Source organism: Rutidosis leptorrhynchoides, chromosome 7 (genome assembly GCF_046630445.1).
Source record: "Rutidosis leptorrhynchoides isolate AG116_Rl617_1_P2 chromosome 7, CSIRO_AGI_Rlap_v1, whole genome shotgun sequence".
NCBI lineage: Eukaryota > Viridiplantae > Streptophyta > Magnoliopsida > Asterales > Asteraceae > Rutidosis > Rutidosis leptorrhynchoides.
The window spans coordinates 93,210,737-93,282,825 of NC_092339.1; the positions used below are offsets into that span (position 1 = coordinate 93,210,737).

At 32.0% G+C, this 72,089-nt stretch overlaps 3 protein-coding genes across 3 annotated transcripts; all 3 read right to left on the reverse strand.

The window, feature by feature from the left end:
- Nucleotides 1-28,820: 28,820 nt before the first annotated feature.
- Nucleotides 28,821-31,531, reverse strand: LOC139858811 (uncharacterized). The gene is made up of 5 exons (XM_071847652.1): nt 31,180-31,531; nt 30,981-31,025; nt 30,618-30,872; nt 30,317-30,543; nt 28,821-29,089 (listed from the first exon to the last, which is right to left on the reverse strand). The coding sequence occupies exons 1-5, from the start codon at nt 31,514-31,516 to the stop codon at nt 28,946-28,948; spliced, it is 1,008 nt and encodes a 335-aa protein (XP_071703753.1). The 5' UTR covers nt 31,517-31,531; the 3' UTR covers nt 28,821-28,945.
- Nucleotides 31,532-32,231: 700 nt separating this feature from the next.
- Nucleotides 32,232-32,957, reverse strand: LOC139859443 (uncharacterized). The gene has a single exon (XM_071848235.1). It carries the CDS (start codon nt 32,955-32,957, stop codon nt 32,232-32,234), a length of 726 nt encoding a protein of 241 aa, XP_071704336.1.
- A 1,679-nt stretch (nt 32,958-34,636) lies between these two features.
- LOC139858849 (aminopeptidase P1-like) lies at nt 34,637-40,943 on the reverse strand. Its single transcript, XM_071847685.1, has 16 exons — nt 40,674-40,943; nt 40,438-40,501; nt 39,916-40,055; nt 39,527-39,811; nt 39,296-39,418; nt 38,941-39,192; nt 38,750-38,836; nt 38,544-38,611; nt 38,359-38,422; nt 38,093-38,227; nt 37,910-37,990; nt 37,733-37,787; nt 37,499-37,603; nt 37,313-37,381; nt 37,022-37,146; nt 34,637-34,993 (listed from the first exon to the last, which is right to left on the reverse strand). The coding sequence occupies exons 1-16, from the start codon at nt 40,764-40,766 to the stop codon at nt 34,832-34,834; spliced, it is 1,908 nt and encodes a 635-aa protein (XP_071703786.1). The 5' UTR covers nt 40,767-40,943; the 3' UTR covers nt 34,637-34,831.
- Between the last annotated feature and the right edge of the window lie 31,146 nt (nt 40,944-72,089).

Below are 72,089 nucleotides of genomic sequence, written 5' to 3' on the forward strand. Positions count from 1 at the left end.
TTAGACGACGTTGCTTCCCGAAGCATCCAGCGAATTCTAACATTACGATTAACCATATCAAAAAATTATTCAATAATCATGGTGATGTTATTGTTAGTGACGAAAATGTTGTGCGACATGCAATTATTTTGATTGTCGAGAGGGGATTTTTGGGTAAACAAGGGCTTCTTGTGGTGAGCAAGAAGTACCTTTGGTTGGTGGAAGATTTACAAAAAATTAATGAGTACCCATTGGCGAATCGTATTTGGGAACCCACTTACGTAGCAGTTAACGAGGGGTTTCAATCTCAGAGATCCCAGTTAAAGGTCAATAGGGGGTACACTCTGGCGGAATTTATATGGGCTTTTAAGATTTGGATTCTTGAGGCATACCGTCGTACGATTAAATGTTTGGCAGAAAAGACGGAAAAGGATGGAGTACCGAGGGCCGTATTTTGGAAATGTACCTCGGCCGAGGCTTTTTCGATAACTGATTTCATTCCAATTCTTAACGTTATGGTTAGTTTTCATTCATATATCTATTGTTTTTACGTTAATTCTACCTATTTAATAAAATAAATGTGACAAAATTGCCGACTGTCCAGGCGCAAGGTAGGTATTGCGACCTTGCGCATGTTTTAATGGACACAAGGTATTTCTGTAGCGACCCGACAAAATCGTCACTGACGGCGCCGTCTACTTAGGTCCCGTTACGTTGTCATAAGTCTTTAAAATGACGTTTGACCAAAAATATGTCGCATTCATTTCAAATGTAAAGATGTTTCAAGTTTACAAAAGTAGTTCAACGACTAGTTACATTACAACGTTTAACGTACAAATGAAACCTATGCGACACAATTTAAAAGTAAGTCAAAAGATGCTCCATGTATGCATGTATACTCGACATCCAAACAAGTATAAAAAATAGTGAGCGGAAGCATGTATCACATAGTGTTCAAGGACCTGAGAAAACATATAGAAAACTATCAACGAAAACGTTGGTGAAATCATAGGTGTAGTAATAAACGTTGCTTTTGAACCACAAGATTTAATATAGTTGATTTTCCAAATCGTTTGCATTCCAAAATGTTTGTGGAGCACCCAATTATCAAGACTTTACTGTTTGGTACCCTGTTACGTAGTGTTAGAACATACACTAAAATCGAAAATATATTTCATCCGCCGATGGTCGCGAACCGTCTGAATGAGGGCACGTCTAGCCCGCATGGATCCATACAACATAAGTTCACGCTCACACCCGCAAGTGTAACTAATGATAATTGAATTGAGGATTTTCGTTCAAACTCTCACGTGGAATGTTTGTTTCGTACTTGTGTTCAAAGTATAAATGTAAGTAGCATAAATGTATATGTTTCTCATCCCATGTTTTAAAAGAATAAAAGTTGTTGAGAAGGTGGGACTATGATCTCACCTTGAGTGCACGGTTTAAAAGGTACTTCACAAAGTAACGTGTGCAAAGAACAATGCTAGTCTTGACCTAAACAAATAGATTGCATCAATAACGGTAATCACGGTCGGTCAAAGTCGTTCAATTAGTCCTATGGCTCGTTACGACTCGATTATATATGACATGTGAATCACGTTGTCAAGTTTCATGCAAGATATAAGTATAAAAGCATGTTAGAACGATTGCATAAGTGTTTGGTTAAGTTTGAATAAAAGTCAACTTTGGTCAAGTCAAAGTCAACAAAAAAGTCAACACGTTCGGGTCGGGTCTCGGACAATTTTTCTGAGTTTTATAATCATATATGAGCATGTTAGAACAAGTTACATGTTAATCGGAGGTGCGTAGCATAGTTGAAATTAAACGAAAAATGACCAAGCAAAGAAGAATCTGGCAGTTCATTTGGACGGTGTTTAGATTGGCTGGACGACGTCCAAATGTGAAGGGCTGGACGGCGTCCAAAGGGTTGGACGGCGTCCAAACACCTGGACAGTTGAAGTTGCTGAAATTTCACAAGTCTCGAACCAAAACTCAAACAACCACAATTTTGATCCGCAAATAATCAAAACATGTATCTTATATCGTTGGAAAGGTATTTTGATGAGGAAAACAACTAAGCACATTTAATCAATCAATTAAACATTTAAAACAACCAAATTCTCATTAAATGTTCATCATTTATTGCATTCAAGATCATAAATACATATTGATGATTCGGGAATTAAATGCACATATATATTACGCCGTTTCATAGGTAATTACGCATACAATACAACTAAACACTTACCAATAACATTTCAAGGCTTTTAATTCATCAAAAATCACATTCAAGGCTACCAAACCCTAACTAACAATTAATAAATCCTTAATCATGTAAGTGAAGTTTTCTAAATCAACCTACACATCAAAATGAAGCTAGTGGTACTAGTAACACATTTAATACATAAACTTTTAACATCTAACAACATTTAAGCAACTAAATCTCAAGATCAAATACTTCCAATTATCAAGTTCATGCTAGTTACTCAAAATAGCAAGATCGAGCATACAAATCATATATTCATGTTAGACTCGAGCCATAGACACTAACTAACACTTTTATAAGTCAAAAACATCAAGAACATAAAATCTAGTATTTTTAGAAATTTACTCAAATGAGATGATGTTGGTATGGATTCGAAGAGGAAGATGCAAGGATTCCGAATATATAATTTGTTTCGATGAACGCTTGCTAGATCGGATTTAGATGATGATTATTTGTTTGAAGGTTGAGAGAAAAGTTAAAGTATCAAAAGAGAGAAAAGAGGAGAATGAATGGAGGAGAAGACATGGTTAACTAGTTGACCTAGTCAAGACTTTGCCCACTTGACAACTTTAGTCCCTTAAGTTTAAAAGCGGGTGCGTGAATTACCTAAACGAAATATTTTAAAAACGTGTATTAACGGAAGATGTTATAATTATATAACGGACTTTAAAATAATTAAACGGAAGGTAAACGGAAAAAGGCGGGATGTTACAATTTCCTTGCTTCCTTGCGTATTCGGGTTGTTTACTACGCAAGGTATGTCTTACGACTTTGCGGCTTTCTTTATTAGACGCAAGGGTTGACAATGCGACCTTGCGGCTAAGTTAGACGCAAGATTATTCCTTGCGCCCTTGCGCTTTCGGTTGTTTACAACGCAAGGTTACTATTGTAACCTTGCGTCATGGTGATTCAAGCGCAAGGTAAGTCTTGCGTCCTTGCACCTTCGAGATGTTAACTGTGCAAGGTCAATTATGCAACCTTGCGCGGTGATTATTGATGCACAAGGTTCTTCTTGCTGTAGTGACCTGAACTTTTCCATGTTTATATATATTAAATGAAATTGTTATTTACATGATTAAGTGTTTCTAACATGTTAAGCAATCAAACTTGTTAAGACTTGATTAATTGAAATAGGTTTCATATAGACAATTGACCACCCAAGCTGACTGGTGATTCACGAACGTTAAAACTTGTAAAAACTATATGATGTCATATATATGGATATTTATATATATATATATATATATATATATATATATATATATATATATATATATATATATATATATATATATATATATATATATATATATATATATATAGTTAACATGATATTATGATAAGTAAGTATCTCATTAGGTATTTTAACAATGAGTTATATACATAAAAATGAGACTATTGAATCAAGAAACTTGAAAACGATATATATAATGATTATCGTTATAACAATGTTTTACTAATTACATATGAATCATTTTAAGATATTGTTACACTATATATAAACATAATAATGATAAGTAAACATATCATTAAGTATATTAACAATGAACTACATATGTAAAAACAAGACTACTAACTTAATGATTTCGAAACGAGACATATATGTAACGATTATCGTTGTAACAACATTTAAATGTATATATATCATATTAAGATATATTAATATATCATAATATCATGATAATATAATAATTTAACATCTCATTAGATATAATAAACATTGGGTTAACAACATTTAACAAGATCGTTAACCTAAAGGTTTCAAATCAACATTTACATGTAACGATTAACGATGACTTAACGACTCAGTTAAAATGTATATACATGTAGTGTTTAAATATGTATTCATAAACTTTTAAAAGACTTCAAGACACTTATCAAAATACTTCTACTTAACAAAAATGCTTACAATTACATCCTCGTTCAGTTTCATCAACAATTCTACTCGTATGCACCCGTATTCGTACTCGTACAATACACAGCTTTTAGATGAATGTACTATTGGTATATACACTCCAATGATCAGCTTTTAGCAGCCCATGTGAGTCACCTAACACATGTGGGAACCATCATTTGGCAACTAGCATGAAATATCTCATAAAATTACAAAAATATGAGTAATCATTCATGACTTATTTAAAACAAAATTACATATCCTTTATATCTAATCCATACACCAACGACCAAAAACACCTAAAAACACTTTCATTCTTCAATTTTATTCATCTAATTGATCTCTCTCAAGTTCTATCTTCAAGTTCTAAGTGTTCTTCATAAATTCTACAAGTTCTAGTTTCATAAAATCAAGAATACTTCCAAGTTTGCTAGCTTACTTCCAATATTGTAGAGTGATCATCCAACCTCAAGAAATCTTTCTTATTTACAGTAAGATATCTTTCTAATACAAGGTAATACTCATATTCAAATTTGATTCAATTTCTATAACTATAACAATCTTATTTCGAGTGAAAATCTTACTTGAACTGTTTTCGTGTCATGATTCTGCTTCAAGAACTTTCAAGCCATCCAAGGATCCTTTGAAGCTAGATCCATTTTTCTCATTTCCAGTAGCTTTATCCAGAAAACTTAAGGTAGTAATGATGTTCATAACTTCATTCGATTCATACATATAAAGCTATCTTATTCGAAGGTTTAAACTTGTAATCACTAGAACATAGTTTAGTTAATTCTAAACTTGTTCGCAAACAAAAGTTAATCCTTCTAACTTGACTTTTAAAATCAAATAAACACATGTTATATATCTATATGATATGCTAACTTAATGATTTAAAACCTGGAAACACGAAAAACACCGTAAAACCGGATTTACGCCGTCGTAGTAACACCGCGGGCTGTTTTGGGTTAGTTAGTTAAAAACTATGATAAACTTTGATTTAAAAGTTGTTCTTCTGGGAAAATGATTTTTCTTATGAACATGAAACTATATCCAAAAATCATGGTTAAACTCAAAGTGGAAGTATGTTTTTCAAAATGGTCATCAAGACGTCGTTCTTTCGACTGAAATGACTACCTCTTACAAAAACGACTTGTAACTTATATTTTTGACTATAAACCTATACTTTTTCTGTTTAGATTCATAAAATATAGTTCAATATGAAACCATAGCAATTTGATTCACTCAAAACGGATTTAAAACGAAGAAGTTATGGGTAAAACAAGATTGGATAATTTTTCTTGTTGTAGCTACTTGAAAATTGGTAACAAATCTATATTAATCATATCCTAGCTAACTTATATTGTATTATACATGTATTCTAATATATTGTGTAATCTTGGGATACCATAGACACGTATGCAAATGTCTTGACATATCATATCGACCCATGTGTATATATTATTTGGAACAACCATAGACACTCTATATGCAGTAATGTGGGAGTTAGCTATACAGGGTTGAGGTTGATTCCAAAAATATATATACTTTGAGTTGTGATCTAGCGTGAGACGTGTATACACTGGGTCGTGGATTGATTCAAGATAATATATATCAATTTTTTTTTTTACATCTAACTTTGGACAACTAGTTGTAGGTTACTAACGAGGACAGCTGACTTAATGAACTTAAAACATCAAAATGTATTAAAAGTGTTGTAAATATATTTTGAACATACTTTGATATATATGTACATATTTGTTATAGGTTCGTGAATCGACCAGTGGCCAAGTCTTACTTCCCGACGAAGTAAAAATCTGTGAAAGTGAGTTATAGTCCCACTTTTAAAATCTAATATTTTTGGGATGAGAATACATGCAGGTTTTATAAATGATTTACAAAATAGACACAAGTACGTGAAACTACATTCTATGGTTGAATTATCAAAATCGAATATGCCCCTTTTTATTAAGTCTGGTAATCTAAGAATTAGGGAACAGACACCCTAATTGATGCGAATCCTAAAGATAGATCTATTGGGCCTAACAAACCCCATCCAAAGTACCAGATGCTTTAGTACTTCGAAATTTATATCATATCCGAAGGGTGTCCCGGAATGATGGGGATATTCTTATATATGCATCTTGTTAATGTCGGTTACCAGGTGTTCACCATATGAATGAGTTTTATCTCTATGTATGGGATGTATATTGAAATATGAAATCTTGTGGTCTATTGTTACGATTTGATATATATATAGGTTAAACCTATAACTCACCAACATTTTTTGTTGACGTTTTAAGCATGTTTATTCTCAGGTGATTATTAAGAGCTTCCGCTATCGCATACTTAAATAAGGACAAGATTTGGAGTCCATGCCTATATGATATTGTGTAAAAACTGCATTCAAGAAACTTATTTCGTTGTAACATATTTGTATTGTAAACCATTATGTAATAGTCGTGTGTAAACAGGATATTTTAGATTATCATTATTTGATAATCTACGTAAAGCTTTTTAAACCTTTATTGATGAAATAAAGGTTATGGTTTGTTTTAAAATGAATGCAGTCTTTGAAAAACGTCTCATATAGAGGTCAAAACCTCGCAACGAAATCAATTAATATGGAACGTTTTTAATCAATAAGAACGGGACATTTCACCAACCTCAAGAAATCTTTCTTATTTACAGTAAGATATCTTTCTAATACAAGGTAATACTCATATTAAAACTTTGATTCAATTTCTATAACTATAATAATCTTATTTCGAGTGGAAATCTTACTTGAACTTATTTTCGTGTCATGATTCTGCTTCAAGAACTTTCAAGCCATCCAAGGATCCTTTGAAGCTAGATCTATTTTTCTCATTTCCAGTAGGTTTACCTACTAAAATTAAGGTAGTAATGATGTTCATAACATCATTCGATTCATATATATATATAACTACCTTATTCGAAGGTTTAAACTTGTAATCACTAGAACATAGTTTAGTGATAATGCTAAAAACGAACATATATTTCATAGCATTATTCCTCAAGAAAGACAAGCTTTTAGTTACAATTGTTCTATTTACAAGTGATATTCGTTTAAATAATAAAAGGTGAAGACAAAAGACAGATTCGACGAATTGAAGACGCAAACGACCAAAAAGCTCAAAAGTACAAAATACAATCAAAGAGGTTCCAATTATTGATAAGAAACGTCTCGAAATTACAAGAGTACAAGATTCAAAACACAAAGTACAAGATATTAAATTGTACGCAGGGACGTTCGAAAATCCAGAACCGGGACCAGAGTCAACTCTCAACGCTCGACGCAACGGACTAAAAATTACGAGTCAACTATGCACATAAATATAATATAATATTTAAATAATTCTTATAATTATTTAAATATTATAATATATTAAAAATTCGTCGGCAAAGAAAGACTCCAAAGTTGGTGAGCTGGAAAATCAAACTCCGCGACTCGCGGAGTTTGAAGGCAAAAATTGCCGCGAGTCGCGGAGCCCCAAATTCTGAAACCGCCTATAAAATCAAACGCAGTTTGATCGCAAAAATATCAGTATAATTCAATCTCTCTCTCAATATATACGTAATATATATATATATATATATATATATATATATATATATATATATATATTAATTTTAATTTTAATTTTAATTATAATTCTAATAATAAGGGTATGTTAGCAAATATTGTAAGGGTGTAAGTTGAAATTCTGTCCGTGTAACGCTACGCTATTTTTAATCATTGTAAGTTATGTTCAACCTTTTTAATTTAATGTCTCGTAGCTAAGTTATTATTATGCTTATTTAAAACGAAGTAATCATGATGTTGGGCTAATTACTAAAATTGGGTATTTGGGCTTTGTACCATAATTGGGGTTTGGACAAAACAACGACACTTGTGGAAATTAGACTATGGGCTACTAATAGGCTTTATATTTGTTTACCTAAATGATAGTTTATTAATTTTAATATAAAGATTCACAATTGGACGTTCCTATAAATAACCATATACACTCGATCGGACACGATGGGCGGGATATTTATATGTACGAATAATCGTTCATTTAACCGGACACGGGAATGGATTAATAGCCACTAGAATTATTAAAACAGGGGTGAAATTATGTACAAGGACACTTGGCATAATTGATAACAGAGTATTAAAACCTTGGGTTACACGCAGTCGATAACCTGGTGTAATTATTAAACAAAGTATTAAAATCTTGTTACAGTTTAAGTCCCCAATTAGTTGGAATATTTAACTTCGGGTATAAGGATAATTTGACGAGGACACTCGCACTTTATATTTATGACTGATGGACTGTTATGGACAAAAACCAGACGGACATATTAAATAATCCAGGACAAAGGACAATTAACCCATGGGCATAAAACTAAAATCAACACATCAAACATCATGATTACGGAAGTTTAAATAAGCATAATTCTTTTATTTCATATTTAATTCCCTTTATTTTATATTTAATTGCACTTCTAATTATAGCACTTTTATTTATTGTTACTTTTTAATTATCGCAAGTTTATTTTATCGCACTTTTATTTATCGCAATTTCATTATCGTTATTTACTTTACGCTTTAAATTAAGTCTTTTATTTATTTAATATTTTACATTTTGTTTTAACTGCGACTAAAGTTTTAAAATCGACAAACCGGTCATTAAACGGTAAAAACCCCCCTTTATAATAATAATATTACTTATATATATATTTGTATTTTTATAAAATAAAACTAATATAGCGTTAAGCTTTGTTTAAAGATTTTCCCTGTGGAACGAACCGGACTTACTAAAAACTACACTACTGTACGATTAGGTACACTGCCTATAAGTGTTGTAGTAAGGTTTAAGTATATCCATTCTCTAAATAAATAAATATCTTGTGTAAAATTGTATCGTATTTTATAGTATTTTTTTGTAAAATTTAATAGCTATTTTATATACACATCGCATAACACCAAGTTATTTTTGGCGCCGCTGCCGGGGAACAATCTAGCTTAAAAGCCAGAAGCGCAACGCTAATAATAAAAAAAAAATTATTTTTTTAGTTTACTTTTATACGCTTTTGTAAAAATACGTTTTAAATATTCGAAAACATAAAAAGAAAAACAAAAATATAAATATTTTTAAGATTTTGTTAAATATTTAAGTTTTATAAAGTTTCTTTATTTTTATTTTATAAAAATTATAAGTTTTATTTAAATATTTTATGTTTATTTAAAATATAAAATCAAAAACCGAAAAAGAAAAAAAAATTATATATATATATATATATATATATATATATATATATATATATATATAAATCTAGTTTTAAGATTTTTTATTTATAAAATTATAAAGTAGTTCTATTTTTATTTTAGTTTTTAAATATAAGTTTTTATTATATAAATATTTTTATTTAAAACAGAAAATATAAAGCATAAAAAAAACGCGTTGAATTAAAAACTGTACCAGAGTTGAATTTAAGAACCCCGCGACTCGCGGAGTTTGCAGCTTCGAATACCGCAACTCGCGGAGCCTCCCTGACACACGTGACAGAATCCCTAATCAGCATTAAATACGGGGTAATTATTATTTATTTATTATTATTGACCCTAATTACTTATTTATTATTATAATTAGTTTTAAGTTTTTAAATTAAATTCTATTTTAGTTAAATTATTTTAATTAAAATATAAAATTAATAGTTTAATAAAATAAATAATATAAAAATAATATTTTTATAAAATTTGTACTTTTTACAACTTTTTGTATATTTTTATATTTTGTCCCTTTTTAATTATTTTAGCGTAATATTTGTATTTTTCGCTCGTATTTAATTTTAAGATATAGTTTTTGCCATAATTATTTTTTTACTTTAGGTGTTTTAGAATTTTATGACGCCTTTTTAAGTTTTAGTACCTCTTTTTAAGATATTTCCATTTGGGATATAGTTTTACTTGTAAGCTTTAATATTTTTAGACGCCTTTTACCTATGTATCAATTATTATTCCAATTAGTAATCTCAATTTGCGATTATAATTTTAAGTTAGTGATAGTAATAAGGTTGGGTTAGTCGAGTGTTTTTAAGTTCTATAAGTCACTCTTTTTCTTTCTTATTTTTATTTTTCGATCTTTTTCCGACGCACTCTTTTTCTTTCTTATTTCTCGTCATTCTAGTTTTAGGACATAGATTTTTATTCTACTTCTTATCTAAATTTCTTAAAATTACGAAAATTTATTTTAAGTGGTTAAATTGATAGACATCAAAATTTTCTGGTTCGTAGTAATAGTTGGATTTGTACGTGGACCGGGTTATTGGAGCCAAACAGTCCTCAATTATATTGAGACCAAACGAATCCTGCCCCTCTGCTGCATCTTTTGGCTATTCAAAACGTGGGCAAAATCAGAAAAGTCTATTAATTGGATAACTTATATAATTTTTCTTTCCTTTTTAAAAAACTAATAGGATATTCAGTGAATGCACCGAGCAAGACGTTCACCACCTTTTGTACGTTCACCACCTGTAACTAGATCAAGACATTTAGCAAATATTACCGCCGTTGATTTTTCTTTAGAATCGTCATCTAGTCGACCAAGTACTCCAGTTCAAATTTCCGATAATCCATTTTTTGAACCCGACCTCACAATTGAGAATTCGGAGAATATTCAGGGACGATTCATAGATCCTGAACCACTAAACTTTCCTCCGGAACCACCAATCATTCAAACAGAGATTGTTGAGGAACGAACCATTAAATCAGAATCCTCTAGTGATTCCGATTCAACAAATTCAATTATGGAGAATCTGGAACCTTTAAGTATGGAAGACCGAATGAGAGCTAAACACAATGGCCAAGGTCACGCAATTACTCATCCTGACATTAATGCGCCAGATTATGAAATCAAAGGACAAATTCTACACATGGTGACTAATCAATGCCAATTTAGTGGTGCGCCGAAGGAAGATCCAAATGAACATCTTCGTACCTTTAATAGGATCTGCACACTATTAAAAATAAGAGAAATGGAGGATGAACAGATATATCTCATGTTATTTCCCTGGACTTTAAAGGGAGAAGCCAAAGATTGGTTGGAATCGTTACCTGAAGGGGCGATTGATACATGGGATGTTTTAGTTGAAAAATTTCTTAAACAATTCTTTCCTGCATCTAAAGCCGTAAGACTTCAAGGAGAAATTGTTACGTCACACAGAAACCGAATGAAACTCTATATGAGGCGTCGACAAGATTTGGAAAGTTATTAAGAGGATGTCCGCAACATGGTTTAGACACCTGTCAAATAGTACAAATATTCTACCAAGGATGCGACATCACTACAAGGAAAGACATAGATATAGCAGCTGGTGGTTCCATTATGAAGAAAACCGAAACTGATGCTTATAAAATTATTGATAACACTGCTTCCCACTCACATGAGTGGCACCAAGAAAAAGATATCGTTAGATCATCTAAAGCAGCTAGAGCCGATTCTAGCCATGACTTAGATTCCATTTTCGCAAAGATAGATGCTGTCGAGAGACGAATGGAAAAGATGACTAAAGATATATACTCAATACGAATTAGTTGTGAGCAGTGTGGAGGACCACATTTGATAAAAGATTGTCTCAGTATTGAATTAACAATGGAACAAAGAGAGAATATTTCATACATAAACCAAAGGCCTGAAAATAATTATCAGAATAATTATCAACCGCCAAGACCTATTTACAATCAAAACCAGAACTATAACCGAAATATTCCATACAACAACCAACAAGGTCCTAGCAATCAACAAGTATCCAACAATACTTACAACCAGCAAAGACCTAATTTTCAAAACAAACCACCACAAACCGATGATAAAAAGCCGAATTTAAAAGATATGATGACGAAGCTAGTTGAAACTCAAACGCAGTTTTTCACATCTCAGAAACAAACAAATGAACAAAATGCTCAAGCATTTAGAAATCAACAAGCTTCTATTCAAAATCTGGAACAAGAAGTAAGTAACCTAGCAAGGTTAATAGGTGAAAGAAAACCGGGAAGTTTACCTAGTGATACAAATGCTAACCCCCGGAATGAAACAGCTAAAGCCATTACCACAAGAAGTGGTACAACACTTAAACCACCTGAAATACCGGTAACTTCTGATGAAACTATTCCTACTCCACAAGAACCATAACCTGAACAAGATAAGGAAAAAGAACCGGTAGTTGAAAAGGTTAATGAAGATAACACAGTTAAGGCTAAACCTTATGTTAAACCATACCAACCACCACTTCCTTACCCGAGTAAAATGAAAAAAGAGAAACTTGAAGCCGAGCAATCCAAATTCTTGGATATGTTTAAACAGATAAATGTAAATCTTCCTTTCATTGATGTGATTTCAGGAATGCCTAGATATGCTAAATTCTTGAAAGATCTAATCTCGAATAGAAAGAAAATGGAAGAACTCTCGGCCGCTACTATGAATGCTAATTGTTCAGCAGTGCTGTTGAATAAGATACCAGAAAAACTATCTGATCCAGGAAGTTTCACAATTCCATGTTTTCTGGGTAGTCTTAGTTCAATAGAAGCATTGGCAGACTTAGGTGCTAGTATAAATCTAATGCCGTATTCACTATACGCTAAACTAGACCTTGGAGAATTGAAACCAACAAGAATAAGCATACAATTAGCCGATAGATCAATAAAATATCCTAGAGGGATAATGGAGAACATGCTAGTTAAAGTTGGTACTTTAGTATTTCCAGTAGATTTTTTTGTTCTGGACATGGAAGAAGATTCTCAAGTTCCTCTCATATTAGGAAGACCATTCTTAAACACGGCTAAAGCAATGATAGACGTGTTTGGTAAGAAATTGACCCTAAGTATAGAGGATGAGAGTGTTACCTTTTCAGTTGATAGAGCAATGCAACAACCGCAATCTGCAGATGATACATGTTATTATATTCAAACTATAGATTCACATGCAGAATTGTTAGAAGAATTTCCAGAATTACAAGGAACAGGAGAATGTTCTTTAGGAGAAGGTACTGAACAAATTGATGAAGCTGAAATGTTAGCTACACTAATAGCTAATGGATATGAACCAACAACAGAAGAAATTCAAATGCTAAAAGAAGAAGACAGATATCGATATAAATCATCGATAGAAGAACCACCGAAATTAGAGTTAAAGCCACTTCCAAACCATTTGGAATATGCTTATTTACATGGTGAATCTGAATTACCTGTAATAATATCGTCTTCTCTTAATGAAAATGAGAAATCACAACTCATTTCTGTGTTGAAAGCTCATAAACCAGCCATTGCATGGAAGATTCATGATATTAAAGGAATAAGTCCTTCGTATTGCACACATAAAATCCTTATGGAAGAAGGTCATAAAACGTATGTGCAACGCCAACGAAGACTAAATCCGAATATGCAAGATGTAGTTAAGAAAGAAATTATTAAACTACTAGATGCAGGTTTAATATATCCAATTTCTGATAGTCCATGGGTAAGCCCAGTTCAATGCGTGCCTAAGAAGGGTGGCATGACTGTCATTACAAATGAGAAAAATGAGCTTATTCCTACTAGGACTGTAACAGGATGGCGTGTATGTATTGATTATAGAAAATTAAATGATGCCACCAGAAAAGATCACTTTCCCTTACCTTTCATTGATCAAATGTTGGAAAGATTAGCCGAAAATAGTTACTATTGTTTTCTTGATGGATTTTCCAGATATTTTCAAATTCCAATAGCACCCGAAGATCAAGAGAAAACCACGTTCACGTGCCCTTATGGTACTTTTGCTTACAAACGCATGCCATTTGGACTTTGCAACGCCCCTGCAACCTTTCAAAGGTGTATGATGGCGATTTTTCACGACATGATAGAAGAATGCATGGAAGTTTTCATGGATGATTTTTCAGTCTTCGGTGATACATTTGAAACATGTCTAGCTAATCTTGAACGAATGCTTATTAGATGTGAACAATCAAATCTAGTTCTTAATTGGGAGAAATGCCATTTTATGGTTAAAGAAGGCATCGTTCTTGGACATAAAATTTCAAAAGAAGGAATTGAAGTGGATAGAGCTAAAGTAGATGTAATTGCTAAACTTCCACATCCCACCAATGTTAGAGGAGTTAGGAGTTTTCTAGGGCATGCCGGTTTTTACCGACGTTTCATAAAAGATTTTTCTAAAATTGATACTCCTATGAATAAACTCCTAGAAAAGGACGCTCCATTCATCTTTTCAGATGAATGTATCAAATCTTTTAATATTCTTAAAGAGAAACTCACTAATGCGCCGATCATGATAACACCAAATTGGAATCTACCATTTGAACTAATGTGCGATGCAAGTGATTTTGCAATGGGAGCCGTTTTAGGACAAAGGATTGAAAAACGATTTCAACCTATATATTATGCTAGTAAGACGTTACAAGGAGCACAAACAAATTATACAACTACTGAAAAAGAACTCCTTGCTATTGTCTTTGCTTTTGACAAATTTCGATCATATCTCGTTCTAGCTAAAACGGTGGTCTATACCGACCATTCTGCTCTTAGATACCTATTTTTGAAACAAGATGCTAAACCAAGATTAATCCGTTGGATCGTACTCTTACAAGAGTTCGATATTGAAATCCGAGATAAAAAAGGAGCAGAAAATCTCGCCGCTGATCATCTTTCTCGTCTTGAAAATCCTGAATTAGAAGTTCTAAATGAATCGGCCATACAAGACAACTTTCCTGATGAATATCTATTGAAGATAGATTATAATGAAATCCCATGGTTTGCAGACTATGCAAACTACTTAGTTTGCGGATTCCTTGAAAAAGGATTATCGTACCAAAAACGAAAGAAATTCTTTAGTGATATAAAACACTATTTCTGGGAAGATCCACATCTATTTAAAAGTTGTCCCGATGGAATAATACGCCGATGTGTATTTGGAAATGAAGCTAGTAAAATCTTAAACCATTGTCACACAGGACCAACATGAGGGCATTATGGGCCTCAATTAACAGCAAGAAAAGTTTATGAAGCTGGATTCTATTGGCCTACAATTTACAAAGACGCACTCCTTCTTTGCAAATCCTGTGATGCTTGTCAAAGGGCCGGAAAAATAAGTCAACGTGATGAAATGCCACAAAATGTCATCCAAGTATGTGAAGTATTTGACATTTGGGGTATTGACTTTATGGGTCCATTTCCAAAATCTCATAATAATCTCTACATTCTCGTTGCCATTGATTATGTATCTAAATGGGCGAAAGCACAAGCTCTCCCAACTAACGATGCACGAGTTGTAGTCAACTTTTTAAAACGTCTTTTTGCAAGGTTTGGAACACCGAAAGCTTTAATAAGTGATCGGAGAACTCATTTCTGTAATAATCAACTTGAGAAAGTTCTTAAAAGATATGGAGTAACTCATAAAATCTCCACTGCTTATCATCCACAAACAAGTGGACAAGTTGAAAATACCAACCGAGCTTTAAAACGTATTCTAGAAAAAACGTAGGATCAAATCCGAAGGAATGGTCCATTAAATTGGAGGATGCACTCTGGGCTTTTAGAACAGCCTACAAAACTCCAATTGGAACCACACCTTTTAGACTCGTTTACGGAAAATCATGTCATCTTCCAGTAGAAATTGAACACAAAGCATTTTGAGCTTTGAAGACATGTAATCTTGATATACATGAAGCTGGACGTCTACGATTAAGTCAACTAAACGAATTAGAAGAATTAAGACATGAAGCATACGAAAATTCGTTAATCTATAAGGAAAGAACGAAGAAATGGCATGATAAAAGAATCGGAAGTTTAAAAGAATTTAAAGAAGGAGACAGAGTTCTTCTTTTCAATTCACGATTCAAGCTATTTCCTGGAAAATTGAAATCAAGATGGTCTGGATCATTCATAGTCAAAAGAGTTTTCCCATACGGAACGATAGAATTAATAAATTCAAATGGGATTGAATTTAAAGTTAATGGTCACAGAGTTAAACACTACATAGATAGTCCAATGGAAGTTGACAACGAAGTTAATCACAATTTCGATACCACAGCTAACTAAGTGTGGGGAGAATCAAGTCTTTAAAGGATAATATGTATTTCTGTTAGAGTTAGATTGTCTGTTTTCGTGTAGTTCTCGAAAATGGAACTCGAATGGTCTTTCCCTAGCAGACCCTAAAGAACTAGTCTTCTCCCCCCATTCTGAATTTTTATTTTTTTAGGAAATGAAGACTGCCTGTGAACTAAACCATGGTCTAATGCTACACGCTTTGATCACTAAACATAATAATGACACACTACCGAGTGAAATAGTATCAGTAATCAGAGAAAGATTGGACGGAGTAAGAAAAGAATCCAGATGCAAAGATAATAAGTTACAATTTGGTAAAGGAAAATCAAAATCCGCAGCGAAAAGAAGAGCACGACACCTAGAAAGATGTCACAAATGCGGAAAATGGTCACATGGAGGTAAATGTTCAAATAATCAAACCTATTCAAATACCGAATTTGTTACTTTATGCAGAGACGGACCGTTCATATGTTTAGAATAAAAAACACTGAATGCTCGAGGTTACGCCTATGTAGCCATGGAAAACCAATTAAACCGACTATCTTATGAATGGGATAGATCGTATAACTAAGAATACTATCTCACAGGTAAGTCTGTACAGTTTTTATTTTTATTTTTATTTTTAACCTTTTGATAATAAACGCTAATTTGTTCGCTATAAAGTATTAAATTGATATTAAATAAAATTAGGTTTGGCAACCGAAATTATTGATATCATACAAAAATTTATTACATCACTGCGAAATTTAACGTTTATTCTTAAGGTATAAATATCTTTAATCAATCAACCCAAAATATTTCAAAAATTCGTCATGAGTTAAATTAGGTCTTGGAACCGAAATTACTTTACCGAAAAGAGGGGCGCATATTTTTGATAATATTTGATTGATTAAAGTGGGATAAAAGCCAAAAAGATTTTTAATTTTATTTTTACCATGTTTTTAAAATTAATATATAAATCTTAAATTAATATTGTAAACTTTATAAAAACAATATATTTAAAATTGTAAATATTTGAAAAATATAATATAAGTTTGGTGTGATTTTATAATATGAATTTTTAAATTAAGTTTGGTGTGAATTTTTAATATTAATTTTGAATTTTATGTATTTTTATTTTAAGTTTGGTGTGAATTTAAAAACAAAAATTTACTTTATCTCATTAAGTTAAAAATATGATTTTTAAAATTCGTCGTAAGTTGAAGACTAGGTCGTTGAACCGAAATTGGTTTACCCGAGGGAGGGACGAGAACTTTTATTATCATTATTTTTAATCTTATTGAATTAAAGTATGACAAAAACATTAAAAAACTAAAAAATCTAAGCTTTTAAAACAATCACTACAAAAAGACAAATTTTAAAATTTTGTCGAAGGACGGACTAGGACATCGATCCGAAACGACCTCGCCCTAAATAACAAGGGAAACAAAATTTTAAAATTAATTACTTAATTGTTTCATCAGTTAAGGTTTATTAAAAAAAAAAAAAAAAACCACCGCGACTCGCGGAGTTGGCAATGGCAAAATGCCGCGACTCGCGGAGTTCCAAAAATACAGAAAAAAATAAAAGGGCCAAACAGATCAGTCTGCACACTACCACACCCATTTTTCTGCGAAAATACACGAAAAATAACTCCCAAAATCGAATTTTTTCACCGAAAATCATCAAATCTTTTACTAAAATCATGTTGAGAAGGATGCTATCAAGGAATTACTCAAGAAAAACGGTAAATTTCTACACCTAAACACCATTTAATCCGAAAATTGGTGTTCTTGAGCAATTTTATACCCAATTCGATTTTGATGCTTTTTAGTGTAATTATGCTTAAATTGCTTATGTATTATGCTTGTATAACCTAGATTGATGCTATTTAACATGATTAGGAGCCTTAAACTTCAAATTTTGAGTAATCTAGGGTTTGTGTTCTTGAGCAATTTGGAGCATTTTGATATAAACAGGTTATGGCCGATTTTTGTCATGAATTGTTGCTAAATTAAGTAGTGTAACATGTTTAGGTAGTTAAAAGATCCAAACTTTGAGCCTAAACATGATTTTGAGAATTAAAGTGGACTTTTTCAAGTCTAAAATTCATGAACTTGATTTTTGAGAGATAATGCCATTTGAAACTTGTTTAATTGCTAGTAATGATTATTTTGACATGTTATTTGAGTTGAATGCTTATGAACTTGGCGAACATTTTCGTATATGCTTATTTGAAAAAGTGTAGATTTGATGAAAATATGAAAATGAGCTTAAGTTTGATATAAATTGATCATGTTATTGTAATTATTTTGATTGATGATTTTGCTGACACTAATGCATATTTGGATGCACAAAAATTGTGTTTGATGTGTTTTGCAGACTGAAAGGGGTGAATCTTCATCCCAAGCTCGCAATGCTCCTGCTGAGAATACGAAACAACAGGAGGTAGATAACTACTACAAACAAGATATACCTCATCCAGTCATGACATTTTCTGATATGCACTTGGAAGATTTGCACCCGAACCTGAGATTTGACAGACTTTGGATAGATTATCCAAAATACCAAAGGGGTTTGCATACTCTTCATTCTAAAGTTGTTGAAGTACCTAGGGTCATAGAATGGGGACCATTAGAAGCTGTAGAATTGGCCGGGCCAATTAGGGAATTACTTGCACAGAGGTATGGTAATTCTACTTTTAACGATTGGGTACGGTTATTCAACATGCGTAGACCTGTATATAAAGTATGGTGTAAAGAATTGTTATGTAGTATAGAAATAAATGATCGGGTAGCTAGTTTAACCGATCGATCTTTTATTAGATTTTTGTTGGGAGGTTCGATGCGACACATGTCTTTACTAGACATGGCTCAGGCCTTACGTATATATACGCCTGAGGAGCTAGCATCTGCCGATTGTAGAGGGTTGATACTAAATGGTAGAAAGATAGATGAAAATTTTGATACGCATGGTGTATGGAGTCAAATGACTAGCCATCACCGATTTAAAGGGGGAAATTACTCTTATTTGGATATAGATAGAGCAGAGTTAAGAGTAATTCATAGATTTTTAGCTAATTCGATTACACAAAGAGGTAAGAATAAGGAAAAGGTAAATGAACAGGATTTGTTTTACCACATGTGTATTCGAGACCCACAAAGTGCTGTAAGTATACCATATTGTGTGGGTTATTATTTATCAGCTATGGTTAGGGGGATGAGACCGCATAGCATAATAGGATGTGGTATATTTATTACTTTGATTGCTGAATATCTCGGTGTGGATATAAGTCGGGGGGGATTACTAATCGAAGAACCAGAACCCCGCGATACAATAGATTTAAATGTATACCAAGGTGCGAAGGTTTTGAAGAGGCGAAATAACGCCGCAGTACAATACCATGGTAGACATCCACAGGTTGAGAGAAACCAACAGCCAGGTAATGTGGGAGGGGGAAATGAAATGACAGAAATGCAAAGGTTTATAGCTTCACAAGAGTACGAAAATGCTAGACATCGAGCATTTGAAGATTGGCAAGTTCATCAAAACTAAATCATAGCTTATTGCCAACAAATAGGTAGAAACTATATTCCTACTCCATCGCCCGTATTTCCTCCCTGGTCTATAGAGATCCAACCACCGTATCCTACGTATAACCCAGCCGAAGCATTTTATAACACCTATGGTTATGCATGGAACCCCTACTGGTATCAGTATCATCCCTAGTCTACTTAGTTTTATTTATTTTATAATTTGTAATGTTGATACATTTAATACGTATGTTAATATTGTAATAGTTTTTATAATTTTCTAACTTTTATTATTAGATTTTAATAATTTTTGAACGTGGGGTAATATACCAAACTTCAAAAATATATATATATGTTTGCAGTTTATCTTATGTACACAACAGGGTAAAACAATGCATTTTCAAAGACTGGCATTAAGTTCAGTAAAAGCAACTAATTTTGACGACAAGATGAAAAATATATGTGAAATAACAACAAGACGGAATGAACAAATGATGTGCACCATTTATCATTCAACACAAACACAAATATGTTTGGAAACTTTGGTAAAATTTAATCAATTCTACGCTAATCACCCTCAATAATTTAAATTGTTACTGATTTCTTGCAAATGAGGGCATTGCAAGATCTTAAGTGTGGGAAGGGGTTAAATTCTTTCGGATTTTTTAAAAAAAAAAATTTATCTTAAACACTTGGTTACCATTAAAAATATACTAGTAAAGCAGTAGTTGTATTAGAATCTAGTGCTCTCTGATAATAAAGAACAGCCCTAGTCTTATATACTGACTACCCAATTCTAGTAAAATTTTTCAAAATTTTCAACTAAATGAACTCAAAATCATGTTTATACATATTTATGAACGATAAATCTAGGTGTTAACACCGAAATTATTGTTACCTTGGAAAGGACATAAATTGAGAAACAAACCAAAATTTTAGAATTCATTTAAAATAGAATAGAGGACAATAAAAAGGCAAATAAAAGAAAATAAAAGCCAAGTGTGGGAAAATTTACCAAGTTATTTTAAACATATATCACATATTTTTGTACAAATAATTGAAAATACTTTTGCTTTGGACTAAACTAAAAAGTTTTACCTGATTTACTGTAAGAAAGATGGATCTACACGATGGATCAATTCCATCATTAAAAGGAAGTAAAGTCTTCCGAAAAAGAAACGCGCTTCTTGATTTAGGTCATGAAGTTGTCGTCCAGACCAGCTGTAGGTTGACCAAAAATCTAGAAAAGTCATCACTAAAATCAGCAGGAAATCCACGGACCTCGGCATTAAACAGGGTCGCCAAGTGGTCAGATTTATCCTAACCATGAGAAGGATTTATCTCGTACAATGGGGGGCACCGTGCAAATTAGCCGGATAAGACTAATGAATCAGATCCCAGAAAGGATAATCTCCTTAAAAGATCAAAAATCAACTTTTAAGCCTGATATTACTCAATCCTTGAGATTGACCTTAAAGATTGAGAATTACAAACTCATGGAATTCAATGATATCTAAACTCGAGCCTGAACGAGAAAATATTTTGATCAAAATTACAAACCGATTTGTTTTCTAAAAACCCATTTTCAATGCGTTCATTACCATTGAACGTAAAATCCTAGGAATTCATTAGGTCACTTGAACCAAATCGGGTGTCAACCGTAAGAACGGTGGTTGCATAGCATGGTCAAAGACAGGACCTTGTGCCAGACCGAAAAATCATAAGGGTGAGCTTTACTATTGCTCCTACCAAGGATAGTAATTGCGTCCGACACGTTATAGACCATAATTAAAAGCATGTCAGGGGACATTGCCTTAACAGTTGCTTGTTCAACGCTTTCCTTTACAACCGGACGGTAGTTTACCGAAAGGTAATATACGGGACAAGTAAACTGGACGTGTTGCTTTCCTAATACAAGGTTAGCAAGTGGGTGACACAAAACCATAAGTTTTGAGCTAAAATTTTCAAATATGAAACCCACCAAACCCACAAAAATAATTTGCAAACACCGGTGAAGGGTTATTCCGAAAAACTTATCTAGGGTAAAAACTAGATTTAATTTTCAAAAGATCAAATGTTTTCATAAAGATCCAATTTCCTTAATGGATCTAAATTTTTATAGTCATGTGGGACTGTAAACCATATCGTTACTACCATTGTTTATACCACCGTATAGAAATCACTGATGTTCAAAGTGTGAAGAATAAAGAAGTGATTCTAGTATTTCAAGACTATATTGCTTGAGGACAAGCAACGCTCAAGTGTGGGAATATTTGATAATGCTAAAAACGAACATATATTTCATAGCATTATTTCTCAAGAAAGATAAGCTTTTAGTTGAAATTGTTCTATTTACAAGTGATATTCGTTTAAATAATAAAAGGTGAAGACAAAAGACAGATTCGACGAATTGAAGACGCAAACGACCAAAAAGCTCAAAAGTACAAAATACAATCAAAGAGGTTCCAATTATTGATAAGAAACGTCTCGAAATTACAAGAGTACAAGATTCAAAACGCAAAGTACAAGATATTAAATTGTACGCAAGGACGTTCGAAAATCCGGAACTGGGACCAGAGTCAACTCTCAACGCTCGACGCAACGGACTAAAAATTACGAGTCAACTATGCACATAAATATAATATAATATTTAAATAATTTTTATAACTATTTAAATATTATAATATATTATAAATTCGTCGGCAAAGAAAGACTCCAAAGTTGGTGAGCTGGAAAATCAAATTCCGCGACTCGCGGAGTTTGAAGGCAAAAATTGCCGCGAGTCGCGGAGCCCCAAATTCTGAAACCGCCTATAAAAGCAAACGCAGTTTGATCGCAAAAATATCAATATAATTCAATCTCTCTCTCAATATATACGTAATATATATATATATATATATATATATTTATATTTTAATTTTAATTTTAATTATAATTCTAATAATAAGGGTATGTTAGCAAATATTGTAAGGGTGTAAGTTGAAATTCTGTCCGTGTAACGCTACGCTATTTTTAATCATTGTAAGTTATGTTCAACCTTTTTAATTTAATGTCTCGTAGCTAAGTTATTATTATGCTTATTTAAAACGAAGTAATCATGATGTTGGGCTAATTACTAAAATTGGGTAATTGGGCTTTGTACCATAATTGGGGTTTGGACAAAAGAACGACACTTGTGAAAATTAGACTATGGGCTATTAATAGGCTTTATATTTGTTTAACTAAATGATAGTTTATTAATTTTAATATAAAGATTCACAATTGGACGTCCCTATAAATAACCATATACACTCGATCGGACACGATGGGCGGGATATTTATATGTACGAATAATCGTTCATTTAACCGGACACGGGAATGGATTAATAGCCACTAGAATTATTAAAACAGGGGTGAAATTATGTACAAGGACACTTGGCATAATTGATAACAGAGTATTAAAACCTTGGGTTACACGCAGTCGATAACCTGGTGTAATTATTAAACAAAGTATTAAAATCTTGTTACAGTTTAAGTCCCCAATTAGTTGGAATATTTAACTTCGGGTATAAGGGTAATTTGACGAGGACACTCGCACTTTATATTTATGACTGATGGACTGTTATGAACAAAAACCAGACGGACATATTAAATAATCCAGGACAAAGGACAATTAACCCATGGGCATAAAACTAAAATCAACACGTCAAACATCATGATTACGGAAGTTTAAATAAGCATAATTCTTTTATTTCATATTTAATTCCCTTTATTTTATATTTAATTGCACTTCTAATTATAGCACTTTTATTTATTGTTACTTTTTAATTATCGCAAGTTTATTTTATCGCACTTTTATTTATCGCAATTTCATTATCGTTATTTACTTTACGCTTTAAATTAAGTCTTTTATTTATTTAATATTTTACATTTTGTTTTAACTACGACTAAAGTTTTAAAATCGACAAACCGGTCATTAAACGGTAAAAACCTCCCTTTATAATAATAATATTACTTATATATATATTTGTATTTTTATAAAATAAAACTAATATAGCGTTAAGCTTTGTTTAAAGATTTTCCCTGTGGAACGAACCGGACTTACTAAAAACTACACTACTGTACGATTAGGTACACTGCCTATAAGTGTTGTAGCAAGGTTTAAGTATATCCATTCTCTAAATAAATAAATATCTTGTGTAAAATTGTATCGTATTTTATAGTATTTTCTTGTAAAATTTAATAGCTATTTTATATACACCTCGCATAACACCATTTAGTTAATTCTAAACTTGTTCGCAAACAAAAGTTAATCCTTCTAACTTGACTTTTAAAATCAACTAGACACATGTTCTATATCTATATGATATGCTAACTTAATGATTTAAAACCTGAAAACACGAAAAATACCGTAAAACCGGATATACGCCGTCGTAGTAACACCACGGGCTGTTTTGGGTTAGTTAATTAAAAACTATGATAAACTTTGATTTAAAAGTTGTTCTTCTGGGAAAATGATTTTTCTTATGAACATGAAACTATATCCAAAAATCATGGTTAAACTCAAAGTGAAAGTATGTTTTTCAAAATGGTCATCTAGATGTCGTTCTTTCGACTGAAATGACTACCTTTACAAAAATGACTTGTAACCTGTATTTACGACTATAAACTTATACTTTTTCTGTATAGATTCATAAACTTAAGTTCAATATGAAACCATAGCAATTGGATTCACTCAAAATGGATTTAAAACGAAGAAGTTATGGGTAAAACAAGATTGGATATTTTTGCTTGTTGTAGCTACGTGAAAATTGGTAACAAATCTATATTAATCATATCCTAGCTAACTCATATTGTATTATACATGTTTTCTAATATATTATGTAATCTTGGGATACCATAGACACGTATGCAAATGTTTTGACATATCATATCGACCCATGTATATATGTTATTTGGAACAACCATAGACACTCTATATGCAGTAATGTGGGAGTTAGCTATACAGGTTTGAGGTTGATTCCAAAAATATATATACTTTGAGTTGTGATCTAGCCTGAGACGTATATACACTGGGTCGTGGATTGATTCAAGATAATATATATCGATTTATTTCTGTACATCTAACTGTGGACAACTAGTTGTAGGTTACTAACGAGGACAGCTGACTTAATAAACTTAAAACAGTAAAACGTATTAAAAATGTTGTAAATATATTTTGAACATACTTTGATATATATGTACATATTTGTTATAGGTTCGTGAATCGACCTGTGGCCAAGTCTTACTTCCCGACGAAGTAAAAATCTGTGAAAGTGGGTTATAGTCCCGCTTTTAAAATCTAATATTTTGGGATGAGAATACATGCAGTTTTATAAATGTTTTACGAAATAGACACAAATAATTGAAACTACATTATATGGGTGAATGATCGAAACCGAATATGCCCCTTTTGCTTGGTAACCTAAGAATTAGTAAACCGATCTACTAATTGACGCGAATCCTAAAGATAGATCTATTGGGCCTAACGAACCCCATCCAAAGTACCGGATGCTTTAGTACTTCGAATTAGTTTATATCATGTCCGAAGGATTTCCCGGAATGATATGGGATATTCTTATATGCATCTTGTTAATGTCGGTTACCAGGTGTTCACCATATGAATGAATTTTATCTCTATGTATGAGATGTATATTGAAATATGAAATCTTGTGGTTTATTATTATGATTTGATAATATATAGGTTAAACCTATAACTCACCAACATTTTTATTGACGTTTTAAGCATGTTTATTCTCAGGTGATTATTAAGAGCTTCCGCTGTTGCATACTAAAATAAGGACAAGATTTGAAGTCCATGCTTGTATGATATTATGTAAAAAACTGCATTCAAGAAACTTATTTTTGATGTAATATATTCTTATTGTAAACCATTATGTAATGGTCGTGTGTAAACGGTATATTTTAGATTATCATTATTTGATAATCTACGTAATGCTTTTTAAACCTTTATAGATAAAATAAAGGTTATGGTTGTTTTAAAAATGAATGCAGTCTTTGAAAAACGTCTCATATAGAGGTCAAAACCTCGCGACGAAATCAATTAATATGGAACGTTTATAATCAATATTAACGGGACATTTCACTTGCGTCCTTGTGACTTATTAAATTTTGTATTTTCTGACCAAATCTTTTTTATACAGGATAAATGTCCGAAGAATAAAAGACCTCTTCGTGGTTGATATTTGAGTGGTAAATTTAGTTTCTTCCTCTTGCTGACTCAAAAGACGTGGCATATTCTAGAATAAATCTTGCTTTTCTTCTTCATCTTCATTGTCTCCATCTTTTGCGTCATCAGAATCACTAGATGTGACAACAGATTCGAACGGGTGGTCTGTTTTTTTAATTTTACATATGTTCTCAACACCATGGTTAAAAAAATCAAAATCTTCTGTGTTTGGAGGTGGTATTTCAGGTAGATCCTCTTCTAAATTGTTATTATAGACGTTTGGTTCTAGGAGGTATGTTTCTGGGTTTTGTTGGTGATGGTGTGTATCTTGGTTTGGTTGTGGGCGGTGTATTTTTGGGTTTGGTTGTGGGTGGTGTGTTTCTGGGTTTGGTTGTAGCTGGTGTGTTTCTGGGTTTCGTTGAAGCTGGTGCGTTCATACTCTCTCGACAATATAAATATCAATAGGGGCGTTTGCGATTGCGTATTGTAAAAAACTCATGAAAGTCTTCATAATCAGCCGTAATATCAGAAACATGATTATCTAGCAAATATCTCATTGAAACAGGTGCATTGAGCGGCATATTAAGCTTATTAAGAACATTTTTCAACAATATTCTTCGATTCATGGGTTTTCGGGGTGTAATTGGGAGTTTTAACCGAATTCTAAAACAAGCTAGGGGCAAATATATGGGAATGTTGTTAATAAACTGGAAAGAACCCCCACAACATAGATGAACAATAAATTTATCATCATTACGACAATTCATTAACATTAAAATAATTGCAAAAATGCTTAAATGTGTACCTTTACGTGCCAATAATCTCTGAAATGAATTTGAAATACTGGAATATGAGAGTGTGTATGAACTCTTCCAGGGCCATTCTATATATACTGACATAATATTATCCGTAAAAATCTAAGAAATCCAATAAAATCTTATCCACAAAATCTTATCTTGACAGGATAAGACGCAAGGCCGCAAGACGCAAGGTCGCAAATTTGCGCCTTGCGCGGGTCTAGTCGCAAGGTATCTTGCGACTTGCGCGCGGGCATTCTGGAAATACTTTTTTTTTGGGCTCTGACGCAAAATTGTGGGAAAAAATGGGCAAAAAAGTGATAATCCCTAACTATAACATACGTCATTGACTACTTTTACGTGAACATGAACCCATATTTATTATTTTAGATATTAATTTTTTTTATTATTATTAAAATTTAATTTTGATCGATTTATTAGTGACTTGACTGTTACTTAGAGCCTAAATTGAATTCCAGTCAGGATTTAAAAATTCATAGAATTTGATTCTACCATTTTCATGGCGTCTCATTTGTTATTTTTCTATTTTTTAAAAAAGTTTTTTCATACTTATTGATCGGATGACTTCTCAGAAGCAATTTCTCTATCCATAGATAATTGAAAGGGACGACTTTCTCTACTCTCGTGAGTGTTTCAGTTCGGGTGGATTAATGACTTCTATTTATCTCGAATACAGGAAATATTGTCTACATCTCACCTTCCCCATACCCCACACATGAGGGATTGAGTTTTGTTATTGTTGTTGATTTATATTTATTAAATTGTTATCAAAAATAAAATAAAAACTATAGCAAAAACACATATTCATATTTATTTACAGCATTTATTATTATATTAAAAATAAAAAAATAAACTTCACCAAACATCATTTATTGGCCTTGAGCGAAATCATTGACCTTGCGCCTGGTTTGATTAGGTAATTGCTGCATTTCATCTCAAAGAGGATCTAACTCTTTCTTTTTGAGCGTTGTATCGAATTAAACCAAATGCTCCACCGCTTGTGCAAGCCTCCGTCAATTCCTTTGAGTTTCGGTCTTGAGACCTTGCTCTCCAAGCAGAGTGTTTCACGCGTTACCTAGGCCCATGATCCGCGTACACCAGTTTGATAATAGTCTCTATCACATATGATTTCTATCCATTATGCCTGAAATCCAATCTGACTGCACTGACGAAAGATCAATGTCCTCCCTGATCACCAATGTGACAGATGGTGGCTCCTTCATCGCATCCTTTGTTGAGGTAGAGTGTCTGAAAGAGAAAGAAGAGCTTACGAAGCCAAAAGGCCGAATATAGAGCCAAACATGCTGTTTTTCTCGTCAAGCAACAATCAAATACGGGAAAATGACATGGTAGAATCGTCGAGTCTTTAATATCAATAAGCAAAACATTTTCATAAAACTTTTCATAAAACGTTTTTTTTAGAGGCTGAAAATGCATTAGCTTGAACAATTAACTTTCTAATCTTTTATGTAATTTATAGCATCTTGCTTGAGAGATTGTTTTAATTTATATTTACTTTTGTCATAAAAAAATATTCTAAAAAAATAACATCAAAGTGTTTTATTCTTAAATAGTTATCACCTCATTATATACTTAAATTACAATATTATTTAAATAACTATACATATAATATATATTTAAAGAGTACTAATTACATAGAGTTTCAACAACTTTATTACTAAAAACGCTTGGAGTTATTTAAATACTAATAAAGTATATAATGAGATGACAACGAAAAATTATATTTATAGTATTTTTTTTTTTTTAATATTAACGGTATATCCTATGATTTGACAATTTTTTAAAATAAAATCATAGTGACTACCTACATAACTTTAAAAGAAAAATACTACCTATATAGTATTCAGTAAACTACAAAGATCAATGCTATAATTAACTCATTCTAAAATAAAATTATTTAAGTTTTCACACAGTAATAAAATATCAAAATAAATGAAGCATGACCTAAAATCAAATGTAATGAATACAACACACCTTTTCACATAAAGATTTAAAACAAAAATTAATACAATTTTCACAAATTAAAGTTACCTAATATCAAAATTTTGAAAGGTATACCGATACAGTCGATCAACTTCTCATTACCATTTTTAGACATAACTTATTTAATAACTACTAATCAATTTAAGCTAATTAGTTAATTAAATAATTGTTCTTTTGTTCCTTGACCACAAATGCTTGAAAGAGAAACACCCACGTTTTTGGTGGTACATGCAAAAATATCTCTTCGCAATTTCATCCTCATCATCTTCTTTTGTTTCTTCTTTGCCATCCATATCTTCTGCCTGTTTATGAAAGGTACAACTCACATTACATATTTCGCCATAAGTTAATCAATTAATACCATATTACATATAAAGTACAAGTGCTTACTGCATGATTGATTTTAATGTGAGTTGGTTCATTTATAAGTATATATTTAAATTCTTACTATATGCAAATGAAATTCATAACTAGTTAACTACTGAAGAAATGGTTATGAGTGTTATAAAAATGATGATTAATATGAATCTATGGAAAATACACAATGCAAACTAGCTAGATAGCTGTAATATAAAAAGAATAAAAGACTTTAAAAGTAAATTTTTCATTTTTGATCATACTGTATGTTAGAAAACAACACATAAAGCTTAAAAAGTTACTACAAATATTCTGTATTACTGATTACATGTGATTGAATGCAGAACCTTCCCATGCACAATTTATTCGTCTCCAGGCAATGTGGTCACACCAAATTTTTATTTTGTTTTTTACTATCGAAATTTTAAATTTCATTTTAAACCGTACAGATGATCCAAACCTGTTTATAGATTCAAATTATGGGTTTTAGGTAAGTTTCAATATGTGATTTTTATTCTTATTTTATTTTGATAATGATAATGATTACTGATTACTGATATTTAAAATACAAGGTGTTAAAATACAAAACTACACACCTTTTCAGTCGATACAGAAATTAATAGCCACTTTATAGCTTTAGTTAATTTTATACTTCGGTATCTATCAAAATATCTATCTATATTAATTTGATAAAAGGTGATAAAAGACGTTTATAAACAACAGTACTAAAATAATATTTTCTCCGTCTCGGAATAACAATATAATATGCCCCACTTACTTTTCAATTTTTACGAGTCTTTCTTTCACAACTTTTTAACTTTAAATCGTTTTATACGTGTTATATAATATTTAATATTTAATGAAATTTATATTAATATATTAGATTTTAAATGTGATTTCATTAATATAATTTTTAATCAAATATTATATAAGATAAACAAAATATTCAAATTCAAAGTTGAAAAATTATAACTTTAAAAGTTAATACCACATGTTGCTATCAAGGTAACCTCGTATATTGGTATTCTTTCAAAATACACTCAAAATGATATATTTCCCTAACTTTCAAAGTTTTGAATTCAAACCACATTATTCATTCCACAAAACTGAACCAAATATTAAAAGCTTAAACATAAACATTTAACCATGTACATATGAATAGTATAATTTACCTTGAATTCCATATTTGATTGCAATTCTGATTCAGATTTTGATGTTGACGTGGCACTTGAATCCGAAGAATCTAAGTCCATATTGAACTTGATTGACCTTTCTTGAACTGAAGGAGTAGAAATCGAGCTTAGACTACTTTCGCTTAGCATACTTTGAATTCCAACATCGCGTTTCATCATCGTGATCGACCTCGCTTCGATCTTGTTTTCTTTAGCTTCATCTTCATCTGTTTATAACGTTATTATTAAGTAATACGAACACATAACATGATCGACATAAAGACGGTGCTTAATTGAGAACCTTTAATCGGATGAATCATGTTGGCAAGTTTGTGGGGTTGAATTCTTGAAGAATGATGGATTAAAGAGGCTGGCATTGTCATCCGATTACTAAAAGATCGACCTTTCGATAGTGCTTTTGAAGATAAACACTCCAAAGGGACTTCACCTGAAAGTGGATTGCATATATATCTTTCGGCTTCGTCCCATTTCGAGTTTAATGCAAACCCTTCTGGCAACATATACTCCCATGTGTTTATTGACCTCCTTTGTAATGCTACAATTTGACCAAAAAAAAAAAAAAAAGTAAAAAGAAAAAAAAACTCCAATTTAATTGGTCGTACATTTAAATTCACTTTTCAAAGAATTAACACAAATTCATTACCTTTGAGCGCGTTAGTGAATGAGTAAGTAGCCATGTCGATTTCCTCTGAATATAAGAAAATACACTAGTAAGATTAATAAACACGAGCTAGTTACATTCAGGTGGTGGACGTGGATTCAGTTGGCAAGCAGTTAAAATGTATACTTTTTAGTTTTAACCGCTTGCCAATTTACTAATGAATGAAAGTATATAGTTATACCTTTGAGAGAGTAACTAGGGGAGGATGTGGTGCTAGAAATGGCGAAATTAGAGCGGAAAGACTTGCACTTGCAAGTATCCTCCCTAATACTCGTGATGTGTGAAGTCGAAAAACGTCTAGAGATTGTGTTATCACGACTAATCATACGGGCTTTGACACCCCATTCTTTGGTATCTTGATCTTTTTTCATTTGGGAATTTAAAGAAGATTTTATTTTCGTAGCCATGGGAGAAGAGAAGTAGCAATAATGGAAAGATTTATGTTGCATCAAATTGCATGAGGCTTGTTTTTGTATTAGTGGACCCGGTGATATCAATTTTGAATGTTGGTCGGCCATTGGAATGATGCCCGAGACATTTATCACCCTGATCATCAATACATTAATTAAATAATTTGTTTTGTTTATTATATTCAAATAAGTTATCATATACTAGTGGCTTAGCTTGTTAGTTTCCGTTTTATTGCGGTTTATTTTTAGGCTAGATTTTCGATTCTCGATGATTCAGTTTGTAACTCGTTGATCTTCGAATTCAATATTTATCCTATTATTTTTTCGGCAAAAAAAATCAAGTCGCATTTAGTTAAGTTTTATATACTCCGTAAGATATATAAATCACGGGGCGATAGTTGAGTGGTTGAGACTTAACCTCTCAATAGAATTAAAGTTATGCGGTGTTTCAAGTTCGAATCTATGAAGCAACAAAAAATCCCTCGTGGCTACGGGATGTTCACACGCGATGTCTCCGAATTGCTCGCAAGTTGGAAAGCGAGCAGTCTTAATGCCATCCGGCTCCCAAATCAAGTCCACAAACCCTAGTAAAAAAACTAATAAATATTATAATGTATATAAAGTTTTTCAACTTATGAAGTTAGTTCAACAAAACGTACAAGTGATTTGTATATTTTCTCAAGATAAAATGATATATATCTCTATGTTTTTTTTTTTTTTAATTAAAAGCCAAATCGGCAAACCAAAACAACAATGTGCAGCCCAACAGGCCCACCAGACAACAAATACACGACCAAAAAAGGCAAAACCTAACCTAAACAAACTAGGCTAACTTTAAGACACCATTCTCCCATTTAAGCTTCCAAACTCTAGCAGCAACTTGAACACCCCTTGAATTCTTAACCTTCAACTCACACAGCTTCAAACGAACATTCAACTGAATAATATCAATCAGCTCAGCATCACTTCTAGACGATTGCTTGAAAATTCTGCAGTTTCTCTCCTGCCATATATAATAGACAGTTGCCCCCAACACCAATCTATGAATAATACTCCATATATTTCTTTTGTAAGGACTGGACTTGAGCATATTAATAATGTCACCAAAATTATCATTTAGGCTTCTCAGCATCAACAAAACCTTCATAGAACCCCAGACCTTCTTTGCATACATACATTGAAAGAACAAGTGCTCATGGGAATCCAAACAACATCTGCACAAATCACAAATATAATTTCCAGTAGGATTCCATTTCAGAATCCTGTCTTGAGTCAGCAATCTACCTTTTATAGCCAGCCATAAAATGAAGGAATGCTTAGGAATAGCTTGACTATACCAGACTACATGATTCCAATCAACCTTTGGACTATCCTCCCTGAGATCTTCCCATGTTTGTTTAATGGAAAATTGGACTTTCTTCATATTATTGCACACCCATAACACCTTGTCCTTCACATTAATTTTCAGACTAGGTTGTCTAATATTATGAAGAATAGGAAACTTATTCATCCACTCAATAGGCCAACTCCACTGATTATCCATAACCATATCAGCAACCTTTAAATTGGTATTTAGTCTAGCTTCATGGATGTCCCTTTGAGAAATATGCTCACATAATGGCCCAAATTCATCCCATTTATCATACCATAGAGATATATTTTTTATATATCTCTATGTTAACCCGAGTAAAAAATGTAACTACGTACACAATATATTCATATTCATAGTCGTATTATTGTTTTAAAAAGCAACAATATATACCAGTTTTTGATGTAATATAAATAAAAGTGGTTGAACGAAGATTTATTATTATTATTAAAAATTAAAATGGGATGGGATCCCATATAGGTCATGTGCAAATTCATCGTCGTCTCATTACAGGTGGGCCCAATAATCGTAGGGTTGGGACCTAGCTGAGCCATAATGCGTCATTTTTGTCTTACTTTATCATCATCATTAGTTTACATGAAACCAACTGCCATTGCGTAAATTACCAATATCCCATACGCCAGTTTTTACACCAAAACAAACTTTGAACTTTTTTGTACTTATTCAATTTCAATTCAATTTCAATTTAAATTTCAATGAAATGAATCAGCCTTTACCTTTATCACAAAAAGCTTGATAAATAGATGAAAATTTTATCATCTGTTGACAGAGCCAGAGAGCAAGTTTTATACGGAGTATGTTTAATACTGTTACATGATAAGAAACAAATGATTTTTAAATACAATTTTTTTAAACTTTGGACGTAAACAAATTAAATATGGGTATATATTATATCTATGAGTATCGTAACAATATATTGGGTATGATTGACAAAAATATGGCTTTTAGCAATTAACTAGTAGCTGTTAGTTTTTTTTTATATCTATTTGGTTGTTTTGCAGAGTTGTTGAAACTATTAAATTAAAGAGTAAAATGATAAAAAGTTAAAAATTAAACGCTAATTCTGGTAACTTTTAGTTTTTACTCTCTCTCAAAAAGCTTTAAGCTGTTGCAATCAAACAGACCTTTCTATTTAAAAGAAGTTTTTTCATAAAAGATAAAAACTTCAAAAAGTTTGTTGTCAAACATGGCCATTATGTGTGTTGTGTGATGAATGAAATTTCACAATTTAATTTTAAATTGAGGTGGTTGATGCCGAAGCTAAAGGAACATACAGGAATGTGGGTTTGTTTGGACCAACTCATGACCTATATATTATCCGGTCTAATATTACTAAGAGTCTAACACCACCTTCTTCAAATTACATTAGTTAATTGTGAAAGTAACCAAGTTAAGAGTCTCTAAACTAATCCTAACAACTAACTGATTAGTCATCTCAATGAGCTTAATCATGGATTATTAAAGCATCAGTTATGTGAACTTTATAAATATTGGGTAATGATATGTACACAACCAATCATATTTTACATTGTTATTGTTATAGTGTACAACATTGTAAATCATGATTGATTATGTACATAAACATTTATCTTGTTACTGCAATTTCAAACAAGTGTAAAACACCGGCAGCTTTTACGTGTTGCGCACATATTTTACTAGAGATTTTTTATTACCGTTAATTCTTACCACCGGGAAATACCCCTCGTGTTCCGAGAGATAGCTTCGTGACCCAGGAAAATTGCTGTGTTCAGGATAATCAATTATTAACAGTTAAAACACCCATCTTCCTTTTGACGACTGTTTAAAACCCATTCAAGATTGAAAAAACCACCCTCGATTATATAGTGAGTTTTGTTAATATGCCTCGATGACATAAGCTTCTTTGAATGGTATGCAAGTTTATGATAATGCATAAAGGGATAGTGCTAGAGCATTCAAGAGTTGAATAGTGCAAATTGTTATAAAATCTATGAACATAAGAACGTAGCAGAATTATTTGTCTAGTAAAAATACGAGAAACATTGTACTCCGTATTAAGCAGCAAGGGGCTCAGTAGCCTGATTCAGCCATGCCTTTTCGGATTCATTGAGGTACGGTGCCAGGATATCGTAACATTTCGCATGATAGCTGTTCACCCATTTTATTTCTTCAGGTAGCAGAAGGCTCACATCAATCAACTTTTTCTGATACGGTGCCTGTACAAATAACAACCATATTAAGATGAATTTAGAGGTGTTCAATTCGACCCAAGTGACTCGGGTTATGTTTGGTAAGAATAGAAGAGTTAAGCAAGATGGTGTATAAAATGTCATATATTATTGTTTATTTCATCTTTGGAAAAGAAAAAAAAAAAATGTGTAGTTACTATTCATTATAAAGCCAAGAGAATATAAGTTTTAAAGTTTGTAAAGAATTAACAAAGAAAAAAATCAAGAGCGATTAGCAGTTACTGAATGAGAAAATGCATATTTTTGAAGTTATAATAATGCAAAGTTGAGAAATTAGACCAGCCATGTTGTACGGATCGGAGTGTTGGCCAATGACGAAGGCCCAAGAGAGGAGGATGGAGGTGGCAGGAATGAGGATGCTTAGATGGACGTGTGGTAGGACCATGCTAGATATGATACCAAATGGAGTTTGTAGGGAGAAATTGGAAGTTGGGAACATCATCAACAAACTTAGGGAAGGACGACTTAGATGGTTCGGGCATGATAGGAGGCGCCCACTTTTAGCCCCGGTTAGGAGAGTCGAGACCCTCGCCGTTGACGGTGTAAGGAGGAGGGGTAGACCTAGACGTAGGATGGAGGATAGATTAAAACTGGACATGAAAGAGCTTCTACTGACGGAGGACATGACTTCTGATAGGAGCCTGTGGAGGAGTAGAATTAGAATAATTGAGTAAGTTCTTTTTTTTTTTTAGATACTTTTATTATACTACTACATATACATATATAACTATAACTAGATATTCTATAGCTACACTGCCCCTTTTTCTATTTATTTGTTTTTTAGGCTATATATATGTACCGATGCATATGTTTGTATCTATATATGTATCTAGGTATCTAAGTGCATGTTTTGGTGTTTGTCTGTCTTGTATATGTACCTAGGTATATATATCTACGAATGTTTCTATATGTTTATATGTTTAAGCATGTGTTTTTATCCAGGCTTATGTGTGGTGCGGGTTTATATATATGTATATATATATATGTATATATATATATATGTATATATATATATATATATGTATTTATTTTGTTTGTTATGTCTACTTGAGATTAAATGGTTATGTGCTCTATATGATCCATGCTATTTGCCTACTGTTGTGCATTACTGCTATATGTGTTTTCTTTTTGGTTACTGTGTATGGTTGCATCTTGCTAGGCGCACATAACTCTTACAGGTACGTATCATTTGCCCTACCTATTTCGTTTTTATGAGCATTTCTGGCCGGAGGTACTTTTGGAAGCAATCTCTTTTGCTCTAGAGTAGAGGGAGGGACGACCTTATCTAGGCGCGGGTTCTATACCGGCGGGTGGAGTAGTGACTTCCTTCTAATCTAGGGTACGAGGAATGATTGTCTAAACCCACCTCTCCCATACCCCACTTTTGTGGGATTGGGTATTGTTGTTGTTGTTGTAAAGTTGAGAAATTACTTCGATAATATGATATTTTGATCAGAAAGTATGATTAGGATCTGCAACAGTTAATCGTTGACCACATTTTGTTTGTATTTAATTATTTATTTAATAGTGCAAATTAGTGGAGATTTTTTATACAAATCTAGGCCGTGCTTGATAAAACTGAATGATTCGGCGTTGAATGGTTCATAATCTGAATGATTCAAGGTCTCTAAAAATCTTGGCTCTGAAGAAAGCTCTGAATGAAAATAATAAGCTGTTTGATAATCATTTAGAATAAACGATATAAATTGGGTAAAATTACCTTATTAACGTGTTTTAAGAATATAAAATTCAATATACTTGTTTGTTAAATGTTTTGGATATTATTTGAGGAGAATATTACAGAAAATTTAGGTGCTTAATAATTAAGAGAGTGTTTCAACTCTGAATGGTTCAGCACTGAATGTAAAACCATATGTCATTCAGAGGTCAGCATCATATGTCATTCACAGGTCAGAAATAAACACGCTGAATGCTGAACGATTTAGCTGAACCATTCAATTAAGAGGTAAAGAAACACACCCTTAGAAAACTTACCCATGTTATGTGCTCGAATTCCAAGTAACCTTTGTTAGCAAAGTTGAACTGTGTTGCCGACTCTTTAATTATAAGCACGTTCTCTAGTCTTATACCGAACTTGCCATCTTCATAGTAACCAGGTTCTGGAAATAAAATCATAGCATGATAAAATCTCGTCAGAGAAATAAAGTTCATTAAAATACAAATTTTTTAAGCTATCTGTTTTACTAATACTAATCATATTTAGGAGTACTATTTATTCTCAAGCTGATTCCAAAAATGCAAGATTTAAGATGATGCAATACATACCATCTGTTACGGTCATCGAAGCTTGTAGTGGGACACTCAAACCAGGTCTGAAGCTAATTGAATGTGGTCCTGTTCATTAAGCATACGTGAGATAAAAATACTGAAAAAAAAAATTGGTTACTTCTAATCTCTGATTATAATGAAATGTATAAATGTATAGATACAGATAAGGTAATTTTAACTCACCTTCATGCACATTTAAGTATGAGCCTATCCCATGACCAGTTCCATGTCTGTAATCAAGACCATATGTCCACAATGGGACACGAGCAAGAACGTCAAGAGAATGACCTAATATGAGCGAACTCAAAATTAGTACTCATTTAAATTCAAAATATAATATAATATATGATAAGGTATAAATAAAATAAATCGAGATTAAACGTCGACAAAAATATGAAAACTATAGGCAATCTATACCAGTGGTTCCATTGGGAAAACGTGCATTGCCCAAAGCAAAGTGACCCTTGAGAACCTGATTAAAACTAGGTAAATTAACATCCTCACTGATTTATTATGTATTCATACCACAAAGATCATAATTATAAATAATAAATAGTTATAATTAAATCAGAAAAATCAATAAGACCAACGTACTGCAGTATAACATCGTTTCTCATGTTCAGAAGGCTTTCCGAAATGAACAGTCCGAGTTATATCCGTTGTGCCGTCCAGATACTTTAAAGAATAACCACATAAGATAAAAGTCTATTTAATTAATCTATGCAAAAAAGGTTAAGAAAAAGAACTACTATACACAAAAGCTCAGGAAAAAAAAACCTGAGCTCCGGAATCACAAAGATACATGCTGTTTGGATCAAGTTCAGCGCACGTTTTAGCAACCGGTTCATAGTGAATAATTGCCCCATTCGGACCAACTGATGAGATAGTAGGAAAGCTCAACCCTCTGAAATGCTACAATAATATAATACACAATTTAATCAAGTAAAACAGCATGATACATCATAAATCACATTACGATATTCGTTCAAACCAACATCTTGGTAGAAAAGTTAAAAACATGAGAGAATAATAAACTGAATTACCTCTTTTGCAGCACGAAACTCCTCAAGTTTATCACTTACGGACACTTCAGTCAGTTTCACATCCCTGCAACAATCATTAACAATAAATACACATAAAAAAGATAAAAACATACGAGCCTATTTTAATAATTAAGCAACTTTATAAGCTGCAACTCAGTTAACATTCATATATATCGAAACCCTACGATTGTTTCTTAGGATTTTGGCTTTCTGACTCCTTGAAGTAACCAGAGGCACCATATATTTCCTGCATCTGCATATTTGTTGAATAGCAGCGATCAGTTCAAAGTAAAAAGAAAATAAAAGGATAAGCAATTATGATGTATTATCACATTTTGCAATTACTAATACTAAATGCAACCGTCTCGACACTCGAAACCTAAAAGGGTACCTGCTTATCAAGCCATGCAAAGAATTGCACAATTGCTGCACCATCACGGATATGAGCGTTTTTTAGCCCCTCCATTTCTACAGAATTCTAAAATACAATAGAAACTGTTTAGCAACCAATAATCTCCAACAATCATTAATAATTAACCTATTTAAGAAAATTCAGATGCCAAATATAAAAAATTATAATACCTTTAAAGATTTTGGAAGGGCCAAAGGTGAGTGTTGCAGGAGGACCTGGTCAGGGTTTAATTTTGAATACAAAAAATAGCAACAACGAGGATCAACCCAAATCTTATGGCTGTTATCTTCTTCTTCATGTGTGCCATTTGATTCTGTTTCTTTTGCTGATGTCAGCTTATTAGATGCAAGCAAAGCCACATCTGAACTCACATCAGTGTAATCTTTAACTATGATGTTATTTTCCTCCATATAAGATTTCACCTACGCAAAATACATATATTTATATTTCCATCTGCATAATGAAACAAAACCCCTTTATAGGGAAATTATAGAAATAGAGATTTTAGGTAAACGGTAAACCTACCTCCGATGACAACTTTCTATCATCAACATAAAAGAAAGCTGATTTTGTTGTTACAACAGCAAATGCATGAACAACAGGAGAATACGAGACATCGCTACCACGAACGTTGAATAGCCAAACAACCTGAAAACGCAGGTCGATGATGAAATATCTCTAATGTATTAGCAACAAATAAGTATTAAGTAGAAGAGACATTAATTGAATAAGCGAAATAGTAAGAGATTGTTTTACCTCATCAAGTGTCGTGATTATTATTCCACGAGCTTTTTCCTTTTTGAGGCTGTCACGTAAATCCTTTAATTTGTCTGAAACTGAACGACCCGAAAATTTCAGAGGATGTACATGAACAGGGTTGATTTCAGCTTTTGGTTGATCCTTCCAAACTTCATCAACCAAGTTTTTGGTTGTGGCAACTAAATTTTGTTGCCTTTTTGCAAACAAAGACTTCCATTTCAGTGCAGTTTCTGCTGATATACACCAGTAATCAATCCCGATAGCTGAATCCTGAGGTAAATTCTGATACGTGAAACACAAACTTCATTAGTTTAAAGATGTTAATCAGTAAAAGCATAAATCAAGGAGTATAACATCTACAAACCAAGAGGCCAAAAAAGACCTACATTCGATATCCATAAATCTACAGTTGGATCTTCACCCATACGCATAAGCTTCCATTGATCACTCAACTGTTGTTCTGCCTGCAAAAAGTACCGCCCATCCGTCCATAGCAGTGCTTCATTCTTTGTTACAAGTGCCAACCCTAAAATTATTCATATATAATTAAAAACAGCTAAACTAATCACACTTACATATTTTTTTTCTTAATATGAACACAGCTATTCACATTTATCTCTCCAAATACATACCAATTCAACGTACACATTACTGTACTTTTGAATCGTAATATGAAACTATTATGAGCCATTGCCATACACACAACATAACACCTTATATCATATTATCAATTAAGCTGCACAAGCTTGTTTAATATAAAATACAGTATAAATGTATAATTCAAAGGCATAAAATGTACTTTGTGATCTAATTATATACTGCAGCATCATCTACAATAACATTAAGCAGCTACAATAAATGAATATACTTAACAAATTTAAATTTAATAAAAAAAATCGAAAACTAACCAGCACTTCCTGTAAATCCAGAAACGAAAGCACGCCTTTTATCTCTAGCAGATACATACTCACTCTATGACATCATCAACACATACACATACACATACACAATTAGTATTAAACACAAATTGATCTGATCATCAAACGTGTAAACAAATAAATTATTAACAAAAACAAATAGATTGAAATTATAATAAATAGAAACATGGATTAGATGCGTGATATATATGTATGAGTGAAAAGACCTGATGGTAATCTTCAGATGGAACAATTAGGGCATCGAGAGGTGGAGTGTGTGAAGCCATTAACGATCTTATAGCAGCTAGTGTATCAGCCATTTTTTTGATTTTTAATTTTTAATTGTTAGGGTTTTATGATCAAATTGATTGATCGGTGAAGTGAAGAGGAACATGAAAGTTATGACTTGTTTCTGAAAGTTGAATATTCGGTTGTGGTGAGAGTTCTTCTCGCAGATGATAAAGGAAAATAATATATTTTAGTTATTATTGTTTGAGAAAATTGAGCGGATAGTCCTGTGGTTTGTAGTAAGTACCCAGGGTGGATAGAGATATTGATTTGAGGATGGATAGTAATTATTTTGGAATTGTTGTACGAGGATAGCCCTAGTGACGTTTTCTGTTTAATTCCTCCGTTAACTCATTCTCACGTGATTTCCACATGAAGGTATTTTGGTCTTTAAACAATTCTCTCTTGTTATCCCCACCCACCCACCTACTTTTCCTTTTAATCCCAATTAAATACTTTTCTTTTTCTTCCATATTCAATCTCTTCAATTTTCTTCATCTCTTTCTTTAACAAATAATCAAGATGAATACTTGTGATTGTGGGCGACCTTTGATTGAACAAATAGCACGGACAGACGGCAACGCTGGTCGTCGATTCGTTTCTTGCCAGGTAAACAGTTGGTGATTAAAACTCTAATTTATCCATTATTTAGATTTATTTTTTTTTTTTTTTTTTTTTTTTTGTATTTAGATTCGTAATTGTGGGTTTTTTGAATGGATTGATCCACCTACCCCTGCTCGTTTACTGGCTATAATTCGTGGATTGTTAAGATCGGAGAATGAGGTGAGGCGAAGGTCAAAGAGCTTGAACATAAAGTGTGGAGATTGCAGTTGATGATAATGGTTTTGTCGATGGTAGTCGTTTATTTAGTGTTTTTTTAAGTAGTTTGTAGTAGACTAGCAGATGTAATTTTGTTCTTTTTTCACATCTGTGTATTTGGTGAACAACTGATGTAATGCGATGGTTTATGTTCTATTGTTATAGAATTCGGTTTATTTACTTTCATTTTGTACATAATAATAGGTGCAAGTGGATTACATAATAATAAAAACTGCATAAAGTAATCATCCAAACTAAGTTTACATCCAAACCAAGTTTACATCTAAACCAAGTTTACATATAAATAACAATAAAAACTGCATAAAGTAATCATCATCTAAACCAAGTTTACATACAAATAACAATAAAAACTGCATAAAGTAATCATCCAAACCAAGTTTACATCCAAAAGACTAGTTTTGACCATCCAAAAGACAACACAAGTAGTCTAACATAAGATTACATGAAACACAGGTCCTAAATATCCAAAACACAACACATGCAAACTGCATAAATTAAAACATTCAAACTCTTGACTTCTTGGTACCAGTTGCACCATTGGTATCCTTCTTCATTTTCTTGCTGCCTGCACCATTCTTGCTACCACTTGCACCATCATTGACACCTTTGGTCCAGCTACTAAATAAATAAGTCATTTCTGCTCGACTATAGCCATCGGGGTGTTACCATATGTACATGTCCTCTTGTTATGACCATTCCTTCCACAGTTGCCACAAGTCAAGGTCTTTCCCAATCTTGACAGTTTTCATTCTTCACCATGCTGTCATTCTCATCCATACCCTTCCTCCTGTTTTTCTTTGGCCTTCCTGCACATGCTACTCTAATTGGTGGTAACAGAGTGGTTTGCCCAGTTGCTTTCTGATGTGGTAGCGTGGGTGTACGAAATAGCTATATATTTTTACTACGAAATACGTTACAAATTACACAAGTTTTAATTATTTATTTACAAATGGGATATACCTAAACCTTGCTACAACACTATAGGCAGTGTACCTAATCGTAGAGTAGTATAGTTTTTAGTAAGTCCGGTTCGTTCCACAGGGAGCGGGCTTATTGCACACTATATTTTTAAACAACTATATTTGTACAAAAATATATAAATATATATATATAATATATAAAAGGGGGTTTTACCGTTTAATGACCGGTTTGTCGATTTTATATTTTAAGCGAAGCGTAAAGTAAATGACGATATTTAACTAACAATATAAAATAAATAACAATAATTAAAATGACAATAAATAAAAGTACGAGGAAAAATGAAATAAAATATATTATGCTTATTTAAACTTCCGTAATCATGATGTTTGACGTGTTGATTTTAGTTTTATGCCCATGGGTTAATTGTCCTTTGTCCTGGATTATTTAATATGTCCGTCTGGTTTTTGTCCAAAACAGTCCATCGGTAATAAATTTAAAGTGCGAGTGTCCTCGTCAAATTATCCTTATACCCGAAGTCAAATATTCCAACTAATTGGGGACTTAAACTGTAACAAGGTTTTAATACTTTGTTTAATAATTACACCAGGTTATCGACTGCGTGTAACCCAAGGTTTTAATACTTTGTTATCAATTATGCCAAGTGTCCTTGTACATAATTTCACCCCTGTTTTAATAATTCCATAGACTATTAATCCATTCCCGTATCCGGTTAAATGAACGATTATTCGTACATATAAATATCCCGCCCATCGTGTCCGATCGAGTGTATGTGGTTATTTATAGGTACGTCCAATTGTAAATCTTTATATTAAAATTAACAAACTATCATTTAGTTAAACAAATATAAAGCCCATTAATAGCCCATAGTCTAATTTCCACAAGTGTCGTTCTTTTGTCCAAACCCCAATTATGGTACAAAGCCCAATTACCCAATTTTAATATTTTTAGCCCAACATCATGATTACTTCGTCTTAAATAAGCATAATAATAACTTAAGTACGAGACATTAATTTAAAAAGGAGAACATAGCTTACATTGATTATTTATCGCGTAGTGTTACACGGACAGAGCTTCGACTTTAAAAACCCGTAAAATAACCTTTACATAACCCGAACTAATCTAATATAACACTAATCTATACTATACTATATATATATATATATATATATATATATATATATATATATATATATATATATATATATATATATATATATATATATAATTTATTTATATTATACTACGGAGTATTATTATTATTATTTATTATATTTTTCGAATGAATGCATGGCCTTTTATAGGCGTTTTGATTTCTGACAGCTCCACGAGTCGTGGAGTTTTTGGCCTTCAAACTCCGCGAGTCGTGGAGTTTGAAAATCCAGCTCAGGATCCTTTGTCTCATAGCTTGTCGACATGATTATATATATATTTATAATATATAAATAATTTATATAATTATTTATATATTATATTTTATTTTTGTGCATAGTTGACTCATAATTTTTGGTCCATTGCGTCGGGCGTTGATAGTTGACTCATGTCCCGGTTCCGGATTTTCGAACGTCCTTGCGTACAATTTAATATCTTGTACTTTGCGTTTTGTAACTTGTACTCTTATCATTTTTAGACATTTTTCATCAATAAATTGAACCACTTGGATTGTATCTTGTACATTTGAGCTTTTTGGTCATTTGCGTCTTCAAATCTTCGTTTTCGCCTTTTGTCTTCGCACTTATTTATTTAAACAATTACAATGAAAATATATTACAATTACATATGAAAACCTATTATTTAGGAGGGACATTGCTATGATATATATGTTCCTTTTTAGCCTTATCAAATATCCCCACACTTGAGCGTTGCTTGTCCTCAAGCAATACAGAACTTGAAATAAAAACATACATGAATCACTTTTTTATTCATCACACTTTGTACATTAGTGATTTTGATATGGTGGTATAAACAATGATAGTAACGATAGAACCATGGTTAAAGGTGGGTGTGTCATCCACAGTAGCCTCGGGTTTAGGTCAACGACACTTGCAATCAAATAGCCGATTTACCTTCGGTTTCCAAAGCAAAGTGCACATTTGAAAGGCGGTTTACAGTCCCACATGACTATGAGAATGTAGATCCTTAAGGAAATTGGATCTTTATGAAAACATTTGATCTTTTGAAAATTCAATCTAGCTTTTACCCTAGATAAGTTTTCCGGAATAACCCTTCACCTGTGTTGCAAAATATTTTTGTGGGTTTTGTGGGTTTCAGATTTGAAAGTTTTATCTCAACACTTATGGTTTTATGTTACCCACTTGCTAACCTTGTATTAGGAAAGCAACACGTCCAGTTTACTTGTCCCGTATATTACCTTTCAGTAAACTACCGTCCGGTTGTAAAGGAAAGCGATGAACAAGAAACTGTTAAGGCAATGTCTAATGACATGCATTTGATTATTGTCTAAAAACGTGTCGGATACTAGTACTATCCTTTGTAGGAGTAATGGTAAAGATCATCCTATAATTTTTTCGGTCTGGCACAAGGTCCTGTCTTCGACCATGCTATGCAACCACCGTTCTTACGGTTGACACCCGATTTGGTTCAAGTGACCTAATGAATTCCAATGAATTCCTAGGATTTTACGTTCAATGGTAATGAACGCATTAAAAATGGGTTTTCAGAAAACAAATCGGTTTTATTTTTGATCAAATTATTTTCTCGTTCAAGCTCGAGTTTAGATATCATTGAATTCCATGAGTTTGAATTCTCAATCTTTAAGGTCAATCTCAAGGATTGAGTAATATCAGGCTTAAAAGCTGATTTTTGATCTTTAAGGAGATTATCCTTTCTGGGGGTCTGATTCATTAGTCTTATCAAGCTAATTTGCACGGCGTCCCCCCCATTGTACGAGATAAATCCTTTTCATGGTTAGGATAAATCTGACCACTTGGCGACCCTGTTTGATGCTGAGGTCCGTGGATTTCCTGCTGATTTTAGTGATGACTTTTCTAGATTTTTCGTCAACCTACAGCTGGTCTGGACGACAACTTCTTGACCTAAATCAAGAAGCGCGTGTCTTTTTCGGAAGACTTTACTTCCTTTTAATGATGGAATTGATTCATCGTGTAGATCCATCTTTCATTAAAGTAAATCGAGTAAGACAGTTAATTTAGTCCAAAAAGCACCTGCAATAACTTTACAGAAACATGTGATAGATAGTTTTTAATTGAATAACTTGGTACATTCTCCCCACACTTGGCTTTTTTCATGCGTCTTTTTATATCTTAAATAAATAAATTCAAGCGTTTTAGTTATTTCTCAATTTATGTCCTTTTCGAGGTAACGATAATTTCGGTATTAACACCTAGTTTTCATCGTTCATAAATATGTATAAACATGATTTTGAATTCATTTAGTTGAAAATTTTTTAAAATTTTCACAAAATTCAGAAAATAATCCAAGAATAGACCCGAGAGAATTTATAACCTTTCCCCACACTTAAGATCATGCAATGCCCTCATTTGCATGAAATCAGACTCTAATTATAAATTCATGAGGGTGATTAGTGTAGAAAGTAGTTAAAGATACCATAAAATTGCAGGATGATAGATGGTGCACATCATCGTTCATTCCTTCTTGTTTTATCACACATGTTTTTCTTCAAAAACGGTTGCTTTTCTGAACTGTTTACTAATATTTGAAAAAGCGTCTTTTACCCTAACTTATCATGCATTTTTGTTAATGAGTTATGCACTAACCTGAACCCCTAATTTAACGTTAAGTGGGGTTAGACTTCTCCACTCTTAGCTGACGACATGTGAAGTCGGTAGAATAAGTTCCACGAATTAAAATAGTGAGCCAGTTATTTACATCTCGGGTGGTGTATAATATATCAATGGGTTTAAATTTTAGACTCACCCGATCGTCACTACTTAATTTTTTTTTAAGTGTAGCTTTTAGTAAATGGATATGTCTCTTTTCTGGTTCTTGGTCAAATGGATCGATATACATCGACATACATATTATAGGGCGGACAATTCCTAACATTTCCTTCCGTTCATTCTTGGGATCAAAGGTTTCACCTCTATTACCCAATTGGGTGAAATTCGAGGTGTCATTATCTATTACAGCTCGTAGATCATTTCCGGTGGATGACTCGTCTATTGAGAATATTGGGTTGGAAGGTTGTGGAATGGTGAATTTCGGGATCGAAGCAAATTCTTTTTCATTAATGGTACTTATTGGTCTCACCATTTTGGTCTCGGGGGTAAAATTTTCAACGTTATCGTTTTTCCAAGAGTACCAATTTGTCACCCTTACTTCTTCTTCATCCATTTATGGATCGATGATTTCGTCGGTAGAGGCTAATGTGTCGATATGTTGTGAAATTGGTAAAGCTGAATAAAAAGTATCATCGGAATAGTTGGTTATTTCGGAGCTCTCGAATTCATCAAAATTCGATGATATGAGATTTTCTTGCACAATACTCCTCAGATCAACAGGTGTGTAGTCTGATAGAGTTTCAGCTTGCCGATTTACAAACTCTCTCATTTGTTCATTTTGAGCATCGAGTTCTTCGAGTTCGATTTTCATATTGTCTAATAAATTTTCAGACACGTAATTTTCCTCGTCTACTGGTTGTTGAGTTTGGAAATATTCTTGGGAATAATCCCAATTTGAATTGTATTCTTCATAATCATTCCATTCAGGTTCCGTGGGTGCGTAATTTTCCATAGGAACGTAATAATAACATTCCCATGTTGAGTGATAATCTCCACAGATTTCACAACCAGTTATTGTTTCGTCATTCGTGATCCAAGATTGACCGAACGAATTGTCATCAACACCCGTTTGAGAGTATTGATTTAATTGATTTTGGATATCAAAAAGAGTTTCCATAGCCTTGTTTTCAAAATTTTCCATTTTATTGCGATGGCCAAATTTTAGCTACAATGTGGTGCATTTACTAATTATCCTATTAGTTATAAAAATAGAAAAACTTATATAAGTTGTCCAAATAATAGACTTTTCTGCTTTTGCTCATGTTTCGAATAGCCAAAAGATGCAGCAGGGAGCCAGAATCCTTTAAATCGGAAGCTCACAACTCAGCCACTAACAAATCCAACTATTACTACGAAGCAGAAAATTGTCAACGTCCATTAATTTAACCACTTAAATAATTTTTCTTTCCGTTTGAGATATTAGATAAGAAATAGAGAAAATTTCTAAGTCCTAAACACTAAAGCGTCGAGAAATAAGAAAGAAAAAGAGTGCGCGTCGAAAAACGTCGAAAAATAAAAATAAGAAAGAAAAACGTCAAAACTTAAAAGTCTAAAAATTATATCTAAAAAGTTGCGCCTAAAGGTTTAAAGGTAAATGCAATTTTATTCAGAAAACGACAATTACTTAAAGGCACTAAAATCTATTTAAAACTAAAGCGAAAAACGGCGTCGCAAAATTCCAAAGTGCCTAAATCTTAATCTAAAGAAAAAGCACTTAAGGGATTTTACGGCAAAGCCTAAAAATCTAATAATAAAAATAAGCTACGGCAAAATACTAGAACTTAAAACTAGCTACGAACAATAAAGATACAAATATTACACTAAAAAAATACAAAATATAAAAATAAACTTAAAGTTGTAAAAAGTACAATTTTTATAAAAATATTATTTTTATATTTTTATTTTATAAAAGTATTAATTTTTATATATATTAAAACTAATTATAATTAATTAAAACTAAATTATATTAATAATAAACTAATTAGGGTTTAAATAATAATAATAATTAATTACACCGTATTAAATGCAGATTGGGGTTGCTGTGTGGCGTGTCAGGGTGGCTCCGCGAGTCGTGGAGTTTTAAGCCTGCAAACTCCGCGAGTCGTGGAGTTTGAAAAACGTTTTTTTTTAATTTTATATTGTTTTTCTAAAATGATATATAAATATATTTATACAAAAATAAATTAAAAATATAGCGTTTCGCCGAGTCCCCGGCAGCGGCGCCAAAAACTTGATGTGGTAGCGTGGGTGTACGAAATAGCTATATATTTTTACTACGAAATACGTTACAAATTACACAAGTTTTAATTATTTATTTACAAATGGGATATACCTAAACCTTGCTACAACACTATAGGCAGTGTACCTAATCGTAGAGTAGTATAGTTTTTAGTAAGTCTGGTTCGTTCCACAGGGAGCGGGCTTATTGCACACTATATTTTTAAACAACTATATTTGTACAAAAATATATAAATATATATATATAATATATAAAAGGGGGTTTTACCGTTTAATGACCGGTTTGTCGATTTTATATTTTAAGCGAAGCGTAAAGTAAATGACGATATTTAACTAACAATATAAAATAAATAACAATAATTAAAATGACAATAAATAAAAGTACGAGGAAAAATGAAATAAAATATATTATGCTTATTTAAACTTCCGTAATCATGATGTTTGACGTGTTGATTTTAGTTTTATGCCCATGGGTTAATTGTCCTTTGTCCTGGATTATTTAATATGTCCGTCTGGTTTTTGTCCAAAACAGTCCATCGGTAATAAATTTAAAGTGCGAGTGTCCTCGTCAAATTATCCTTATACCCGAAGTCAAATATTCCAACTAATTGGGGACTTAAACTGTAACAAGGTTTTAATACTTTGTTTAATAATTACACCAGGTTATCGACTGCGTGTAACCCAAGGTTTTAATACTTTGTTATCAATTATGCCAAGTGTCCTTGTACATAATTTCACCCCTGTTTTAATAATTCCATAGACTATTAATCCATTCCCGTATCCGGTTAAATGAACGATTATTCGTACATATAAATATCCCGCCCATCGTGTCCGATCGAGTGTATGTGGTTATTTATAGGTACGTCCAATTGTAAATCTTTATATTAAAATTAACAAACTATCATTTAGTTAAACAAATATAAAGCCCATTAATAGCCCATAGTCTAATTTCCACAAGTGTCGTTCTTTTGTCCAAACCCCAATTATGGTACAAAGCCCAATTACCCAATTTTAATATTTTTAGCCCAACATCATGATTACTTCGTCTTAAATAAGCATAATAATAACTTAAGTACGAGACATTAATTTAAAAAGGAGAACATAGCTTACATTGATTATTTATCGCGTAGTGTTACACGGACAGAGCTTCGACTTTAAAAACCCGTAAAATAACCTTTACATAACCCGAACTAATCTAATATAACACTAATCTATACTATATATATATATATATATATATATATATATATATATATATATTATTTATTTATATTATACTACGGAGTATTATTATTATTATTTATTATATTTTTCGAACGAATGCATGGCCTTTTATAGGCGTTTTGATTTCTGACAGCTCCGCGAGTCGTGGAGTTTTTGGCCTTCAAACTCCGCGAGTCGTGGAGTTTGAAAATCCAGCTCAGGATCCTTTGTCTCATAGCTTGTCGACATGATTATATATATATTTATAATATATAAATAATTTATATAATTATTTATATATTATATTTTATTTTTGTGCATAGTTGACTCATAATTTTTGGTCCATTGCATCGGGCGTTGATAGTTGACTCATGTCCCGGTTCCGGATTTTCGAACGTCCTTGCGTACAATTTAATATCTTATACTTTGCGTTTTGTAACTTGTACTCTTATCATTTTTAGACCTTTTTCATCAATAAATTGAACCACTTGGATTGTATCTTGTACATTTGAGCTTTTTGGTCATTTGCATCTTCAAATCTTCGTTTTCGCCTTTTGTCTTCGCACTTATTTATTTAAACAATTACAATGAAAATATATTACAATTACATATGAAAACCTATTATTTAGGAGGGACATTGCTATGATATATATGTTCCTTTTTAGCCTTATCACTTTCTCCCATAAGGCACTTCCATTCACTGCCTTGATTGTTGAGCTGTATGTTCTCTTCCAGGTTTCCAACCAATACACTGTATGAACCCATTGCTCAGGTACCTGAATGTTCTCACTATGTAAGGCCATGTTATTCATGGCTGCAACAACATGTTTACATGGCATGCCAGTGAGTTCCCATTTCCTACATGCACATGTTTTGGCAGCTAATTCTACAGTACACTGATCATTGTGAGGTCCAGTTACTTGATATTGATCATCTCCACCCCAAATAACAGTATATTGTGAAGCAGCTTCCTTGATAGCTTCAAACAATTTGGTTGCAGTTGGGGTTAGATGTCCATCAACCTTTGATCATCAACTCCTTCAATTTCAACATCAACTCCTTCAATTTCATCACCAACTACCTCACTAATTTGAGTGACAACAAGTTCATTCACAAATTCATTTACAAGTTCATTCACAGGTTCATTCATAGGGTAATCTAAAAAAAGTTGCTTTGAAACCTTAGGATTTGAACAGCTAGCTCCATTATTGGATTTTTTTACCCTTAGACACCTCATCCCCTTCATCCTGAATTTTCTCTAAAATGAACTGGTTTTTTGGTGGGCTTACAAAGGTGTTTACATGTGGTTGATCATGTTCAGTGTATACAGCTATGAACCTGTTTTCAGACACATATCTTGTGACGACCCGAAAATTTCCGACCAAATTTAAACTTAATCTTTATATGATTTCGACAAGATAAGCAAAGTCTGTAATGTTGAGTCTCAAAAATTTTGGAATTATATTCATGTAATCAATTACCCTTTGACTATGCTCGACGATTCACGAACATTTATGTGTATATAGATATGTATATATAATATATAGTTATAGTAATTGAAAACGTTAACAAAGTATTAGATGTATAACACTTTACATGAACGTATTTGTTTCAATATATGTTTAACATATTTATCGAAGGAATTAAAAGATAATATCAAATGATTGAATTATCAGATACATTGTGATATGATTACGAGTCTTTGTTGTGAGGTCCACATTGATTTGAGTAATCTTTCCATTTTAACAATATTCGGAATAAATGGTAAAGTGATCTACAAGTAAGAACAATAATGTCAATTAACGATAATTGGACAAAGGTTAGTAGAGATTCCTGCTTAACTTTCAATGCAATGATTGCCTCGTGTCTTTTGATAAAATAATTATTTAGTTTTCATAATATTGAAAACGTTTTATGATATAGATGAAACCTTTTAAAGAATGAATTTGAATATATATACAATAAGTCGGAACGTTAATTGTTAGAATTAAATATATAAATAACTTGCAACGTGTACTTAAAATGTGTTTATGTATATTAAATATATATGATTTCAAACTAGTTAAGTAAACGATAGTAACACTCACTTAGTGATTCAATTGATATGTAGATATGATAATTAGTACGTTTAAGAAGTTAAAATAAACGCTAGTACATAAATGAACTATACCTAGTTAAGTTTTAAAATGAAAACGTTATATGATATAATAATTTCTATTAAGTAAAAGATCTTAAATTATATTTTGAAATATAATTAGTATTTGAAAAATTAAATATTATATTATTAAATAAGTATTTCTAATATATATAAATTTATATTTTTAAATGAATATATATATATATATATTTTTTTTTTGAAAATGATAAAATATAATTTTAATATAAAATGCTTTGATTTAAAATAATATATATATATATATATATATATATATATATATATATATATATATATATATATAAAACGAAACGATGATTTAAAGAAGCAAATGACCAAAACACTCAAATGAATAAGTTACACTTTGAGTGGGATAGTTTTTCATTGATTTGAGTCTCGTTATGTATTGATGTTTGAGCAGAGGAGTATAAAATACTATAAAATTTTAGCAGGAAATACTATTAAATACGATACAATTTTACACAAGATATTTATTTATTTATTGAATGGATATACTTAAACCTTGCTACAACACTTATAGGCAGTGTACCTAATCGTACAGTAGTGTAGTTTTTGGTAAGTCCGGTTCGTTCCACAGGGAAAATCTTTAAACAAAGCTTAACGCTATATTAGTTACTTTTATAAAAATACAAATATATATATATAAGTAATATTATTATTATAAAGGGGGGTTTTTACCGTTTAATGACCGGTTTGTCGATTTTAAAACTTTAGTCGCAGTTAAAACCAAATGTAAAATATAAATAAAAGACTTAATTTATAGCGTAAAGTAAATAACGATAATGAAATTGCGAATAATAAAAGTGCGATAAAATAAACTTGCGATAATTAAAAAGTACGATAATTAAAAGTGCAATTAAATACAATATCAATAAAAATGCGATAATTAGAAGTGCAATTAAATATAAAATAAAGGAAATTAAATATGAAATAAAAGAATTATGCTTATTTAAACTTCCGTAATCAAGATGTTTGACGTGCTGATTTTAGTTTTATGCCCATGGGTTAATTGTTCTTTGTCCTGGATTATTTAATATGTCCATACGGATTTGTCCATAATAGTCCATCAGTCATAAATATAAAGAGCGAAAGCCTTCGTCAAATTATTCTTATTTCCGAAGTCAAATATTCCAACTAATTGGGGATTCGAATTGTAACAAGGTTTTAATACTTTGTTTAATAAATACACCAGGTTATCGACTGCGTGTAAACCAAGGTTTTACTACTTTGTTGACAATTACACCAATTACCCTTGAATGTAATTCACTCCTGTTTCAACAAGTCTATTTAACTATTAATCCAGTTCCGTGTCCGGTAAAATGAATAATTATTGGTATTTATAGATATCCCGCCCACCGTACCCAGTCAAGCGTATGTGGTTATATATAAATACGTCGAATTATAAGTTTGTATATTAAATTAACAAGGTATTGTTTAGTTAATATAAAACCCATTAATAGCCCATAGTCTAATTTCCACAAGTGTCGTTCTTTTATCCAAACCCCAATTATGGTACAAGGCCCAATTACCCAATTTTAGTAATTAGACCAACATCATGATTACTTCGGATTAAATAAGCATAATAATAACTTAGCTACGAGACATTAAATTAAAAAGGTTGAACATAACTTACAATGATTAAAAATAGCGTAGCGTTACACGGACAGAATTTCGACTTACACCCTTACAACATTCGCTAACATACCCTTATTATTATAATTATAATTAAAATTAAAATATAAATATAAATATATTTACGTATACATATATAGAGAGAGATTGAATTATCCATTTTTTGCGATCAAAATGCGTTTGCTTTTATAAGGAATTGAGTTCAGGGGGTCTCCGCGACTCGCGCCCTTTTTGCTCTTCAAACTCTGCGAGTCGCGGAGTTTGTAATTACAGCTCACTCCATTTTGGCTCTTTGTTTACCGACGGTTTATTATATAAATATAATTTATATATATAATTTATATAATTAATTATATATTATATTATATTTATATACATAGTTAACTTGTAATTTTTAGTCCGTTGCGTCGAGCGTTGAGAGTTGACTCTGGTCCCGGTTCCGGATTTTCGAACGTCCTTGCGTACAATTTAATATCTTGTACTTTGCGTTTTGAATCTTGTACTCTTGTAATTTCGAGACGTTTCTTATCAATAATTGGAACCTCTTTGATTGTATTTTGTACTTTTGAGCTTTTTGGTCGTTTGCGTCTTCAATTCGTCGAATCTGTCTTTTGTCTTCACCTTTTAATATTTAAACGAATATCACTTGTAAATAGAACAATTGCAACTAAAAGCTTGTCTTTCTTGGGGAATAATGCTATGAAATATATGTTCATTTTTAGCATTATCATGTATAAATGTACAATACACGAAACATGAAATACCAGTTTTCTAAGCGTACGAAAATGCGTTCGAGAAACCGAAACCAGGACATAAGTCGAGTGACAACGTACAAATCATCGAAACTAAATTTACAAATTAACTATGCACGAAAATATAATATAATAAATATATAATTATATAAATTAAATATATTATATATAAATTATAAAAAAAACCGTCGTCAGAGTGCACACAAACGAAGTGAGCTGGAGACAGGTGACCATGCGATCGCATGACCAGAACCCTCAAAGCCCATGCGATCGCATGGGGGGCGGCTGCAGGTCAGGTCTATAAATTCGATTCATTTCGCTGGTTTTCTGATCAATCTATCTCTCTCACATACATATATTTACATATTATTATTATTATTATTATTATTATTATTAAGATTAATATTATTATTAATCGTATGTTTAGGAGTATTATTATTAGTAGTATTATACATAAAATATTACGACGGAGTGCTGTCCAGTGATTTCAAAATTGTTTTTCGAGCGGCATAGAGTTAAGGAAATTATGGGTTATAGCTATGGAGGTTATGGGTATTGTTCGAGGGTATTGTTCGTGAGATCAAACTAGTGTTTATCATCTCCGTTTCGTCTACGTACTTTCCTGCAATATTGAATCACAATATTGATACGTGAGCATTCATATCTTATCCTTTATATATTAATAGTGTATCCCTGACTAGTGCTCAAGTATATATAATTATGCATGCTTGTTGATAATGTTAAAAACGAATATATATTTCATAGCATTATCCTTCAAGAAAGACAAGCTTTTAGTTGCAATTGTTCTATTTACAAGTGATATTCGTTTAAATAATAAAAGGTGAAGACAAAAGACAGAATCGACGATTTGAAGACGCAAATGACCAAAAAGCTAAAAAGTACAAAGTACAATCTAAGTGGTTCAATTTATTGATGAGAAACGTCTCAAAATTACAAAAGTACAAGCCGCAAAATGCAAAATACAAGATATTAAATTATACGAAAAGGCTTTCGAAAATCCGGAACCGAGACATGAACCGACTATCAACGTACGACTCAACGGAGCTAAAATTACAAGTCAACTATGCACAAGAATATAATATAATATATAATTATATATATATATATATATATATATATTATATTATAAAATAATCAGCAGCCCACGTTTAATTCATTTGGTGAGCTGGAATCCAAAGCTCCGCGACTGCGGAGCTGTGAGAAATAAAATTACCGCGATTGCGGAGCTACACAGTGCAAAATGGACCTATAAAAGCCAACGCATTCGGACGATGAAGATACACCATATTCAATCAATTACTCTCTATCTCTCAATATATATTTATATTTATATTTTATAATTATAATTTTAATATTAAGTTAATAATAATAAGGTTATAGTGGCGAATGTTTTAAGTTTGTAAGTCGAAACTCTGTCCGTGTAACACTACGCGATTAATACTCATTGTAAGTTATGTTCAACCTTTTTAAATTAATGTCTCGTAGCTAAGTTATTATTATGTTTGTTTAAGCCGAAGTAATCGTGATGTTGGACTAAATATTAAAGACTGGGTAATTGGGTTTTGGACCATAATTGGGGTTTAGACAAAAGATCGACACTTGTGAAATTTTGACTATGGGCTATTAATGGGCTTTATATTTAATTAATTAAATGATATCTTATTAATTTAATATAAAGGTTATAATTTGATGTATTTATATTTAACCACATACGCTTAACTGGGTACGTTGGGCGGGATATCTATAAATACTGATAATTGTTCATTTGACCGGACACGGGGATGGATTAATAGTCACTGGACTCATTAAAACAGGTGTGGATTACATTCAAGGGTAATTGGTGTAATTGTTAACAAAGTATTAAAACCTTGGATTACACGCAGTCGATAACCTGGTGTATTCATTAAACAAAGTATTAAGACCTTGTTACAGTTCGAATCCCCAATTAGTTGGAATATTTGACTTCGAGTATAAGGTTAATTTGGCGAAGACTCTCGCACTTTATAATTATGACCGATGGACTATTATGGACAAAACCAGATGGACATATCGAATAATTCAGGACAAAGGACAATTAACCCATGGTAATAAATTAAAATCAACACGTCAAACATCAAGATTACGGAAGTTTAAATAAGCATAATTCCTTTATTTTATATCTCATCGTACTTTTATTTACTGTCATTTTATTTATTGCACTTTTAATTATCGTACTTTTAATTATCGCACTTTTATTTATCGTCATTTACTTTACACTTTAAATTAAGTTATATTTATATTTAATATTTTACATTAGGTTTTAATTGTGACTTAAGTTCTAAAATCGATAAACCGGTCACTAAACGATAAAACCCCCCTTTTATAATAATAATATTACTTATATATATATATATATATATATATATATATATATATATATATATATATATATATATATATATATATATATATATATATATATATATATATATATATATATATATGTATATTTATACAAATATAGTTTAAAATAAATATAGCGTTAAACTTAGCTGACTCCCTGTGAAACGAACCGGACTTACTAAAAACTACACTACTCTACGATTAGGTACACTGCCTATAAGTGTTGTAGCAAGGTTTAGGTATATCCCATTCAATAAATAAATAAATAACTTGTGTAAAATTATATCGTATTTAATAGTATTTCGTAGTAAAAATTAATAGTATTTCGTACTACTCCTCGCACACATCACTTGTATGCTTAATTTCATCGTTAAATAGTTTATGATAAATCACGAATTTGATACATATGCTACTGAGATAAGGTATATGATATATACATGTCGTTGGAAAGCTGGTGAAAAATTAATAACTTTTCATTTAGAAATCGTGTGGTTTCGATGAACGGATTAAAAGATATGGTCAACTGAATTATCATTAATTCTAAAATTATTATTATTATTATTATTATTATTATTACTATCGTCGTTATTAAATAATTATTAGTATTATCATTAGTATTATTATAATTATTAGTATCATTATCATTAAAACTAATATTAGTATCATCTAATTATTATGATTACTATTATTATCATTATTATGAATACGATGTAAGAGAGGACTAAAAGCTATTAAACAAATCAATTTGGAAATAATGAGTATAAGTATCATGATGAAATTAAAATATTGTAAGATATTGATTTAGATAAAAATAGCGTTTTTATTATTCTTATCAGTATTATTATTATTATTAAAAGTATCATTAATATTAAAACTATCATTTTTATTAAAATTATTATTTTTAATAGAAATATCATTGTTATTATAAAAATATCATTATTATTATCATTTTAGTATTATTATTAAAAATTATCATTTTGAACAGAATTATTATTTTATATAAAATATTATTATTATAAAAGTTAATATTAAAAAGTATCGTTATTATTAAAAGTATCAGGATTAGAATTATTATTTTATTATTAATATCATCATTAGTAAATAAATATTGTTATTATTATTATTAGTAGAATAATGATAATTATTATTATTATTATTACAAAATAATACAACTTTTACTTATTATTATTATTATCAATATTATTTTATCAAATAAGTATGAGATAAAATATTTTTACCACACATAATATAATTACATTAAAAATACATACCACTATATTTTTATGATATTGAGTGAACTCTATAAATTTTACTGCTTGAGATATATAAAAATATATTTTTATCATATATAAATTTTAATATAAATTTTTATTTATTAATAAATGACTTATATTATTTACTCTAGTAAAATCTGAAAAATATATTTAAATATATAAAACGACTATATTTAAGTTATATAATAAACATGTATAGATTCTGGAAGTCAGTTTGGGTCAAGTTGACTCTTGTTGACTTTTGCATATCGGTCTCGAGCATTAGGATTGTGATACACTATGACTTGACCTAAATTATTAGACAGATATTGACCAACATATAAACATATATACTTAATATAGGTTCGTGAATCCGAGGCCAACCCTGCACTTGTTCAGTGCCGTCATTTACATTATTGCTACGAAATACAGTATCGTGAGTTTCATTTGCTTACTTTTTAAATGCGTTTGCAATATATATTTTTGGGACTGAGAATACATGCGCTGATTTTATAAATGTTTGACGAAATAGACACAAGTAATTAAAACTACATTCTATGGCTGGATTATTTGACCGAATATCACCCTTTTTAGCTTGGTAACCTAAGAATTAGGAAACAGATGAGAGGATTCTGTTCCTAATTGACGCGAAGTCTAAAGGTAGATCTACGGGCACTAACTCCCCTCATACTGGAAAATGATATGCTTTAGTACTTCGAGTTTATATTATACAGACGAGAGAATTCTGTTTTGGGGATATTCTATATGCATCTTGTTAAGGTCGGTTACCAGGTGTTCACCATATGAATGATTTTACCTTTATGCATACGAGTAGATTCTGCTATGGGAATTATGTTTATAAATATGAAAATCTTGTGGTCTATTAAAATTATGAAAATGATTGATTATGATAAACTAATGAACTCACCAACCTTTTGGTTGACACTTTTAAGCATGTTTATTCTCAGGTATTAAAGAAATCTTTCGCTGTGCATTTGCTCATTTTAAAGATATTACTTGGAGTCATTCATGACATATTTCAAAAGACGTTGCATTCGAGTCGTTGAGTTCAACAAGATCATTATTAAGTCATTTATAATTTGGATATATTATGAGATAGTATGCATGCCTGTCAACTTTCGATGTAATGAAAATTTGTCTTTTAAAAATGAATGCAATGTTTGTAAAATGTATCATTTAGAGGTCAAATACCTCGCAATGAAATCAATTATTATGTAACGTTTATAATCCATATGAACGGGGCATTTCATATCTAGACATGATACGAACATCATCATCACAACCTAGAGGTTCTAATCCATTATCTGATGAAAAACCAGGTTTCAGAAAGTGATAAATGATGAGCCTCAACCATCGTAACCTAATGTCTCTATCACATCATTCACATCATAAAGTGAAAACATGTCAATATCTATAACATCAATATAGGTTACCCATTCATTTTGATAGATTCTACCAGGAGCATATGTAAAAACTCCTCCGTGATGAAACTCGATTATGAAGTAAGTGTCATACATACCTGCAATTGAAATTGAGATAAATAGGAATTAAAAATAAAAAAAAATGCTTAAAATGCTGGAATACTTACCATATAACATTAGAAGATTAGTGTCATCATATCCTGGATCATTATCTCGTATATGTATCCCATTGTCGTTCATCTTGCTAGTCGATTACAGTTTCTTAGGGTTTTTTAAGTGACGTAAAGAGACAGGAAAGAGGGAAAAGATGAAAATGCACGTGCAATTATAATAAATACAAAAAAGTAGGTGGGTGGGTGGGGATAACAAGAGGAAATTGTTTAAAGACCAAAATACCATCATGTGGAAATCACGTGGGAATGGGTTAACGGAGGAATCAAATAGAAAACGTCACTTGGGCTATCCTTGCACAACAATTCAAAAATAATGACTATTCATCCTCAAATCAATAACTATGTCTATCCACGCTGGGTACTACAAACCACAGGGGCTATCCGCGCAATTTTCTCTTATTGTTTTCCCCAGAAATTCTACTAAGTCCTTTTTTTTAAGATAACATTTAAATTAGTAAAAACCTTTCATTAAAGATAAACAAACTTATCAAAACCATATAAAAAGGAGCTACCGTGTAACATCCCGTTTTCCTCGTACATGGTCCAAATGTGCGTATTTTACCTTGTGAACGTTTAACTTTAACCGTGGTCGATTTAAATTAATTAAACGTTAGAGTTTTGAAACAGAAAACTGGATACCAGTTGAGGCGCGCCGCGGGCCTAAAGAGGCGCGCCGCGGCTAGTGGTCGTTTCAGATGTCTCAAGTTTCGAAATTTACTGTTTTTAAGTTTGCCTACGAGCTGCACCGCGGGCATAAAATGGTGCGCCGCGGCTATTGCCCAGGCCAGACCCTTTTTGACTCGTTTTTAAAGAGTATTTTAAGGGGTGTTTTGTTCTTTTCACATTATGGACGGTTTGGGGAACATAAAACTAATCCAATCTTATCCTCAACTCATTTAAAACTCTTTCACCTACACAAATTAAATTCTAGAGAGAGAGTTAGAGTTCTAGAGTGAGAGAGCTCATTTTGGGGAAGAAGAAGACCAAATCTTGCCTAAGTCCAAGCTTTAAAGTTGTTTCCTACATCTCTAGCTACGATTTGGTAGTGTTGGTAAGTCTTAACTCCGAGTTTTGAGTTCATCTTGGTTTATAGCTAGGGTTTGTTCATTTAAAGCTTGTAAGACCCATTTTAGGGTTAAATGGGTGAATTTGGGTAAAATTAATGTATGAAAACCCTAAAGTTTGTAATCTAGAGTTTAGTCATGAAATTTGGTGTCTATAGAGTTAATGGTGTTATTGAATCACTAATACACTCATGTGTTAGTGAAATATTTGTTCATGGGTCCAAGTTTGACCAAATGGCGGGTCTTGGCTTCAAAATGGGCCAAATGAGTAATGGTTGACCTAGTTGGATAAGATGGGTATGAAAATACCCTAAATTGTGTTAGTTGGTGTTATTGGACTTTAATCACTAGCTTTTAGTGATTAATGATAAGTCTTGGCCTTGAATGGGCGGTTTTAGTGCAAATGGGTCATTAATGCAATTGGGTCATTAAATGCACAAGTGTTAAGTGTTGGTGTCTAGTCCAACTAGCTTGCATGTTGATTGTGCACTTAATGTATTAGGTACTTTGCCTTGAAGCTTGCGAAGTGGTTTAATTCATTACCTAGTCGATAAGGTGAGTGGAATAATTATGCGTATATGTATATGGCGTATTTATTTGTGAATGTTATGGTATGAACCAACGAGCCGGTGGTACCATAACATGTATGTGGTGAGTGTCATGATGTGAACCATGAGCCGGTAACATCTTGGTATTTGGGTTGATGCGAGCACCACGAGCCGGTAGCATCAAAGTGTGAACCACAAGCCGGTAACACTAAAGTGTGAACCACGAGCCGGTAGCACTATAAAGGAGGCGTGAACCACGAGCTGGTAGCGCCAAAGTGTGAACCAAGGAGCCAGTAGCACTATAAAATAGTATGACTCAAATGCGTAGTGGCGTGAACCAAGGAGCCGGTAGCGTCATAGCATTATGAATGGTGTGAACCATGAGCCGATAGCACCATAGCGTTTATGGTTAACCATATCGTGTTGTTGTTTATTGTTTAACATATTATACATATTGTGTTGAGTATATGCTAATGTGGAGTTATTGATAGTGTACGAATTGTTAGCATTATGAGTATGATGACATGCTATTTGAGTTACAAGTTCGTAAGAGGTATTTGGTGGGCGTGATTGTAAATAGATGGGTTATATATGTGTATGTATAATTGTGACGACCCGGAAATTTCCGACCAAATTTAAACTTAATCATTATATAAGTTCGACACGATAAGCGAAGTCTGTAATGTTAAAGTCTCAAAATCTTTGAACTGTGTTCATGTATACATTTGACCTTTAACCATGTCCGACGATTCACAAACAATTGTGTGTAAGATAAATATGTAAATATAAATGTGAGTATATATATAATAATAATTGGAAATAATAAAATTTAATATAAACATTAAAGTTAAAAATGTAAAATAATGTATATAATAGCTAAGTTGCTATTAGAATGAATATATATGTATATGAATGATTTCTATATAGTTAATAATATATGTACATTGTAAATTATACAAATATTATATATTCAAATATGTTATTATATAACATAATTATTAAATAATTTATAACATGTAAAGTTAAAATATGAAATCATATTACAAGTTAAAATTTAGTTGTTATAGTAATATTATTATTACTTTCATTATTCTAATTAATAATAACATTAATATTAATATCAGTATTATGAATATTATTATTTTAATATAATATGTAGATATAAAATTTGATTTGTTATATTATTATTAATATTATTAATATAAAAGTATTATTATGAAAATTATCATCTATTATGATTACCAAAATTATTTTCATCATTAAAAATATAATCTTGTTAGTTTATATTTTTAACATAAATATTATTATTATTAGTGTTATTATTTTTATACTAACAACATATTTATAATTAGGATATTTATTATTTATTTATATTAAATATTAAATATTAAATCTAATATATAAGAAATGATATTTATGCGCGTTGATAAGTTATTTGTGTCTCCATCGGATTCTTTTTCTTTCTGAACTCCTATTCTGCTTGTGAACTAAGTGTCCATCATCGACCCTACAAATAATCAATCAGATATTATTACTGTGTTGATTGTCCTCTTTATTCCTCCAGTGCATTATACGTACCATTGAGGAGATTAAAAAAAAACAAAAACATCACTACTCTCAACTAATTGATTTTTTTTCTTCTTGTTTGTTTATCCCACCCTTTTATGAGTAAATTGAGTATATGTTACATGCAAGAAAATATACACACAAAACAACCATCATTCATTCTTCCTTCCTTTCTTCTAATTCTTTCATACTCGAACACAAACCTATTTTCTTATCTCCTGCCAATAAACGAACCATGGCTTTCTGTATCAGCTTGATCCAAACCCACCACTAGACCACCTTTATCCTTCTCTTCTAACCATCGAGCCACCACTTTGTCACCTACATAAACCCACATTTAAACACTGATCAATATTATTTATTATTTTCTTCTCCTTTTCTTTCTCTTGTTCAAACACCATAAACATCTTTTTTTTTTGTTTCTATTTCGGTTCACCACAACCCTCACCACCCTACAAACCCATAAACCATCCCAAAACCAACAAGACCCACCCCCTCGGTTACCTTCTAGCCGACCCAAAACCACACCCGAACACATCTACTATTGTTTTCCGTTTCTTTTTACTATCATTTAGACTACAAAAACATCACTTAAAAACCCACCATGAACGAACCTCAACTGCAGCTTCTGTTTTCCTATCTTCGTGTATACTCTGGATAAAATAACAATGGTACATATTGTGAACCAAAAGAGATAATAATTGGCTTTAATGTCTGATGATGAGTGTTGCTAGTGGATTAGTGAGCTGTTGAAATATGATGATGGGATTTAAATAAATAAAGTTAGCTTGTCGACATCTTCTTGTTTCCATTTTAAAACCACTCATAACCAAATACAATATTACGAAGTAAAATTGTGTAGGAGAATGGTTGTAATAATAATGAATCAAAGAATGATGAGTCACAACTACAAGTTGATTGTCACTTTATGATTTTGATTAGAAACCGAGACCCTACCTGCTCCACCTTTCCTATCGTGAATATTTTTTCTCCTGCTTCTTCTTTTTTTTTCTTTCCAAACAAACCACTTGCAAGATTATTAGATGAGTTGACTAATTGTTGTGTTAATGGGTCGTGACATTTGAATCCATTAAAAACAAGACGTGGGGCTTCGAATTACTTGTTGTTATTATGAGACTTGGACCGTAATCCTTGATCAATAACTTGGACGTTGTCCCTTTTTAAGATTATTATTATGGTGATGCATCATAATGACAACAATGATAATGAGATAATGATAAATGATATACGGGGATGGTGATAAAGGTTAATGATAATCGAATCGATAATGACCATGATTTTATGTGGAACGATAGGATGTTAAGTTGATAGTAAGGATATGATCATGATGAATAAGTGGTGATCATAATATACGATAGATAAGGAGATGAAACACGATGACGATGATGAATTAAGATATAGATGATTATGATATAAGAATGATGATGATATTAGATCATGATAATGTTGATGAAATGATAAGGGTTTCATGAAGACGAACTAATTAATTATGCGGGTTAATACCAAAACAAATCGGTGGTTCGTTGGTGTAAAGGTTTTAATGGGTTAGCGGGACGTCGCGGGTTCAAACCCAGACTTGGGAAAAAAATTTTAAGAGCTACTTCGTTGAGGTTCATGAATCCGAGGCCAACCCTGCATTGTTCAATATAGTCATATGTATTTTTACTACAAAATACAATAGGTGAGTTTCATTACTCCCTTTTTATATATATTTTTGGGCTGAGAATACATGCGCTGTTTTATAAATGTTTTACGAAATAGGCACAAGTACTAAAACTAATTCTATGTGGGTTTAAACCAGAAATATACCCTTAGCTTGGTAACATTAAACTACTTGTCTATGTACGGTAGGCGCGAATCCTAAAGATAGATCTATTGGGCCTGACAAACCCCATCCTGACTATGGGATGCTTTAGTACTTCGAAGTTATATTAAACACACCTGATCTGGTGTACTTCAGAGGGTAAAACATGAACGTTAAGGCTTGTTACCGGGTGCCTACAACTTATAGAATACTTTTATACACTTGTGAGTGTACATATATTTATAAACTGAAATCTTGTGGTCTATTAATATATTGAAATGATTATTATGATAAACCTATGAACTCACCAACCTTTTGGTTGACACTTTTAAGCATGTTTATTCTCAGGTATGAAAGAAATCTTCCGCTGTGCATCTGCTCATATTACTTGGAGTAGTACATGGCATATTTAGGTCCGTACCTCGTAATGGGACCAGATGTTGATGACTTCGTCCAGGTGGATTAGGACGGGTCGTTACAGTTGGTATCAGAGAGGTGGTCGTAGCAAACCAGGTCTTGTATTAGTGTGTCTAACTAATAGTTGTTAGGATGCATTAATGACTCTGGACTTCAGCCTAGTAGTTGTTAGGTTATATTAATAAGTCTGGACTTGAACCTGATCTGCATGTTAAATGTTTTGTTTATCATTCCTAGTGGAAAATTACCTGCTTATCATTCCTAAGTCTTGACATGTGTTATTGCATTTATTGCATACACGATGTATAGACGAATATCATATCCCATCATATCTATTACCATGGATCTTATTTTACATTTTCTTAAATTTTCTCCGTAAATTTCAGAATCTTTTTGCTATATATACGTATTCAAGAAGACAGAGATATCATTCAATATTCAGCCCTCAAATCATATTAAGAATCATTTCATAACTTTTTGTGATCGTGTAAGATGGCCTCTTCGAATAGACCAAGTTCCTCCAGCTCCGAAGACAGCGTGACGGGAGCGCACCACCCGATCAACTACCGTGATTATTGGAGAAAATGGGGGTGGGTTCGCGACATACTCACCCTATGGAGAAGGGAAGAAGGTACTCCATATCATGAGCCGAATCTACCGCCTAATGTCGGAGTACTCGACCCGCTCACCGGCGAACCTGTTCGCAACACTGTTTATACCCTCTTTGTGAGAATTTTTCATCTTGAGGCTACCATTAACGGAACTAGAGAAGATATCCAACCTCCACCTCACACTGATAACCAGCCAGAGTTAGTAGAAGAAGTCAACGAACTTCGTGCTCGAGTAGTAGCTTTGGAGAATATGGTGCAAAGATTACAAGCACCAGCGGCAATACCGACAACAACAGTACCACCATCAACAATATCAACAGTATCATCACCAATACAGTAACATCAGCATCCCACACCTCAAATTCACAATCTGTCCCACGAACATCAACATCATATGCACCATAGATACCAAGGAGTACCAACAACAATAACCGATGAAGTATTGACCCATAACTTCATTAATATTCTGCGAAGAATATGTGGTTCCTAATAGTCTTAGAGATTACTTATTCTAGCTCAAACCGAAAATCATATGAGTTTAATATCATATTAATTCATTAAATCTATGATTACATCTGAAGAAAATATATATGTATATGTGTTTTCATAAAGATTGTAATTAAAATTTCTGTTGTACAAACTGTTAATGAGGAAAATATTTTAACGGGTAGGTAATACTCGAGAAATATTTAAATTTCACATTAATAAGTTGCACTGTACATTCTTCGAATCTGATTCAACAATCATTACTATCCTATTTACATTCACCAATATACGAATCTGTTCACTACAAAATAACCATTTTCATTCAATTTCATATTTGGATTTTGACTTCTCAGAATCCAACAAGTGGCATAATGAAGAAAACATTGGACAAAATAAAATTTGTTAGAAACAAACAAATTAACTAATTGAAATTTTGTTAAGAATCCACGCTAACTGATCCTAGCTAACTGTTCCTAGCTAACTGATTACATTTTATTTATCGCAATTTATTTATCGCAATTTATATTCTCGCAATTTAATTTATCGTCATTTAATTTATGTTATTTATTTTACGCACTTTAAATATCGGGACACGTATACAAGGTTTTGACATATCATATCGACGCATCTATATATATTATTTGGAATAACCATAGACACTCTATATGCTGTAACGCTAGAGTTCGCTATACAGGGTTGAGGCTGATTCTTAAATAATATATATACTTTGAGTTGTGATTGAGTCTGAGACATGTACATGGGTCATGATACGTATTAATTAATTCGAATATTATATATGAATTATTGAATTGCTAAATGTGGACTACTAACTGTGGATTACCAACATTGGACAATTAAAATGAATTAAAATATTAATTATAACATATGAAACTAAACAATTCTTTAAGTTTGCCACTTGATTTCATCTTAAACATCCTTTGTAACTTGATTTCATCTTAAACAATCTTTTGTATCTTGACGATTACAATCTGCGTTCAAATCCTTCGAAATTCTTGAAACACCTCGGATTGATAACCAATGATTCAGTTATGATAACTTTAAATACTGATGAAGCAGCAAAACTATAGATGGTCTTAATGGCCAAAAGTTTGATGATAAGGAATAGAGTGTTGGAAACACTCAATAGAAAATTAATACTGGAAAGCGGATTATGCGAAACTATGAAGGAGACTGTGGACAAATCACCAGGATTAAACATGTACTTAATGAATCCATGCGATTCAATACCTGACAAAATATCTAGCGAATACCTTGCTCCTTAATTATTCTAAATCCTTGCAAAAGAATTTTCTTCAGTAACCTTCGATCTTAGAAATTCTAAAATATCATCATAAATATCTTCGATATTTTTGAGGATATTTTCGTAAGTATTTTTGTCCGAAATTATCTATCTCCTCGTGCTATCTATGTTATAACATAACGGAAACTATTTTAGTTTCTAAATTTTCTTTAAAATTTGAGTTCAAATTATGAATGGTTTCTAGAGAAGTGTAGGGAATTGAAGCATGAGTTAATATAATATAATGACGCCCGACCAACGTGATTATATTACAGTAAGTCATGCTGAATTTCTAATGGAACGTGATAATGGTTCACAGATCATACCCACACCATGTACCATGTTACATAACTCTTTCATTCTATTTAACCCCTAAACATATCAAGAACGTAAATTCTTGATAGTTCTATCTTTTCCGTGATTCTAGTAAATTTAACCAATCAAGATCGTGCTATTACAATTTCTCTCTTAGAACGTTAGTACTGTTCATTCGAAAATTCATACCTATGAATTCTGGACCATTATTCGCTTAACTTAAAGTCAAGAAGAATCTTATTTTTCCCAGTTCACTATTTTGTGATAGTTTCACTCATACTCTTCGAATAATCGAATTATTTTATCCATATTACTCAATAATGATAAAACTCTATTTATCAACTTATATTTGTCATGAAAACATTTTTATTGTTAGTCATGACCACCTCACTCAAATTTCGGGACGAAATTTCTTTAACGGGTAGGTACTGTGACGACCCGAAAATTTCCAACCAAATTTAAACTTAATCATTATATAAGTTCGACACGATAAGAGAAGTCTGTAATGTTAAATTCTCAAAACCTTTGAACTGTGTTCATGTATACATTTGACCTTTGACCATGTCCGACGATTCACGAACAATTGTGTGTAAGATAAATATGTAAATATAAATGTGAGTATATATATAATAATAATTGGAAATAATAAAATTTAATATAAACATTAAAGTTAAAAATGTAAAATAATGTATATAATAGCTAAGTTGCTATTAGAATGAATATATATGTATATGAATGATTTCTATATAATTAATAATATATGTACATTGTAAATTATACAAATATTATATATTCAAATATGTTATTATATAACATAATTATTAAATAATTTATAACATGTAAAGTTAAAATATGAAATCATATTACAAGTTAAAATTTAGTTGTATAGTAATATTATTATTACTTTCATTATTCTAATTAATAATAACATTAATATTAATATCAGTATTATGAATATTATTATTTTAATATAATATGTAGATATAAAATTTGATTTGTTATATTATTATTAATATTATTAATATAAAAGTATTATTATGAAAACTATCATCTATTATGATTACCAAAATTATTTTCATCATTAAAAATATAATCTTGTTAGTTTATTTTTTTAACATAAATATTATTATTATTAGTGTTATTATTTTTATACTAACAACATATTTATAATTAGGATATTTATTATTTATTTATATTAAATATTAAATATTAAATCTAATATATAAGAAATGATATTTATGCGCGTTGATAAGTTATTTGTGTCTCCATCGGATTCTTTTTCTTTCTGAACTCCTATTCTGCTTGTGAACTAAGTGTCCATCATCGACCCTACAAATAATCAATCAGATATTATTACTGTGTTGATTGTCCTCTTTATTCCTCCAGTGCATTATACGTACCATTGAGGAGATTAAAAAAAAACAAAAACATCACTACTCTCAACTAATTGATTTTTTTTCTTCTTGTTTGTTTATCCCACCCTTTTATGAGTAAATTGAGTATATGTTACATGCAAGAAAATATACACACAAAACAACCATCATTCATTCTTCCTTCCTTTCTTCTAATTCTTTCATACTCGAACACAAACCTATTTTCTTATCTCCTGCCAATAAACGAACCATGGCTTTCTGTATCAGCTTGATCCAAACCCACCACTAGACCACCTTTATCCTTCTCTTCTAACCATCGAGCCACCACTTTGTCACCTACATAAACCCACATTTAAACACTGATCAATATTATTTATTATTTTCTTCTCCTTTTCTTTCTCTTGTTCAAACACCATAAACATCTTTTTTTTTTGTTTCTATTTCGGTTCACCACAACCCTCACCACCCTACAAACCCATAAACCATCCCAAAACCAACAAGACCCACCCCCTCGGTTACCTTCTAGCCGACCCAAAACCACACCCGAACACATCTACTATTGTTTTCCGTTTCTTTTTACTATCATTTAGACTACAAAAACATCACTTAAAAACCCACCATGAACGAACCTCAACTGCAGCTTCTGTTTTCCTATCTTCGTGTATACTCTGGATAAAATAACAATGGTACATATTGTGAACCAAAAGAGATAATAATTGGCTTTAATGTCTGATGATGAGTGTTGCTAGTGGATTAGTGAGCTGTTGAAATATGATGATGGGATTTAAATAAATAAAGTTAGCTTGTCGACATCTTCTTGTTTCCATTTTAAAACCACTCATAACCAAATACAATATTACGGAGTAAAATTGTGTAGGAGAATGGTTGTAATAATAATGAATCAAAGAATGATGAGTCACGACTACAAGTTGATTGTCACTTTATGATTTTGATTAGAAACCGAGACCCTACCTGCTCCACATTTCCTATCGTGAATATTTTGTCTCCTGCTTCTTTTTTTTTCTTTCCAAACAAACCACTTGCAAGATTATTAGATGAGTTGACTAGTTGTTGTGTTAATGGGTCGTGACATTTGAATCCATTAAAAACAAGACGTGGGGCTTCGAATTACTTGTTGTTATTATGAGACTTGGACCGTAATCCTTGATCAATAACTTGGACGTTGTCCCTTTTTAAGATTATTATTATGGTGATGCATCATAATGACAACAATGATAATGAGATAATGATAAATGATATACGGGGATGGTGATAAAGGTTAATGATAATCGAATCGATAATGACCATGATTTTATGTGGAACGATAGGATGTTAAGTTGATAGTAAGGATACGATCATGATGAATAAGTGGTGATCATAATATATGATAGATAAGGAGATGAAACACGATGACGATGATGAATTAAGATATAGATGATTATGATATAAGAATGATGATGATATTAGATCATGATAATGTTGATGAAATGATAAGGGTTTCATGATGACGAACTAATTAATTATGCGGGTTAATACCAAAACAAATCGGTGGTTCGTTGGTGTAAAGGTTTTAATAGGTTAGCGGGACGTCGCGGGTTCAAACCTGGACTTGGGAATTTTTTTTAAGAGCTACTTCGTTGAGGTTCGTGAATCCGAGGCCAACCCTGCATTGTTCAATATAGTCATATGTATTTTTTACTATAAAATACAATAGGTGAGTTTCATTACTCCATTTTTATATATATTTTTGGGCTGAGAATACATGCGCTGTTTTATAAATGTTTTACAAAATAGGCACAAGTACTAAAACAAATTCTATGTGGGTTTAAACCAGAAATATACCCTTAGCTTGGTAACATTAAACTACTTGTCTATGTACGGTAGGCGCGAATCCTAAAGATAGATCTATTGGGCCTGACAAACCCCATCCTGACTATGGGATGCTTTAGTACTTCGAAGTTATATTAAACACACCTGATCTGGTGTACTTCAGAGGGTAAAACATGAACATTAAGGCTTGTTACCGGGTGCCTACAACTTATAGAATACTTTTATACACTTGTGAGTGTACATATATTTATAAACTGAAATCTTGTGGTCTATTAATATATTGAAATGATTATTATGATAAACCTATGAACTCACCAACCTTTTGGTTGACACTTTTAAGCATGTTTATTCTCATGTATGAAAGAAATCTTCCGCTGTGCATCTGCTCATATTACTTGGAGTCGTACATGACATATTTAGGTCCGTACCTAGCAATGGGACCAGATGTTGATGACTTCGTCCAGGTGGATTAGAACGGGTCGTTACAATAATTTTTGCACTCACTAAGCTTTGCTGACTCCTCTCATTGTTTACTTTTTAGGTACGAGTAGGGAGAAAGGGAAAGAGGTTGTCGGGAATTAGATATCCCCATGATGGTTGCTTAGGTGAAGCTTTTGGAAGACGGCCTATTGTTTTGGGTAGTTTATCCCCAAACCATGCTCATGTGTCATTTGATTTAAAACTATCATTTTGAGGTCGAACTTGTAACACATTTGATTAAGGGCCTTCGTGCCTATCATGTAAACTTTGAACTTATTGAATGTTTAACGTTTTGAATGAAACGGTTGACATCATGTAATCAATTAAAGTGGCGTGTTATTTATTTATTATAAAAAAAAATTTGGGTGTAAAAGACAGGTTGGGTTGTTTCAAGTGGTATCAGAGCATGGTCTAAGGGATTTAAGCGACTTGTGATAGGTGCCTAGACTTAGACTTTATTGTGTATGCGTTTTATGCAGGACTTATAGGAGACTGGTCGGACCGGGTTTGGTTAGTGCCTAGGATTAGGTGAACTAACTTGGTGTTAATTGCTTTGTATTGTGGTTGCGATCAACGAGCGAGATAGACATTGTACTAGCGAGTTAATGCGACGTACTCGCGTAACAATGACTAGCTACCATTGTTACGGGTGCAAATTGTGTTAAACAAGCAATGTACGACGAGTATTGAGCTAAATGGGGCGTTGT

What these genes read in the sequence shown, in the direction of transcription:
- LOC139858811 (XM_071847652.1), bottom strand. Translation starts at nt 31,516, where the DNA reads ATGGCCGACCAACATTCAAAATTGATATCACCGGGTCCACTAATACAA. An exon ending in CCCTAGTTACTCTCTCAAAG is followed by an intron (nt 31,026 to 31,179) that starts GTATAACTATAT and finishes TCTTATATTCAG; the next exon opens with AGGAAATCGACATGGCTACT. An exon ending in ATTCACTAACGCGCTCAAAG is followed by an intron (nt 30,873 to 30,980) that starts GTAATGAATTTG and finishes GTCAAATTGTAG; the next exon opens with CATTACAAAGGAGGTCAATA.
- LOC139858849 (XM_071847685.1), bottom strand. Translation starts at nt 40,766, where the DNA reads ATGGCTGATACACTAGCTGCTATAAGATCGTTAATGGCTTCACACACT. An exon ending in CAAAATCCTAAGAAACAATC is followed by an intron (nt 38,423 to 38,543) that starts GTAGGGTTTCGA and finishes TGATTGTTGCAG; the next exon opens with GGATGTGAAACTGACTGAAG. An exon ending in AGTTTCGTGCTGCAAAAGAG is followed by an intron (nt 38,228 to 38,358) that starts GTAATTCAGTTT and finishes ATATTATTGTAG; the next exon opens with CATTTCAGAGGGTTGAGCTT.
- LOC139859443 (XM_071848235.1), bottom strand. Translation starts at nt 32,957, where the DNA reads ATGGTTATGGATAATCAGTGGAGTTGGCCTATTGAGTGGATGAATAAG.